At 49.9% G+C, this 70,497-nt stretch overlaps 3 protein-coding genes across 5 annotated transcripts; all 3 read right to left on the bottom strand.

Moving 5' to 3' along the window:
• Positions 1-12,755: 12,755 nt before the first annotated feature.
• Positions 12,756-21,959, bottom strand: SLAMF8 (SLAM family member 8; the record flags this gene model as incomplete). The annotated part of the gene is given in 6 exon segments (XM_079931652.1): positions 12,756-13,376; positions 15,118-15,222; positions 15,304-15,609; positions 18,732-19,058; positions 21,873-21,950; positions 21,953-21,959. Coding segments are annotated over 6 exon segments (888 nt in total). The 3' UTR covers positions 12,756-13,311.
• An 8,056-nt stretch (positions 21,960-30,015) lies between these two features.
• FCRL6 (Fc receptor like 6) lies at positions 30,016-45,510 on the bottom strand (the record flags this gene model as incomplete). Its single annotated transcript, XM_079946202.1, has 7 exons — positions 30,016-30,427; positions 30,504-30,535; positions 36,963-37,088; positions 37,487-38,098; positions 38,655-38,921; positions 40,521-40,541; positions 45,480-45,510. 7 exons carry the CDS (start codon positions 45,508-45,510, stop codon positions 30,302-30,304), a joined length of 1,215 nt encoding a protein of 404 aa, XP_079802328.1. The 3' UTR covers positions 30,016-30,301.
• Positions 45,511-62,611: 17,101 nt separating this feature from the next.
• Positions 62,612-65,685, bottom strand: DUSP23 (dual specificity phosphatase 23). 3 transcript variants are annotated; one of them, XR_013828123.1, is made up of 3 exons: positions 64,976-65,369; positions 63,136-64,344; positions 62,612-62,665 (listed from the first exon to the last, which is right to left on the bottom strand). XR_013828123.1 is itself a non-coding variant. In XM_079919933.1 (3 exons), the coding sequence occupies exons 2-3, from the start codon at positions 65,240-65,242 to the stop codon at positions 64,159-64,161; spliced, it is 453 nt and encodes a 150-aa protein (XP_079776059.1). In that variant the 5' UTR covers positions 65,243-65,244; positions 65,331-65,685; the 3' UTR covers positions 62,689-64,158. The 3 variants fall into 3 exon arrangements, 2 of the variants coding, with proteins under 2 accessions (XP_079776060.1, XP_079776059.1); XM_079919933.1 differs by lacking the exon at positions 62,612-62,665 and having other exon boundaries at positions 62,689-64,344; positions 64,976-65,244; positions 65,331-65,685; XM_079919934.1 differs by lacking the exon at positions 62,612-62,665 and having other exon boundaries at positions 62,688-64,275; positions 64,976-65,685.
• Positions 65,686-70,497: the final 4,812 nt, after the last annotated feature.

Genomic DNA, 70,497 nt, shown 5'->3' with positions numbered 1-70,497 from the left:
ACTTATTCAGATAATTTATATGTCCTTGGTAACCATCAGAAACCTAACTTGGCATCCACAGAATTTCCGTGAATGGGTCTCCCAGGGCATCCAACCCTGGAAAATCTACTCAAGGGACATTCTGAGTCCTTCTTGACTCAGTTCCTTCTCTAGTCCTCTTGCTTAGGTTTTAGGAAGTAATTCTCTAGTCATCTTCTCTTAAACCTGAAATTCTCAAGAGCAGGACTGTATGGAATCCCGGTGATTTTTCTTCTGTGCTCCTAGTAGAATAACTATCCTTGCTGCCCTGTTACCTTTCAGTTACTCTAGGCCCAGTCACATTGTGTGACTCTGGGGAGGGATTAATTTTTTTTTTTTTCCAAGCTTCACTAGAAACAAAGGAGTTTTGAGAATTCATTACCCAGAGTCACAACTTAAGCAGCAACCTGTCTGGAGGTTTATCCCTGTAGCCTCTGCTCCAAGGGAGCCTCAGGTGAGTCTCTGGAGTTTACGCTCTTTGTCTATCCAGCCCACCTGGAGGAATCATTTCATTTATTCCTGGTGTACGGGAACAAAATTGTCTCCATTCAGTTCCTTGCAGTTAGATGAGGAAAAACATGGCAAAGGGAAAGAACGTTGAGAGATGTGGAACTGTACAGGCGGGGAGATGGTGGAAAAGCATGGGCATGGTCTTTGTGCCTGCCAGTGAGAAGAGGACAACATAGTCTTCTGCCACCCTTCTGTGGCCATTGCCCTCAGCAGTCTTCCCAGGTGTATTTTATTTTATTTATTTTTTTTAATTTATATTTTTATTAATTTATTTTTTCTGGTTATATTTTAGAAGGACAGCAGGATGGGACACTGTTAAGGAGGAGACTGAAGCCCTTGACAAAGGCAGGTCATTGAGCAGAGGAGGATGGAGTGAAGCTTTCGAGCTCATTTTTATAGTGGCTGAGTTTGAGGTGATGGTGGGCCCATGCTGGGTGTCTTGGGGAGAAAAGAAGGAAAAGAGGGAGGAAGAAAACTTGTACTAAATATTTGTGATTTAGTCATGCCCACATATGCAAAAGAAAAGTCCTCAGTTTTGGATTCAGACAAACGTAGATTCCTTGTTATTATTAAGCTCCCAAAGCCTTAATTTCTTCATCTTTAAAATGGAATAGTAATAGGGCTGTTTTGTGTGACGTGCTTATTACAGAGCCTGGTACATAGTAGGGGCTCTGCGAATGGTTGATCCCAAGTCCCTAGTCTTCAATGTAATTTCATCTCCCAGAGGAGGGCAGGCCTGGAGGCAGAGATCTAACCACACAGGGGTGGGGGGTGGAGGCTGAGGCAGTGGGAGGTCCAAGGCAGGGAGGGAGTGAGGAGAATGAAGCCTTAGGATTGAATTTGGGGGATGGCTCACCACCTGGGGGATGAGTCAAGCAGCCCAGGAAGCAGCAACTAGAAAAGTAGGAGAACCAGGCCTTGCTTCTGAATCCTGGGAGGCACGTGCATGTATTAATATTGATGACAGTCCTCTTTAGTAATGGTGAAGCTAATAATAACAGGAAGCACCTGAAACACAAGCTCGGCAGGGTCCGGAGCCAGGCATGAGGATGAGCTGCGAGAATTCTCAAGGCGCCTCCTTGGACCAGGGTGTGCCCACTGGGCCCAGTGCCCACTGCAGCACCCCATGGAGCACTGACCTGACAGCCCCTCCAGCAGGGTCTCCACACAGCTCTCCCAAAGCTGAGGAGAGACCCTCCCAGCTGAGGGCACAGAGATTTTCTTCAACGTTTTTGGGGGAATCAGTTCCACCTTGGAACTGAGCTCCTTCAGTGACGACAGGCCCCACTTGCTGCCTATCAGGCCCTACAGATGCCCTTGGTCAGGGCACCTCCCGTTCTTCTGCCTGGATGCCACCTGCAGCCTGTGGCCCCTCCCCTTCCTGCCCTGACTCGCCTGAACTTGCTCATCTCCTTGGCTCCGCAGATGCTGGGATTCAATTCAGCTCCCAACCCCGACTCCAGACCCAGCCCCCAGCGGGACTCAGCCCCTTGCTCAAGGCTGTTTTCCTTGCCTGTAACTCTTTCTCCCCCTCTCACATCCTCTTTCTCACCCAGCATCCGTTCTTCAGAAAGGTGGCCTGGCCGTATCCTGTTTCATGATTAGTCTCTACCCTGCTCCCAGATAAGGGGAAGTGGTGTTTACTTTGTGATCTTTGCCCTGTCCTGGGAATGTCCTGTCGTCCTCTTATATCCATCAGACTAGGCTTCCACTGAGGGCAGGGCTGTGTCACCTCTTTTCTCAACACCTACTCCCTTCGAGAGTTCAGAATCTCTTCATGAGCTGACCTTCCCTAAACTTAGTGTGATGGATAAAGATTGGACTAAATACTCCTCTCCTAACTTAGGGTGACAATAGCCAATGCCCGTAATGACTTCAGTGGTACATGATGGACAAAGCCACACATATCCCCCCAGGTGCCCCTGTTCCTTTGACTAGCAGGCTCCTTAGGAAGCTCTTTCCTGTACAGCATGAAGGCTTTCCATTTGGTATATTAAGGACTTGTGGAAATACCATCTTCTGATCACTGCCATTAAAAAACTGAGCAACAGGTTCTTGGGCAGGAGCCTAATCTGCTATGATAACATTGTTCCTTGGGGAAATCGGATTCCTTCCTTTCAATACCCATCAGCCGTTCCAGGAATGGAACACTCAGTCGGAAAAAGTGAGGAATGAGGATGGGAATCATCTCTTACCTGGCCCCCCACCTTTCTATCTATCCACCCAGCTAAAATCGATATGCCCAAGGACCTGTGTTTAGTCCTGAATGGCTGAGGTTTTCCCTTCAATTACATGGCTTGTCCCTATACTTGTGCTCCTGAGTATATATAGTTATACCACACCCTAGGTTGTCTCTAGTTGTTGAATACATTGTACCCTCAAAGCTGCCTGTCCATTGATCTTTATATCAAATCTAAATGTAAGGCCAGTATAAGCTTGAGCTCATTGTTTGAAATTTAAATGTTAATAAAAAAAAATGGGCTTCCCTGGTGGTGCAGTGGTTGAGAGTCCGCCTGCCGATGCAGGGGACGCGGGTTCGTGCCCTGGTCCGGGAAGATCCCACGTGCCGTGGAGCGGCTGGGCCCGTGAGCCATGGCCGCTGAGCCTGTGCATCCGGAGCCTGTGCTCCACCATGGGAGAGGCCACGGCAGTGAGAGGTCTGCATACCGCAAAAAAAAAAAAAAAAAATAGTGTACCCCCAAATACATAAATAAGTAAATAAAATGGATATGCCTACAAAACCCGAATTTATGCACCCAGGCCAGGCCTCTCTCCCACATTGCACACTCCCATAACTGCTTCGATGTGTAACAGACACCTCAAACTCAGCAAACCCTGCCCCTGGTCTTCCCCAAAGCTACTGCCCCCACTGCCTTGCCCACTGCAGTTGATGGCCACTCTGTCCTTCTTTAATACCTTTCTTTCTCTCACCACTCTCCCCACAACATCCAATCTGTCAGGAAGTCCTGTTGGCTATACCTTGCTTAGATCCAGAATCTGAACATCCGCTCCTCCACCACTGCCACCTAACGGCTCCCAGCCACCATCATCTTTTGCATGGATTACAGCAGCAGTGTCTCAACGGATCTCCCTGTTTCCTCCCTTGTTCACCTACACTTTGTCTCAACAGAGAAGCCGGGGTGATATAGAATCTCCCAACCGGAGACTTTTGGCTTCCTCACTGAGGGGATGTCTGAACCATGGTCACGTGTCTTCCACCTCTATGTCCCCAACTTCTGCATCAACCATTTAGTTCACAAGTATGTTTGGCGATGCACTTCCTGCGTGTCTGTGGTAGGACTGCAGAATTAAACCTGATCCTTCCAGGAGCTCCCAGCCTCCCTAGGGAGCCCATTAATCCATTTGGAAAAATTAAAGAATGATTCGCATGACTGCTGATTCAGCTTCATGCAAGGCTAGGAGAGGTGATGCTATGAGATTCCTTGAGGGAAGTCTTCTGGGAGGAGGAGTGCCTAGGGCTGGGCTTTGAAAATTTGATTGGAGAACAAGGTGGATAAAGAGTATATTTTAGGCTGAGAGGTAGGGGAAGAGCCTGCAAAAAGGGGCAAAGTGCATGAGCTTGTTAGGTTCAGGGACAGACAAAATCTGGGCCTGTCTGGCATGGAGGGTGTGAGATGGGGCTGCTAATTGCTGAGTCACCTCCATCTTAAGGCCTCCCAGGGTGGGGTTGGGGGAGAGGGGAGGTGAGGTGTGTGTGTCAGCTGGTATGCTCCCCACTAAGGGGTAGGGGTGAGCGTGAAGGGAGGTGTGTCCTTCTCCACGGTCCAGTCTGAGGGCCCTTATTTCTTTCACTGAAAGTGACCATGACGCCTCATCTGTCCGGAACTCCAACTTCCTCTCCATCTTCCCGGGACTTACCTGACCCTCCTCTTCTCTTTAGCGTAAGGGACTCAGATGACTCAGTCCTCCAGAAATGAGGCTGTGCTCTGAGGGCAGCCTTTAAGCTATGTTGGTCCCCGAGGCAAAGAGGGAACTTGGTGATGGGATGTTTGGGTGTCCCTCAAACCGGGTGCTTGGACTGTCTCACAGGAGGCTGTGTGTCAGTGGAGAGGATGTTCACTGCAGTCAGTGATGGCTAGATGACCACAGCTTCAAGGGATGGGACACAGCAGACCACTAGTACACTCCTCTGCTGGCCTGAGAACACCGCCACCCCGAGGCCCTGATTCATGCTGCCTCACTGCCTCTGACTCTCAGCCCTGCCCTCCCCTCCCCTAAGTACCCATTGGCACTTTGGAAGAATAAGAAACATTCCCAGTCCAGAGCACTGAGTAGCCAGATAGTCTCTGCTTTAGCGCTCCTCCAGCTCTGTGGCTGAGAGCCCCCTGCTGGCAGGCACGGGTTTCCATTCCCAGGAAGCTGCACCCTCCTTACCGTCCAGCAAGGCATAGCCGACGACTCTCCTTTCCCCAGCCAGCCTGACCCTGAGGCGGCTCCTCTTGAAGTCCCCCCACGAAAGGATGCCTCAGAGAGAGGCTCAGGGCCTCTGACCTGGCTGGTGAGACCTATCTCTATGGGACAATCATGGTGTCTGACGATGACTCCTTTCGAGTGACTGATGTGCTGCTCTTCTCTGTCTGACCATGACACGGCCTCTGCTTGGAAAGGCTCTCCTGAGACAGCATCGGGGCTCCACCTGGACAACTAGGTGGGACTCTGAATGCTGAGGGTGTGGGTTGCATTCAGAGGGTGTTGGGGTCAAGGACAGCCCCTCATGGCCAGAGAGGCAGCTCTAGTGTGCCCCACCATTATTAACCTCGGGTCCTGAATGTTTAGGGGCTCTCTGGGATGACTAGGCAGGATTCAGGCCAGGTGGCTGAGAAACTGACCAGGACAGGATCTGCTGGGGCAGTTGGCGCTGAGGGTGCTGTGGGAGGACCCCTCTGCCCGAGCTGTCTTGCAGCCCTTTCAACCTCAGGTTCATGTTGGGGGGTCTAGAATGTAATTCTGGAGCTGAATGTAAAAACTTAACTGGTTACAGGCATGAAACAGCTGTCCTGGGTGGGAGTGGACCGGGGCAGAGGGATCGATGGGTTCTCTTCCTTAAATCGATTTACATTTAAATTATTAGTTTGGGTCGTATGAAATCGCCTATATTTGAGCATTTTTTAACGTATAATAATGACCATTTTCATATGATGCCACCCAATACATTGTTCAGCCTCCAAATGTCTTGTTCCTTTTAAAGTCCCGTTCCCGGATAATTAAGGGCCAATTAACTTTTAACTTCCCCCTAAAACTTGCCCTTCTTTCTGTATTTCCAGTTTGGGTAAGCGGCACCTCCACCTGCTTAGTTACTCAGGTCAGACGCCCCAGTGTCATTCCTGACCCCGCCCAGACCCCCCTTCCCATAACTAAAAGTCCTGTCTAGTCTAGCTCCTAGGTATTTCTCGAATCATCCACTTCTTCACCCCGCCCCCGCCCTCGCGCACCTCAGTTCAAAGCTATCACCGTGTCTTGCCAGGATCCCTGCACTAACTTCATCTTCCTGCTTTCACACTCTCCCCGCATCAATCCATTCTCCACACAGCCCCCAGAGCGAGCTTTCAAAAGTGCAAGTCTGATCATATCATTTCCCTTCTTAAAACTCTTCAGTGGCCTCCGTTTACATTTAGAATTAAAATTTAAATCTTACCATGTCCTACCAGACCCTGCATGATCTGACCTCTGCTGTTTTCTCCTCCCAGGGCCCCCCTTGCTCATTAAACTCTGACCATGGGGATCTTCCTTCAGACGTTCGTATATGCCAAGGTCTTTCCGGAAGGTCTTCCCAGCACGCTCATCCTCAGCATAGCAGTCCTCCCTACTTTGCTTTACTAACTACTGTCCCTGCTAGTCTCAGCGGGAACATCCCTCCTCAGAGGAGCCATTGGGGTTGCCCTGCAACAGCTATATTTTGCTCCCTCATTATTCTTGCTCACAATTTTCAGTCCTTTTCCTCTCTAGAGCTGAGCACAATTTTAATTACATCGTTGTGTGTATTTGTTTCGTGCTGCTCTCTCCAACTAGATGGCAAGCCTCCTGGGTGCAGAGCTCCATCTGCCCTACTCACAGCTGTATTCCCTGTGTCTCTGGCCACGGTAGCTGCCTGCAAGAGACACGCTGAATGATGAACGCTGGAGATGCACGGCTCAGTCCTGCAGGGAATCAGGGGGCTGTTGTCCCCCGTTTGATTCCAGAACAGTTTGATTCTGGTCTGCAGTGTGAGCTGGGGGCTTGCTCTTCATCATGGGACGGCAGGGGGAGGGTCTCAGGTTCAGGAGGTGGATGGGAATCATGACAGAAAAAAGTCCAGGGAGAGGGGTCCCCATATTCAGGCCTGCCCTTAACTTTTGTAATGATAAATCAGGCTAACAAACTGTTACATAAAACATGTCCTGTCCTCCTACTTTGACACATATACCTTCCAAATGGCCTGGAAGTCTAGATTTGGATTCAGAAATTTTGGACTATAGGAGTTTCTTTTTTTTAATATAAATTTTATTTATTTATTGGCTGTGTTGGGTCTTCGTTGCTGTGTGCGGGCTTTCTTTAGTTGGGGTGAGCAGGGGCTACTCTTTGTTGCGGTGTGCGGGCTTCTCATTGTCGTGGCTTCTCTTGCTGGGGAGCACGGGCTCTAGGTGCATAGGCTTCAGTAGTTGTGGCACGTGGGCTCAGTAGTTGTGGCTTGCGGGCTCTAGAGCTCAGGCTCAGTAGCTGTGGCGCACGGGCTTAGTTGCTCCGCGGCATGTGGGATCTTCCTGGGCCAGGGCTCGAATCTGTGTCCCTTGCATTGGCAGGCAGATTCTTAACCACTGCGCCACCAGGGAAGCCCACTATTCGAGTTTCATACCAGAACTTGGTAGCATAGGAGTAACTGGCCCTTTGCCCCAGAGCTAAGGCCAGCTCAATCTTTTGTTGAGAGTTTTAATCTTCAGTGAGTAACATGGGAACAGAAAACAGAGATTTATCCCACAGTGGCCCCTAAGGAAGGGGCCTGAGGCTTGCATTCCCCAGGGCCACCAGGCTTTGTTCTTCCCAAGGCCTGGTTGGTCAGGGTTTTCTTTGGTTCTCTAAGTGCTATAGACTGAATATTTATGTTCCCCAAAATTCATATGCTGAAACCTAATTCCCAGTGTGATGATATTTGGAGGTGAGATCTTTGGGAGGTGATTAGGTCCTGAGGATGGAGTCCTCAGGAATAGAATTAGTGCCCCTAAAAACAGACCCCAGAGAGCTCCCTTGCCCCTTCTGCCATGTGAGGACACAGCAAGAAGACAGCTGTCTATGAACCAGGAAGTCTGGCTCTCACCAGACACCGAATCTGCTGTTGCCTTGATCTTGCACTTCCCAGCCTCCAGAAACATGAGAAATCAATTTCTGGTGTTTGTAAGCCACCTAGAATATCATATTCTTTTATAGCAGCTTAAGCTGACTACGACACTGAGCTACCCACGAATTTCTAATAAATTCTTTCTCCCACTTTAGTTAGAACCAGAGTTGGTTTCTGTTGCTTGCATCCAAAAATAGTTTCCCATTGTTCTTAAATATATATATATATATATATATATATATATATATATATATATTTTTTTTGGTACGCGGGCTTCTCACTGTTGTGGCCTCTCCCGTTGCGGAGCACAGGCTCCGGGCGCGCAGGCTCAGCGGCCATGGCTCACGGGCCCAGCTGCTCCACAGCATGTGGGATCTTCCCGGACCGGGGCACGAACTTGTGTCCCCTGCATCGGCAGGCGGACTCTCAACCACTGCGCCACCAGGGAAGCCCTATAATCCATTCTTAACGTTGGAAGGATCTTATGGATTGTCTAGGGCAGGAATAGCATCTTGGCTTCCCGCTTCAATCAATTGGTCAGAGTTACTTGAGTGTTGTGAACTCAGTGGGAAAACTGTGTCATAATTAGTTCTCCACGTTCGACATGGTCATGGAAGGTGGAAGTCTGGATATATGTACCACATATTTGTCATTCCTGATCTAATGCAACTTCCCACCTAGTCTGAAAATTCTCTGATCTATAGCATTGCTCTGAGATGGTTTCTGATTAAGCACCTTCATTGGAACAGCTCACTTCATATTTGGATTTCTCCTTTTGTTATTAAGTTCTTCCCTGGGAGTATGGGGCAGAGTAAGGGGCTGGGTTGATTTAGATAACCTAAAGCTAATTCTGATTGACTGCCACTGACTAGGTATGTGATTCTAGGGAGTAACAGTCTCTTCGGGCCTCAGTCTTCCACCTGAGAAATGAAAAACTTGAACTGAGTAACCACAAAATTTCCTTCCAGCTTGAAGATCCTATTATTCATGTGAGTCGGTATTTGCCTCACAGAGACATGTTCCATTGGCCTTACTTACACAGTAGGGCTTACGTGACAGCCCTTCAAATATTGGAGAACTAATGGCCTTCTGAGCTTTTTGTTATCAGCTAAACGTGCCCAGTTTCTTTAATCATTTCTCATATGATGAGGTTTCCAGACTTTTCACCATCTGGTCATTCTTTTCTGGACATTTGAGTTTTCCAATGTCTCCCTGGAGGTGTGGCTCCCAGAACTGGACCTGGGCTAGTTGTGCAGTGGGGGTATCCCCACTCTTTAATTTTTTTTGATGTGGACCACTTTTAAAGTCTTTATTGAATTTGTTACAATATTGCTTCTGTTTTATGTTTTGGTTTTTTGCCGCAAGGCATGTGGGATCTTAGCTCCCCGACCAGGGATCGAACCCACACCCCCTGCACTGGAAGGCGAAATCTTAACCACTGGACCACCAGGGAAGTCCCCTATCCCCACTCTTTACCCATGTGATCAGCCTGGCCCTCCTGGCTGATGGGACCGGTGCTGACCAGTGCACAGCCCACTAAAACTTTCCTGAATCTAGGGATATATTGTATATTTTAGAGGCCCTCCTTCAACCTGCATGCAGAATGGATGCAGGGAGCCATGGAGTCAAGTCTGGAAGGAGATGGTGCTTCCTCTGAAGACCAGTACATAACCAAGTGCTGATGAACTGAATAGGTGCTACTTCTTAATAAACATGGAAAGAAGATTTGCCAGAGATATCATTCATGTTTGCAGCAGTTATTTTTTTTATTTATCAATTTTAAAATTGATAAATACTATCAATTTTTAAAATTGAAGTATAGTTGATTTACAATGTTATACTAGTTATACTATATAACATTATATAGTATATACTATATAACATTATATAGTATATATATTATATAGTATATATACTATATATATAACATATATATACTATATATATACTATATAACATTATATAGTATAATGTTATACTATATAACATTTACAATGTTATATTAGTTTCAAGTGTACAAAATAGTAATTCAATATTTCATAGATTATACTCCATTTAAAGTTATTCTAAAATAATGGCTATAATTCCCTGTGCCATACAGTATATCATTATAGCTTATTTATTTTATGCACTGTAGTTTGTACTTCTTAATCCCCTACCCCTATCTTGCCCCATCCTCCTTTCCTTTCCCCAATGTTTTTTTGTTTTTTGAAATGAGGCATTGGGTGCTCATAGCTCCACTGGTGAGAAAATGTGTCTCTAACCCTTCTCTCTTGCGATACCCTCCCCGCTCCATTCCTTCTGACATCGTGGCACATGACTCCTTTGCTCGAGCAGCTCTTGTATTTACAGAGGACAGGTACAAAGGCTCTTGCTCAAAGGAGATATAATGAAAACAAGGAAAAGCAAACACAGATTTGGAGTGGATTCTGGTCTGACCATGAGCCCACTGGAGTTAATGGTGCCAAGGTCATTATGGGAGGAATCTGACACTCAAACAGAAGGGGTCGCTCCTGGCTTCCCTAACCCCAGGAACGGGGTGTTCTGCAGATCACAAGGTCCCAAGTGCTGTGGCCCCAGACCATCACTATGGTCCTCCCCTTTCCTTCCCCACCCCCTTTGTTTTGGCCCAGTTGCCCTGGTCTCCGCTCTCTTCTTCATAAACCCCAACTATGCTCTCCCTCAGGGCCTTTGCATCCTCTGCTCTCTGGAACGCTCTTTGCCCAGCCACTGCATGGCTCACTCCACTGCCCTAGGCTTCTGTTCTCATGTCACCTCATCAGGAGGAGGTGTCCTCTGATCCCCTTATCTAAGACAGACCCCTTCTCCCCAACACACCATTCTCTTGCCATTTACTCCACCTTAGCTTTCTTAATAGAACTTATCCACATGTGACATGTGCTTACTTGCTTACTTATATTATCTAGAATATAAACTCCATGAAGGAAGGACATTGCTTTACTCACTACTGAGTCCCCAGTGCCCTGAAGTGTACCCAGTGCATGCCGCACACTCGATCAGTATTTGTGACTGGGTGACTTTTAAAGCATCAATCCCGATGCTTTTCAACACGAACACTGTGGTGGGTTAATTATTCCACTAGTGGACAAATGAGTCATTGGGGATGGGAACCTCAGTTGATTTGAGCAGCGTGAATACGTTCAAAAGGCCCTGGCATACCACACAACAAAACCACCATCTACATGACGTCACCAAGGGTTACCGCGTGAAGGAGAACTGTGGGTCCCATCCCATCCAGAACTGCTCTGATCTGAGGCCGGGCCCTGGAGATGAAGGGAAGAGAGAAGGGGAGTGGTGTGTGTGTGTGTGTTTCCCTCATTCAACCACCATGGCTCATTTGCTAGACCCTGGGCTTTCTCTTTCACATCAGTTTTAAAGACTAAGGCCAGTTTTGCCTGGTTCATTGACCAGGCCTGGGGAATGCCTCTGATGACAGGTGGCGGCAGCATTAGCTACTGTGGCCATGTGCACTGTTCAGGTGGACTTGGAAGAAGGTGATGGGAGAGAAGTGGATGCAGGGGAGGCATAAGGACTAGGTGAAGTCAGGTGGCCAGCAGGGGACCTCTGAGCAGAGCCAGCAGGCAGGGAAATTCCAGGACTAGTCGTGTGCAGGAGTGGCCATATGAATCTGGAGGCCAGCTGAGCTGACCATTTGTCTAAGGTGAAGTGACTGCCCAGGAACTGGGGAGAAGAGGGAAGCCCCTTGCACAGGGCTGACATCCTGGGTGGAGGGATTGAAGCCGTCCTAGGAAAATACTTCAAAACCTACCCCTGTTTCTTCAATGCCTCCTTCCTCTATCATCAAGACTTGAGTGAGGTCCCAGAAAAAAATCCGGTTACTCTTGGGAGGGAGTAATGCTGGACCATATCATCTACTAATTCTTAAGTGTAAGTTTAGCTCATCAATTATTTTTTCCAGTGGCAATATTCCAGAGCTTTTTAAGACAAAATCGCTCAGTGACAGATTGTGTTTTGCAGAGATGGCCACAATAATAATACCTTCCATCCCACATGCGCTCCTTTCAAAGTGACCTTGAACATCTTCCCATTGAGTGGTGGGTCCCTTGAACTTGGGTGGATCTTCTGCACTTGCATCTGAAAATGAGTGTGGCAGATATTAGGATGCCTCAGCTCCTTTCCCTCCATAATTTCCCTTCTGTTTAACTTTTCCTGGCTCCTCCCTCTCTCAGTCTCAGGCAGAGACTCTCATCCTGAGCTGAGCTGATCTTCTTGAAGTTGTGCAAGAACTTCCTGTTGGCTGAGGAATTTAATCTCTCTTTTTCTGGTCACTGTGCTAGACAGTGAGGAGAGAATCTCAAACCCAACTCCAGCTCCTGTGGGAGGTATGATGGTCAGTGCTGAGGGTGAAGATGTCAATTAAAAAGATGTTACCAGCAAAATGGCACCCATCCCAACCATGAGATATCAACCATCCCTTGATTGTCTAGAGCTGTAAATTACCTTTGAGGACCATGAACTTGCAAGTCCTTCAAGCTGGAAAGAGAAACCCTTGACCCCCATGTCTCTTCTTCATCAGGTTCTAGACCTTTTCTTATAATTCCTTGGTTGTGGGAAACATCAGGGTCTCAAATGACAGGGGCTGGGGTTAGGACTGAAAGTGGGTGATTGTCCAATGTCTTTTAGAGGCCAGGACCCAGGCTGGAAGTAATCCTTTGATGCTGGTTGGTTAATAGTTGTGTTAGTCTGCTAGGGCTGCCATAACAAGATACGATAGAATGGGTGGCTTAAACGACAGAAATTTATTTTCTCAGTCTTGGAGACTAGAAGTCCAAGACCAAGATGTTAGCAGGTTTGGTTTCTCCCAAGGCCTCTCCTTGGCTTGCAGAGGGCTTCCTTCTCTCTGTGTCCTTCCATGGCTTTTTCTCTCTGTGTGTGCATTCCTGGTGTCTCTCCCTCTTCTTATAAGGACACCAGTCATATCGGATTAGGGCCATCTCAATGACCTCATTTAACCTTAATTATCTCTTTGAAGACCCTATCTCCAAACACAGTCATATCCTGAGATATTGGGGGTTAGGATTTCAACATGTGAATTTAAAGGGGACAAATTCAATCCATAACAATACTTCATGAACAGTGGTGGAGGAGTGAGTGCCCTGGACAATCAATCTATGGATCCTGGAGAACTTCCAGTGTCCTTGAGGGGATGTCCTGCTGGGCCCATGTTTCCCAGAGCACAGCCAGGACATGCAACCAGGGGAGAGGGAAGGGGGAAGGTGTGGAAGGTTGTGCCAGTGTTTCCTGTCCTCCCAGTGTGATGGCTGCCCAGGCTGCTCCTGAGCGGTGGTACAGGAGTCTCACAGGAGGTACGAGGTCCATGGTGGTTTCCAGGTACCAGCTACATCCCAGAGCATCATGTGGCTAGGCAGTCGGTTTCCTCGTGATCCAGGCATTGCTCACGGTAGACCCTAAACGAGGGGGTTCTCTGTCTCTGGAGCCACTTCACCAGCACCGACATCCTTCTTCTTTGTCCCTGGCAAGGAGATCAGAACGAAGGTTACCCCTCCAAAGTTTGTACCTAAGGCCTCTGAATCCTGATGGTCCTAGTTCAAGATCACCTCAGGCAAGGAATAGCTCTCCTGGTTTTCCAAGACCCTGGAAAAGGAGATGCTTCAAGGACAGGAAGTTCTTCCTAATGTCTAGACTTTCTCTGCAATTAAGGCACGCATTTAGCTGTAGAAGGTATAGAAACTTAGAGCTGGGATGGACCCAGTTAAATGACTAGGCAGAAGCCACGTGTCAGAGCCAAGGGTCAGCCTCCAGATGCCCTGGGTAGAGCCTTTCCACTATCCCTGGTAGTTGGATTCTCTCTACACTTCTCAGTGTCCAAAGCTGCTCTTTTCTGAGCCTTGAAAACATTAGGCGAAGTGAAAGAAGTCAGTCACAAAGGATCACACAGTGCATGACTCCATTTACAGGATAGACTGTCCAGAAGAGACAGTCTAGGGACAGAAAGGAGATTAGTGGTTGCCTGGGGCTGGAAGGGAAAGGGGCACTAGGGAGTGATGGCTAAGGGGCTTGGGAATTTCCTTTAGGGGTAAAGAGGATGTTCTCAAATTGAGTGTGGCGAGGGATGAACAACTCTGTGACTGTAATAAAAGCCATTGAGTTTTACACTTGAAATGCATGAATTACACGGTATGTGCAGTATAGTCCAATAAAGCTGTTAAAACAAAAAGCTGCTTGCTTCCTGGCTTCCACCTTCTTACCACAAATCCTGGGGGCTGTCTGAGGCAAAGGGCCAGGTCAGACCCTCTCAGGAGCAGACAGGGCCCTAGGTGGAGTGTGACCCCTGCTGCTCCCTCTTCCCTCCCTTGCCTGTGGAAAGAACATACAGGAGCCAGCCAGCCAGCCCAGCTGCATGCTCAGTGGCTGGGCCAAGACTCTTGCCTTTTAGGACACATCCACTGAAGTCTTATGCCTCCTTCTCCTTGCTGACCCACTTTCTCCATCCTGGGACCAGCCAGACAGCCTAGGATGGACATGTCCACGAAGCCCAGGTCAGCTGGGGTAGTTCTTTCAGGAGCTGGATGGAGAGCACAGAACCCAGCTTAACCTCTGAGTGTCCCCTTCCCTCTTCTCCTGGGGGAAGGAGGCCCTATCAGTCCCTGGCCAGAGAGGTGCTTCTCTCAGGAAGCCTTTCCTAGGATGATTGGCAAGAGGGAGTTGGGATTCATCTAGATTTTCACTCAACACACCTTTATTGATACCAGCTACGTTCCAGGAACCCTTGCTAGATGTCAGGGGGTGGTGACTCAGCCTTTATCTTTCAAGACCTGAGAACTCCGTGGGAGAATGAGGGCAGTAAGTGCTGTGACTGAGATGAGCACTGGAGAGTCAAGGCAGGACACAAACCCAGCCTGGGTGTGGGAGAGAAGGTCGGGAAGGCTTCCTGCAGGGGGCACACCTTGAAGATGGTGGAGGTGACAGCCAAATGAAGAAGGCGAGTTGGGTGGAAGTTATGGAAAATGTGTTCCAGACAGAAAGAGTAGAATGTGCAAATGCCTGCAGAGGCATGCAAGAGAGTAGCTCATTTGAAAACTGCTAAAGGAACTTCAGGTAGTTCAGTCTGACTGGAGACCAGAATATTAGATGGAGAGGGCCAAGAGATGACACGGGAGAGGGAAGCCTAAATAGGAGGCCGTCCAAACTTGGCCCTCCTTCCCAGAAGACCTACCTCCTCCAGCCACCCCTAGCCCCTGCAGGTCTCCTACCTGAGCAGGGGCCCCAGTGCCAGGCAGAGAGACCAGCCAGGATCACAAGCAGCAAGACAGGCACCACCACCAGTAGCACATCTTTGTAGGAGGCCATCCCTGGAGCTGGACATGGAGGGGGCAGGGTCACAGGTGGACTGGAGGCTTCACAATCCCTCAACCACTGATCCCCAGCCCTCGGCATACCTGCCTGGTGATGGCAGCTCTCCCAAGGGGTGACTGTGGCCAAGTCCCAGCTGACAGGGTTTGAGACAATGCAGGAATAGGCCACACCTTTGTCACCTGGTCCCAGTGACACACTCAGTACCTGTCCGTCCATGAAGAGGCCGCCTGGCTTGATATCAAGGTCAATGGTTCCCTCCCGTCGCCAGCTATAGGTTATGTCGCTGATGTTGGGAGCCCAACAGGACAGGAACACTTGGCAGGTCTTGGGGGGCTGAGCATCCCCTGATACAGCAGTGAACACTTGCACCACGGGCCTGGGCACTGCACCTGAGCAAGGACAGCAGAACCAGTGTGGGTTTTAGGGATGCTGAGCGGGGCCCATAGCTCCAGCTCTGGGATCCATGCAGGGCTAGGTGCCACCTCTGACTAGGCCACTCTGGCTCTAAAGCCTCATCAGTCTCCCATTGCCCACAGGACAGAAGCTGAATTTCTAAGTCTGGTATTCAAAATCCTTCATTAAATGGTTGATGTCAACCTCTCCAGCTGTACCTCCTGCTGACCCTCTCCACCCATCTTAATTAATTTCCTGTTCTCCCAAACGTGTCATGCTTCATATCTTTCATGTGGCTCAGCTGTACACATATGCTTTTCTCGTCTCACCCTCCTAGAAAACTCCTACTCATCCTCCAAGGCCCAGCTTGGACACACTCCTTACTGCTCTGATTATGAAGCCTTCTCTGATATTCCAGGTATGGCTCTGAGCCCTCTGAGAACTCTCTGTATCCCTTGTCATCAAATTTCCCCGATACATGATACATCAGTCAGAGAGACAATAAACGTTTGTTAAGGTAGGCACAAAAACAACAAACACATTCCTGGACTTTTGGAGATTTTGGAGTTTGGTGAAGAAGACGTACTAACAAGTGATTATGAATAACTAAGAAAATTATCACAAGGATGCAAAATTCTGTGAAGGAGCGGGCCAGGGGGTAGGGGCTCTACCTTTTTGTCTCCATAACCCTTGCTCTCAAGGTGCTCAGCTACCTGGGCCATTGGACAAATTGGTGTCCTGGCATCCCAGGCCATGGCTGCCCTTTCCTACATCGGTTGATGAGTAGATCACGAGTCTCACGGCAAAGGGGGCCAGCGGGAGAGCATTCTGGCAACAGTGGGAGGGCTCAGTCTCTGAGAGCATTCCAAAGTTAAGCTGAGTAAAACCTCATGAATGCCAGCTCAATCTGGTGGGATTTGCGATATGAAAAAAGAAAAGATTTGCTGGGTGCCCTAATAGCATAAACAAAGATTACAGGGGAGGGAGATATTTACACTACTTCAGAGGACAAGCTGCTTCCAAACACGATCAGGCACAGTAGAAACACCCATTGACATTTCTAGTAACTGATCTGCTAATTCAAATCATTCTTATCTATTGTCAAAGCAGAGCTCCTAAGGACGGCTGCCTGGCAGCTTTGTGCAATTAGTTCTAATCACGCTACGTATTTGGAAGCAATAAAACAGCAATTTCCTTAAAATCTGTAATTCAGATGCTGAGAACAAGGCATTTTAGAGCTTAGTGGTGTGGGTGCTGCCTGTATTATCCCATTCAACGTCCTCATTTCACATATGTGGCAGCTGAGACCCAGAACGGGGGAGAGCCTCCCTGGCTGCCTGGATGGCTGTGAAGGCTGTTCACTGTGCAAGGGCGCTGGGCTCAGGGGGTAACAGGTGAGGGCGGGGTGCTGAATTCCAGCCAGCACTCTGCTTGCCAACATGGTGCAACATGGATCAGGGTCGTGTGCATCGAATAGGACACACATTTAATTGTACACTGGCAGCCCGTGTGGCTCACCTAAGTGATGAGCCAGTTATCTTCCTCTAGGTGTGGGAGGGTCTCTCTCTTTCCAGTTTGCTACTGCCTTTCTCTCCCTCAGTGTTTCGCTCTGCCCAGCTATCACCTCTACTCTCCATTCTTAAATTTGGACCTTTTCCTCCCCTTATTCTATCTCAATTTCTGAGGTTTTACTGAAATAGGGGTCACTGACATATCTTTTCCAAGCCACTAGATACATGAATAGGAGCTCAAAGGCCATTTTATCTTTACCAGCAGAAATACGGTGGCCGTGGTAGAAGTGTAGGTGGTGATGGTGGTGCAGGTGATGGTGGGGGTGGTGGAGGTGGAGGTGGTGATGGTGGTGCAGGTGATGGTGGGGGTGGTGGAGGTGGAGGTGGTGATGGTGGTGCAGGTGATGGTGGGGGTGGTGGAGGTGGAGGTGGTGATGGTGGTGCAGGTGATGGTGGGGGTGGTGGAGGTGGTGATGGTGGTGCAGGTGATGGAGGGCATGGTGGCGGTGGTTGTGGAGGTGCTGGCTGTGACAGAGGTGGAGGTGAAGTTGCTGGAAAGAAAGACCCATCCAGCCTCCAGTGAATTCAGTCACCGCAGCTGAGGTGCTGAGAGCAGCTCTATGAATGACCCTAACACACCTACGCAGAACAGAGGATCACCTCAGCTGAGCCCTGCCAAGTCAGACTTGTGAGAAACAAGAATATTTGTTGTTTTTAACCAGTAAGTTTGGGGATGGTTTATTTTGCAATAACAAATAACAGAGAATACCCATGAATGATGTAAATTTAAAATCTCTCAATACATCTAAAAGAGGTCTTTTAAGAAATATGACATAAAAATTCTATACTTTAGGGGGCTTCCCTGGTGGTGTAGTGGTTGGGAGTCCGCCTGCTGATGCGGGGGATGCAGGTTCGTGCCCCGGTCCGGGAGGATCCCACGTGCTGCGGAGCGGCTGGGCCCGTGGGCCATGGCCGCTGAGCCTGCGTGTCCGGAGCCTGTGCTCCACAACGGGAGAGGCCACAACAGTGAGAGGCCCACGTACCGCAAAAAAAAAAAAAAAAAAAAATCTATACTTTAGTTAAAATGAATTTTTAAATTAAAAACATTGTGTCATAGTTTAATTGCAATACTTATTTTTCTTTTTGGTGGTGCATAAAATAATGGCACGTCTTATAACCTGTTATCTTAGAATTGATGATGCCTAGGCCAGCCTCTATCCCAGATGCTTTCTCAAATGCCACTGATTTTACGTTTATTGGGATTTTCATGGTAATATTACTATACTGGTTTTACAAGTGAGAAAGGTCAATGTCAGGGAGTAAGTATTGTGTCCAAGGCCACTGAGATAAGAAAAGACCAAGCTAGAGTTCAGACCAGGACAATAGGGCGGAAAAGCCTGGCTGCCCCAGCCAGAAGCTCACCTGCGAGAACCCGAGGAGTTTTCTTACCTGTGCCTGTGGGGAAGCAGCTGTTCCCTGAATCAGCCATGAGGTCAGAGGCCAGAGGTTTCTAGACCCCAGTTCTCCCCAGTTTCCAGGACCCAGGATGCCTTTCCGGAGCTTTGTGGGAGGAGGTGGGGCAGAGAGCCTGAGTCAGGTGCACTCACCATACACCTTGAGCTGCAGGGTCTGGGTCCAGGCTCGACCTTCCTTGTCCACCAGCAGCACGGAGAAGTTGCCGCTGTCTCCAGACTTCAGTGGCCGCAGCTCCAAGCTGAGGTTGCTGTGCAGCTGGGCTCGGCCCAGGAAGCGGGAGTGGTACAGCGTCTCCAGAGACCCCCGGAAGAACGTGGCCAGGAGCTCCTCTGAAGGCCAGAGGGATCTCCAGATGGCCTCTCGGATTTGGAAGCCGGGAGGGCGCTCTGCCACCAGCAGCGCCGAGCCCCCCACCTGGCCCTGAACTTGGGCACCGGTTACAATGAAGGGAAGTAGTGCTGAAAGGACAGAACCCCATCACTCTGCCTGCCCCAAACGTCCTCATCTCTCTCCTGCGTGCAGCTGAGCTGCTGCGGAGCAAGTGAGGGCCCTTCTCTCCACACTCCCTCCACCCAAGCTGAGAGCGCACTGCGCCAGGGACTGGGAATAAACCAGTGAGGAAGGGAATCCAGTCCCTGTGCTCATGGAGCTCAGACTCTTAAGACAGCAATTTACCATGGTGGCAAAAATGGGTGCCCCGGGAGAACACAGGTAGGCTGATAGGGTGACCTTGCCAGGCCTTGAGGGACTCAGAGGAGAAAAGTTTAAGCTGAGACCGGAAAGAGAAATGGGAATCAGCCAGGTCACGCAGAGGGCGGCCTGGAGTGGGGATGGGGAGGTGTTAGAGACGAAGTGGGCAGCACACACAAAGGCCCGGACGGTGAGAGAGCTCGGTGCACTGTGGGGAACTGAAAGTAGTTCTCTGCAGAGGGAGTAAGAAATAGCACTGCAGAGTCTGTGGGAGCCCGATCCTGCAGGGCCCTAAAAGCAACTTTGGAGTTTGGCCTTTATCCTTAGAGCGATGGGGGGGCCTTGGATAGTCTTTAAGTAAGAGAGTGACGTGATTAGATCCATGGTTAGAAAGACGGCTCCAGCAGAGGTGTGCAGGCTGCACGGGAGGTGGGGCAAGACCTAGGCTGCGTCTATTAATCCCAAGGAGAGTGGGGTTGTACTGGTACTGGACGTACAATGGAAACTTGTACTGAGGAAGTGAGCAGATGAGACAGGCAGAAGTGGGAGGAATGGAGAGATTATTGTGTGTAGTCAGTGGGGTCTGGTAACAGATTAGATCTGGGGAGTGAGGGAGCCAGGAGTCAAGGATGGCTCCCAGGTCCTTGGGACCCACTGGATGCCATTCTCTGTGATCCAGAACAGGAGGAGAAACAGAATGGGGGTGAGATGTCCAGAGGCTGTTTTGCTGGGAACATATTCAGTGTGACTTGTGGGGGTGACACTTCTGCTTGAAGTGCCCCTCTGACTCCTCTGCTGACTGATTTCTGCTCCTCCTTGAAGCATCACTGCCTCCCCTGGCCTCTGCCATCTGTCACTGCAGGTTACAAACTCTGTGCTCCCACAGCGGGCCGGGATCACCACTATTAACGCTCCTATCCCTCTATTGTGACCACGTGTTTATGAGTCCCACGAGACTGTGAGTTCCTCTTCTCATGTTTGTACTTCCTGTGCCCAACACAGTTTAGGAGTGGGATGTAGGAGAAGCTCGGAAGATATACTGAATGTATGACGAAATTGGCTGAGGACTTCCCTCGTACCCAGCACAGTGGTGGGCGCGAGGGTTCAGAGCAGAATAAAAGCAGATGGAGAACGCACCCAAGTGCTGGGAGTTTAGTTAGGGAGCCGTGTTCTGGATGACCACTCAGCCAGACGCTGGTAGCTCCAGTCTCCTGTCCGTCTCACTGCCCTGCCAGCCCCAGTCGTCTCAGTCCTAACTGGGGATGGCTTCAGGGTTAAGGCACAGTGGAGACGTCACATAAAGAGAGCATAGCACTGGATGTCAATCCAGACTCCTGCTCTATCCTGCCCTGGCTCTGCCACTAACAAGCTGTGCAATCTTCAGCATACCTCTTCCCTCTAAAGGCTTCCGTTGTCCCATTCGTAAAGCAGGGGGTGCCTTCAACCAGTGGTACTCATCTCTTTCACCACTCAGAAAAATTCTTTTTGCTTCCCATGTCCACGGGTTTGAAAGATTTGTGAACCAAACAGATTCCCTCTTTTTGGCAGGATTTCCTTCACATGTTTAGAAATGTTGAAATCTGCGGACTTTTGGAGCCAGGAACTCAGGTGGGGACATCAGACAAAATCATCTTGAAGTCCCTGTGAGCTTCTGACACAAACAAAAGTGTCTGAGTACTTGCCACACCCCATGGCTCCCATCCCCTGGCCTAGCAGCGCTGGCCCTTGTCATACTGACCACTTGTTAACCAAGGGAGGGAAGTCAGGCATCGGACAGGATGGGGGGGGGGGGTGGTGTCGCCCAGTGTTGAAGAGACCTGATTTGTCTCTTCTGACATCACACCGCTATCGACCACCCCAAGTCCACAGGCAATATATTAACTTGCTTTTGTCTCTCATCCCTCCTGAATGTCCACTTCCACAGACCTGCAGGGAGGAGTCTCAGCTCTCCCACAGGCTGTTGGAAAGACATCCTCAGATTGTAAGGGCCCTGCCCTCCCCTGCTCTCCCCAGACCACATTTAGAATTTGCATGCGTTAACACTGCCAGACCCTCACATTCTCACGACCATCTCTTTCAAAACCAATGGGGGGCTTCCCTGGTGGCGCAGTGGTTGGGAGTCCGCCTGCCAGTGCAGGGGGCGCGGGTTCGTGCCCCAGTCCGGGAGGATCCCACGTGCCGCGGAGCAACTGCGCCCGTGGGCCATGGCCGCTGAGCCTACGCGTCTGGAGCCTGTGCTCCGCAACGGGAGAGGCCCCAACAGTGAGAGGCCCGCGTACCGCAAAAACAAACAAAAAAAAACCAACAATGGTACCACCAGCCTCAGTTTTAACCTCCCTGGGCCACAAAACAGCTTGTGTCTCAGGGACATGGAGGTTCCTTGTGCTGTCATCCTTCTACCCAGGATCCTGCATCTCTTTGCCTCTGCCTAGCGTTTAAGGTCGCCCAAGAACTTGCTTCAGTCTTCCCTGCCCCTCCACAGCTCCTGGGTTCTCACTCGGGTTGGGGAGAGGATCCTGCCCGGATGTCTGGGGAAGGGACTTCAGCTCTCTGAGGCCAGGCCACCTGCCTGCCCCACTTACCTTCCCAGAGAAGCAGACTCCACAGGGACCACACGGCCATACTCCGGAGAGGCAGGCAAAGTCGCTCGACAGCCAAATCCAGAACATCCCAGGTCAAGTGGATGCATGGAAGGAGCTGTGGTCCTTCTGGAAAGTCCCATGGTTAGAAGGAGGAATGTTGACTCAGAACAGGCCGCCCTGAAAGTGAAAATATCCAGAGGAAAGTGGAAGTTGGCCTCGGGTCCAGCTGGGCTCTTTCAGGAGCTGATTCTTGTAAGTCAGCCTCTTTCAAATGCCTATGGTTGGCCAATGCAGACGGCAAGTCCCCCCCGCACAAGCCCACATCCTCCTCGCTGACTCCCGCCAGGCATCCCCGCATCCCACTCTGCCCGGCTGCCCCCTGCCTTTCCTGTTGTCACCACAGAGAACCCTCTTAACTGCGATTCCCATCATCACCTCTCTGCTTAAAATTCTTCCGCAGCCTCCCACCGCCCTCAGGATAAAGACTAAACTCTTGGCTAGCGTACAAGGTTCTCCTAAGTCCAACCCCAGCCTGCTTCTCCAGCCTGCCGTCCCACGTCCATTCCGCTCTCCAGCCACGCCAAGCCAGGACTGCCTCTTCTCAGAACTGCCAACTCCACACTTCCGTTCGTTGTACTTGTTCCGTTCATCCTTCTGGATGTGGCCTGGCTATGCAGGCTATGCAGCTGGCTGGACTCCCGTTCCAGGCTTCCTGACCACAGGCAGCCTGAGGAACCTTCCTTTCTGGGTGCCCAGGGCCTGCCCGTTCCTGTCATAACTCTTAGCACACTGTTTCGCAACAGTTTTCTCATCTCCACAGACTGTTTGTTGCCGAGGCCTCATGTTCATTTCTGTGTACCCCTCGGTGCTGGGCGTGTCATGGACGCTTAATGGACATTTGTTAAACCGGGGTGTGAGTTCTAGAGATTGCTGCCTATTTTGCTTCCTGGAAGCCCTACAACTTTCCTCTGAGAGGACTGGATTATCACCCTGTTAGAGATGGGGGAGGTTGAAAACCAGAGTGAGGTTAGCACCTTTTGGAGGTCACAGAGGAGCAGAGTTATGAGCTGAGCTTCAGCCTTCCAAGTGTGGTCCCTTTTGCCAGTCGCTCCCTCCTAACTCCGCTTCTCTTCTCACTTGCGGCGGTAACTTGGTTTCTTTAGTCAGGGAAGGCTTTGAGAGAAGATAAGGAAAATCTCCGAGCTTCCTGAGTGTGGCTTGTGGTATCTAGTCCTGCAGAGCTTCTGACCTGTCGGTCAAACTGAACGCTCTGCTCTGGACCCAGCTGGGAACGAGGCAGATGTGGTGGCACGTGGGCAGGAGGATTCCAGAACAGGGTTCCTGCCCTCCAGTTACTCACCACCAAATTGTAGGAACAACATATGCCTGGGAAGGGAAGGCCCACAACAGACAGACACGGCTCTGTGCAAAAGAGCAGCACAGAGCTTCCCTGGTGGCACAGTGGTTGAGAGTCCACCTGCCGATGCAGGGGACACGGGTTCGTGCCCCGGTCTGGGAAGATCCCACATGCTGCGGAGCGGCTGGGCCCGTGAGCCACAACTACTGAGCCTGCGCGTCCAGAGCCTGTGCTCCACAGCAAGAGAGGCCGCGACAGTGAGAGGCCCGCGCACCGCGATGAAGAGTGGCCCCCACTTGCCACAACTAGAGAAAGCCCTCGCACAGAAACAAAGACCCAACACAGCCAAAAATAAATAAATAAATTTATATATATATATAAAAAAAAAAGCACAGACAGTCCACGCTGCAAGAGGGCATGGGAAGAGGTCTCTGTGGATGTGGGCAGGGGACACTTCCTTAAAAGGTGGAATTTGAGCTGCATCTTGAAGATAGATGTGATTTGGATAGGCTTAGAAAACAGGGAGGGCCAGAGGTTGGGGGTGGGCTCTGAGCATGAGGGGAAAGCTTGGCAGTGGGGAGGTCCCGTGTGGGCTCCAGAGACAGTGAAGGAGCAGAGGGAGGGATCCTTTAGGGCTGTCTTGGGTAAAATGGAAAGGGAGGCTGCGGGTCACATTATGGGGTCCTTGAGTACTGAGTTAAGTTTAGGCTTTTACTCTGGAGGCCAGCCACTCTCACCTGTGCTGAAAACTTGGATTCTCAGGGATTCTGGTTCAGTAGGGCTGGGCTGGGGCTCAGGAACCTGTAGTTTTAACAAACACTGCACTCCAGGTGATTCTGAGCTAGTGAATGGAGGGAGGGCTCTGAGAAGCACTGCTTGGAGGGAGGGGGCTGCTGTCCATTTGGGGCTAACTTGCTAGTGGGAGGACAGCGTGCAGGGCTGATTGGGGGAGAAAAAAGAGGCAGGGAGGTCTGGGTAGCAACTATTGTGATTGTCCTGACTGGAGTAGAAAAGAACTCTCTAGAGAGAAAGGGGCAGAGCTGGAGTTGTGACAGAACTCGGACACCACCCGCCTATGGGACACAGAGGCCAAGGGAGAGGACTGATCTGTGACTCCACTGTCAATTCCATCATCCATGTGTCAGCTATTTATTGAGCATCTACTTACATGTCAGGTGCTGGGGACACAAAGATGAAAGGCACAGCCTCTGCCCTCAAGGAGTCTGCAGTTTAGATGAGAAGACAGACGTGTAACCCAGTAATTACAATCAGTGTGGTCAGAGCAATGCCAGCTGCGTGCATGGGATGCTATGGGAGCCCGAGGGTGGATGGGTGGGAACCAGCTGGGGGGCTAGGAGGCCAGGTGGGCCTCATGGAGTGGGTAGTGTTTGAGGTGAGCCTTAGGATATAAACAGATGAGGGTGAGGGTAGGACTTAAGAACACAAGCTCTGGGGTCAAGCTTCTTGGGTTCAGGTCTTGGCTGTGAAACCTTGAGCAAAGTGGCTGCTCTGTGTTCGGCATCTTCATTCACGAAACGGGAATTAATAACAGTATTTACCTCTTCGTGGTGCCGTAAGGGTGAAACCACTTAAAATAGGGTCTGGTGCATAGTCAGGTCAAATAAAGGATGTGGCCCACCATCCAGTTCTACAAGTTACTGGCTACTGCAGTTGCTGACCTACAACACACCTTGAAAGGAATTCAGGGGGACAGTCAAGATGAGCCATTCTGTGCTCTGGGAAAACAGGCAGAACAGACCCTCAGATATTTTATGAAGCCAATTTCTTGCATCTTCCCATACTTATAAAAGCACTAAAATCATTAACTAAGATAGCTGTGCCTCGTGACAAGCAGTAACCTTCTACCAAAATGTGCTTAATTGCACGTACTCTTTCTCCAAAATCACGTATATGCTGACCTCCCCCTCTACCTCTTCAGAGCAGTTCCTCAGAGCTATCTGAGAGGCTGTCTCCCGGGCTCTAGTCCTCCGTAAGTCCCCAAATAAAAAGGAAACTCACGTTGTGCATTTTAATTTCAGTTGACAATCAGCTCTCAAAAAAATTAACCATTGTTACTAAGTGGCCAGAGAGAGGGAAGAAGGGAAAGCTGGGCAAATGCAGGTAAAGGAGTGTTGAGGTGCTAGCCGCCCTGCTTCAACTCTCTTCTCCCAGTTCCTGAGGGCGGGGATCAGACCCCCTTCATTTCCGCACCCTGTATATCGCCAAGGACAGGATTTCCATGAGGTGGTACCCTTCAAGCATGTGTTGAAGTGGATTGAATGATTCTGAAATGTCAAGGCCAGGTCTGGGGTGGCCGTGGAATGCAGGAGTCTGGCTGGTGTGTGAATGCTGGCAATACGGATGCTGAGTTCCTTTGGAGGAGACAGTGGGCAGTCACACTCCCTCAGCAGAAGGGGTGGTCCATAGTGGTCCATCCAAGCAGCAAATGAGTTGCAATCTTCTATGCACCACCCCAGCCCTTTTCCTTTAAGGGAATTTCAGGGAGGCTGAGAAAGTGGGAAGGGGGAGGTTGGGTGAGGACCTGAAAGTATCCCACCCACCTCCCCCAAAAGAAAAACTTCCAGCAGCCCTGCGACAGCTGGAGAAGAATGGACTGATGGAGGCATAGGAAGGGTTAAGTCTGCGGTGGCAGGTTCCCCCCCTTCCAGTGCTAATTACTGGTTCAGACCACATTAATAACCCAGCCACAGGGGGAGTGCATGGAGTAAATTAGCTAGTAAGTTCAAAGGGGCCACTCCCCACCTTCTTTAATTAAGAGAGAAGCTGGCAGCCGGGGCTGCGCTCAGCCTCCCTGGGGCCTTTCTGGGAAGCCGGGAGCCTCTGCCGCAGCCCAGGCAGGTGCAGTGGTAGCGCCATCTGCCAGGCAGCGTGGGCTGCACCTGCCATTAGCCCACCTGCGCTGTGGGCTGGGGTGGGGGTAGTGGGGGAGCAGGTGTAAAATGTGGCCAAACCAGCATCTGAGCTCAGCCCTTAGCCCTGAGAGCAGCATGGTGCAGAGATTCAGGCCTGGGTAGAATTTGATGGGGTGTGAAGGGTGGTCCAAGTGATGCCCTGTCCCTGTCCACTCACACTCGTCCTTGTTCCTTGGACTGGCCTGAGGGCAGAATGGGGCCTTGCTTCTCCTGGGATGGGGGGAAGTGGAGAAGGGAAAAGAAAAGGTGAGATGTTTGGAGAGAGAAGGGAGCTGGCAGAGAAGGAGGCAGAGGAACGGCGCCGGGCAGGAAGGAGGGGCCTTCAGCAGGCTTTTGGAAAGCAGGGGTGAGGGAAGAGGGCAGAGTGTTGCTGGAGGGTGGGTGGGCCTCTGGGTGCCACTTCCAGGGGGCTGTGCAGGATGGGGCTGAGGGAGCAGGTAGGCCCCCACCTGAGCCCTGTCTTTGTGTCTACCTTCACCGGCGCAGTTCCCATAGAGTGGACCAGCTGCCTGCACCATCTGCCAGCCGACACCATGCCAGCCCCAAAGGCTGCCCTGGGCAGGGGAGCCCATGTGCGCCCCTCCCTTGGCAGCCAGCTTGGGCATTGGCGCTGCCATGTGGATGAAGACTGGGTTTGAGGCAGTGCATGCATGTGTGAAATGGAAGTACTTTACCTGCCCCAGAGGGCACTCTCATGTATGCACAGCCCCGAAGATAACTCCCTCTTCAGTATCTGTGCCCGGGGCACTTCTCTTGCCTCACCCTCATCTTGGCCCTGCTGGGAGTAGTTAGAGGGAATGGAACCTTCGATGGACCAGGGGCATGGTGCTCACAGTTGCAAGGGGGGAAACTGAGGAGGGGGGAAAAGAAGGAGCTTATGAGATGGCTCGTGGGAGACTGGGTGGGAGGCATCTGAGGCTTTGGTAGGGTCTGCTTTTGAGGCAAAGACATACCTTCCCAGAGAGTCAAAGGAAGGCTGCACAAAAAAGAAACAAAGCCACAACTGTGTTGTGTTGAGGTAGAGAGCCGGAGGCTGGAAACTCATTTCTTCATTCACTCACTTACCCAGCATTTGTTGGATCCCCATCTTGTGCACACTAATGTACCGGGCAAACGTTTATTGAACACCTAGCCTGTGTAAGCCCCATGTGATCAGGAACACATGCAGATGAGGACAGTGACCACGTTCCTGACCATGAAAGGAACAGTCACTATTCATCTGTACGTCACATGGGAGAGAATTCCGGAAACGAGTACAACATCTTCACTCACAGAGAGTGGTGCGTGCTGAGTGAGCCGCCTTAGTGACGCTCCAGGTCTGCTGGGTGCAGCTCCTTCCGGCCGTGTAGACGGAGATATGATATGGGAAAGCCTGGGTCTTTCCCGTGCTGTGCACCTTGTCTGTACTTACCGTCATCACAGATGATACAAAGATGAAGGACACAGAGCTGTTTAGTGGATGCTTATTTAAACAAAAAGGTAGGAGGTCTATTTCCTAGCCAAATTAAAAATAACAAACCTGGAACTGAAAGAAATTCCAGTATGTGCAACCTGCCTGGTTCAGGAAAAGGCCATGCTCCATTTTTATTGTTTGTATCTAAATGGTGTAGCCACATACAAGGCAAAGATGGGGTGTCTAATGATATCTTCCAAAGAAGCTGGCCGATGAACGGATCAGACCACAGCGCAGGCCGGTGGTCAGGTCCCTGACTACCCAAGAGGGCCACCAGAGGGCAGCCTTGAGGCTGCTGGCTGTCCTCTTACTCTCTACCTTAAGGGGGCAGCTCCAGGCTGCCTCTCCATCCTCATCCCAGCTAAGAAGTTCTTTCTTTTCTTCTTACTCTGTAAGTGATACGACCCCACAGAGCACAGGTCCCTAGATGAGGCACAGCCAACTCACCTCTGCTGGATATGTGTCTGCATTTAGCTCTGACCTGGAGAGAAAAATAAGGTTTCATAGCTCAGAGCCTTGATCAAGTGTGGAGACAGCTTGTGTGCATTCCTGTGGGGAGCAGCACTGTGGCAGGCTGGGCAATGTGGCATCCTTTTTCTGCGTCTGCAGGGTCTGGCCCTGGAGAACTGTGAGGGTCCCATCCTCCCTTGGCTGTGGCCCTTCCTCTCCTGGCGGATGCTCTCCGCCAGCATCCTCTAGGAACAGAAGTAGCTGGCTGCTCTGAGGACTGGAGATGGGATTTGGGGCTGGGTGTGCTGATATCAGGCAAACCAGAGAGAGTCTGGGCTGAAGAGTGTGGGTTTCCTCTGAAAACTCTGTTTTCTCTATGTTCTTTTGGGGAATTCTCTTTTCCTTTAATTTTCCTAGTAATTGTTCATTTTGGAAAATCCCAGCTCATTCTTTTATAAATTAAGGGTCTGAGGAGAGAGCGAAGTGTCTGAGAGACCAGGCCAGTGGTGTGTGAGTGAGAGTGTGTGTGTGTGTGTGTGTGTGTGTGTGTGTGTGTGTGTAAGATAGGACTTCTCACCTTCCTGTGTTGAAGGACCTGTTTTTCTTTCCAGTCCACTGTGGAGCTATACTTTGTAAATTATAATAAAAACACATTACCAAAAATAAAAATTAAAAGAGAGGTACCATATATGAGCCTTAATTTTTATGATTATATTAAACAAACATAAAATTACTCTGTCAGATTGCTATAAAAGTTCCTAAATTTTTGCTTGTGATTGTTCTATTATCTTGCCTGGACTGGTAAATCCAATTCACAGACAGCCCCCAGTCCATGGACCAGGCGTTGAGTTCTCGGGTGTAGGGCAGGGAGGAGGGAGGTATGAAAGCTCAGGAAGCAGGTGGCCTGTGGGGACGACTGGAGATGTTTTCACTTTTTAGAAGGGGGCGCCTCATTTACAGAGGGCGTGGCGGGGGCTTAGGGTCGGGGGTGCTTCCTGATTGACCAGTGAAGACCCTGTGCTTCTAGGTGGTGTGTGCCTCTCAGTCATCCTGGCAGAGCCAAGGAGGCAAAGGGGAGGGGACCCTGGTGTATTCTGACTGTGGATTTTGACTGGTGATGACAGAGACAGGAGGATGAGGAAGACGAAGGGTTGGGTTGGGAGGAGGGAAGGGAGAAAACGGAGTAGAAGACAAGTAAGAAAAAAGGCTAGCATGGGTTGCCTTATCCACTGTCTTTACCCAGAGCAGAACCACAGGCAATTAAGCTCCCGAAGGCAAGTGGACTGATTAACTTCCATGACGTTTGTATTTTGGAGGTAGACCAGGCTTTTAGAACTTTCATGTAATAGATAGCTAGTGAGAAGCAGCCGCATAGCACACGGAGATCAGCTCATGGTTTGTGACCACTTAGAGGGGTGGGATAGGGAGGGGGGGAGGGAGATGCAAGAGGGAGGGGATATGGGGATATATGTATACATATAGCTGATTCACTTTGTTATACAGCAGAAACTAACAACATTGTAAAGCAATTATACTCCAATAAAGATGATTAAAAAAAAAAACTTTCATGTACTTGCAAATCGCCTGGAGATCTTATTGAAATGCAGATTCTGATTCAGCAGATCTGGGCATCTGCATTTCTAATAAGCTCAAGGGGAAATGCAAGATGTTTGCAGCTCTGAGGGGCCAAGAGTGCTCTGAACAAGCAGACTTCTTGCTAGGGGAGGAGGGTACCAGAGTTGCTAACTTGGACCTCACTCCCCATGATTCCAGTGCAGAGGCCTGCAAGCTGGGGCCAGGGCCTCACAGGAGCAAACATATAAATCCTTCACTGAGCACTCTGGCTGTGGACTGGACTCCCCTCCCTTCCCACCCCCTGCCCCGGCAACTCTACCCCTTCCTCGCCCTCTCATCTCCCTCATCACCAGTCAGGTCCACAGGGAGTCCATTCTCCTTGAATAAACCAGACCAAATTATCAGGCAGCCCAAATGATTGCTACTGATGAAAAATATGGAACAAATTGATACACCTTTATTAACAAATAGATTCTACAACCATGTATCTTTTTAAACATGTAAGGGGTAACAGAGTTTTCTGATGTGCTCCACAAACGGGGCTTCTGGCTGCTGGGCTGGGGAACTGGAGGACCACAGAAGAGGCTGGGGTCCCCTGGTCTCCTGGGGAGCGCTGGGGGCTGCGGATGGCTGTGTGTCTTGGGGGAAGGAGATGCCATCACTAGCAGAGGACCCCCTCGCAGTCACCAACGGGATCTTGCTGGGTCCTGCTTCTTCTCTTCAGCCCCTTGGCTGGAACCTCACTGAGCTGAGGGCGTCTCACCTCAGCGTAGATGACAGAAATGTCCTGTGGGAGAGTCAGGTCAGGGTGAGGAAGCAGACATCACACAGAGAATGAGCAAAGAGCAGGGGTCCCATCTCACCGTTTCCCGCCGGGCTGACTGGGCAGGCCTGGCTGTGGGGAAGAGCAGCAGTAAGGTTAGGGCACTGGGTTCACGGGGTGTCCCCTTCCCGCCTCCTCGTGGCACCTTCCTTCAGAGAGCACAGGCCGGCCAGGGTGGGGGGCTGCTCCCCCTTTTACTTCTCAGGGCTTCTCGCTCTCAAGCTGAAAGCAGGTGGGCCTGGGAATCAGGAGACCCCAGCTGTGTGACCGGAGGCCAGTCACTTGGCCTCTGAGTCTCAGCTGCTTCAACCAGGAAAGGGTGGTGGTGTTGACAGTGATTGCCTTGCAGGATTACGGTGTGAAGCAAGAGATAAGAAGGTGCCCAAGATACTTCTAGAATAACTCCTCCATTAGACAGCCACTCTGCACCAGGCAACCATTTAGCTGTGAAAATTATATAGCTGATCTATCTAGTATACTGCTAACAGAACTATAATTCTGTATATCCAATCTCACATCAGTCTTGCCAAGTAGGGGGTATTGATGCCTTCTCACAGTGGGAAGAGAAAACTGAGGCTCAGCGAGGTGAATAACTCTCCACAGTCACTTCCATAAGAAGTGGAACCGTAGGCAAATATTGAATCTTTGTGAACGTGAAGCATTCTCCCACTGATAAAAGATCCAGTATCCCCTCTTCTATGCATCTTGGAACATAACGGCTCTCCTTACTCTGGGTTTCAGGTCCCTGCACCCACCCAACAGGGAAAGCCTGCTCAGAGCTTGAGCTGCAAGCAGACTGTCCCAGACCCCACCCCTGCCCCGCATCATGCCTTCACCCTTGTTGCCTGCTAGGATTAAAAGGATCACATTTTCTTATTTTCCTTATTTTGCTAATGAAAACCATGGAGTCTGAGGTTGGCTTCATTTTTCCTTTCTTATGTTTAAGTCCTCATTGTGACTCTTCTCAGGAAGGAACTGGACCCACATGTGCTTTCCCATCTGCTTGGCAATGCTCTGGCCAGCAACCGGTCAGGTCCTGGGAGAAGTGCCCTGAGTCCAAGAGACGTCCTGGCTGTCCACTTTCCCTAGTGCCCTTTATGGGTGGGAGCAGAGTCCCTAGACTGACTCAGATCCATTTGACAGACCAGGAATTGAAATCTCAGCACAGGTGAGACATAAAACAAGCTCCCTATTTTTGAACACCTATTGCATACCAGACAATCTTTATGGATTCTAGAACCCAGGTTCTATTCCTAGCCATTCATAATAATCTTACAAAGTAGGCATTATCTACACTTTATAGATTAGGCTCGGAGAGCTTAAATAACTTGCCCACAGGCACACAGTGAGTACAGAGAATCAAGTTTTGAACTCAATTTTGACTGACTCCACATTCCACAGAACTCAATTCTGACTGACTCCCACACTTCTCTCATGATTCCACGTTGCCTGTTTGTCTGTTAGAGAGTGGACTAGCCTTCCCCATGCCTGCCGTCTTGACTCTGGTATCTGCGGCCGGGGTTCATGGTCTTTATGGCTTCCTCTTAGAGCTGAGGCTGTCCTGTTTAGACTTACACTCAGGGTCAAAGACAAACTGTATCATTCTTTTTCTGTTTTTCCTTTGTTGCTCCACAATGCTCAGAAAAGGGCAAAAAAAAAAAAAAAAAAAATTCCTCCCTAGTTGGGATGGTAACAGTGGAGGTGTGGTGGAGATGATGTAGATGATGGGGATTATGGTGGACATAGCGCTGTTTGTGGTGATGGTGGTAGTGAAGGAGGAGATGATGGTGGTGGTGGTGAAGGTGGCCGTGGTCAGGGTGTTGGTGGTGGTCATGGTGATGTTGGTGGTCAGGGTGATGTTGGTGGTCAGGGGGATGATGGTGGTCAGGGTGATGACAGTTGTCATGGTGATGATGGTGGTAGTGATTCCTCACCCTAGGCCCCAAACTTCCCCTTTACATTAGCAAAGATGTCAAGTTTGACCCGAGATCACTCACCTTTCACTCTCCTTTGGGATCGTACGTACCACAGAGCAGATAACCCCTTCATCGTTCTCATTCTGGCAATGAACTGAAAGAAGGAACGCAGCTGCAGCTTGAATAGGACCCACCTGCTCTCCCACCTCAAGACCTAGAAACACTTATGGAGGGAAGCTAATTAGGGGCTGTTATGGTGATAGATAACTGGCAGTGGGAAGCAGTTATTAATGTGGGATATCCATCTTGGTAGGAGGTGCCTGACCCCTGCAGCAGATTCTAGCAGCTTCCCCAGCCCTGACATTGTTTAAACTAGAGGTTGGCAATCTTTTTCTGTAAAAAAGGTAGTGAATATTTTAGGTTTTGCAAATACCTGGCTCTGTCGTGTGATAGCAGCCACACATGACACATACACAATGCTCTTTACAAAAATACTTGGTGGACCAGACTTGACCCATGGTCAAATTTGCTAACCCTGGGTCTACACCTCCCTCTTGGGGGCTGGGATCCCTTCCTGCTTCCCTCTCCCACCACCAGCTCCATGCACTGGCCCCTTAAGCTCTCCCCAGAAGCCATCTGTTTCCTTCCCCAGATGACTCTGATTCCTGAGCCTCGGGCTCATGGGGCCTTCTTTCTCATGACTCCCCTTAAGAGGCCTTTCTCTGCCTTTATGGACAGACACTGGTGCTACTGCAAGTCCTTACCATTGACATACAGTGGGTGTTCCTCTCCACCTGCGGCTGGGGGCAGATTCCGGGGTGGAAGGGGCCCTAGGAGATGCAAAGGCACAATTCACTGAGCACCCTCAGAGAGCAGACTGGACAGTGGGGACAGAGAGGCTGAGAGAAAGAATGTCAGTTACCTTTAAAAAATTGTATAAAATTACCTTTAAAAATTGTATAAAAAATTAAACTAAAAAAAAAAAAAAGAATGCCAGGAGAGGTTGCTGGAGGTCTGAGGCTGGTTTGTTAATGACGGTTAATTCACAGGTCTGGACACGGTTAACTTTTTTTTTTTTTTTTTTTTTTTTTTTTGCGTTACGCGGGCCTCTCACTGTTGTGGCCTCTCCCGTTGCGGAGCACAGGCTCCGGACGCGCAGGCTCAGCGACCATGGCTCACGGGCCCAGCCGCTCCGCGGCATGTGGGATCTTCCCGGACCAGGGCACGAACCAGCGTCCCCTGCATCGGCAGGTGGACTCTCAACCACTGCGCCACCAGGGAAGCCCTGGACACGGTTAACTTTTATGGGATGTTTCCTTTGAAAAATACCCCAGAGGGGAGGATGGCTCCATGGGAATCACAAACTGGGAGGAAGCAGGGTCAGAAAGGATGGGTCCCATCCTTATATCGAAAGGGCTCAGACCCACCAGTCAGGCTGCTTTTCAGAAGGAGGAAAAGCTAATAACTTTGACAACATACCATGTGCCAGAAACAGGGCCAGGGAATTCAAATACAGCGTCTACTTAATAGCAAACCTCCTTACCCAGGGACAAGCACAGAGCTGGATGTCACAAAAGCCCCCCTACCTAAATCTTTGGTGTCCGATGTTCTTCACAACCACCTTGCAAAGGTTGATACTGTGATTTCCATGTTTTAGATGAGGCGACTGAGGTCGGGAGAGCTGACTTCTTCGAGGTCACGCAGAAAGTGGTGGAGACAGAACCTTAATCCAGTGTGTACACTTCTTCTCCACGAGCATGCTGCCTCTGTGAAAGCAGGCATTTCCAGAGCTTTAAAAATTAGCTCTTGGGATAGGAATTGGGTCACAGGTGGATGTTGGGTCACCTGGCTCATGCCTGGTGGCCAAGAAATATTTGTTAGCTCTAACAGCAAGGAAGCATCAGAGCTGTCAGGTAGCACCTTTGGACATGGCTCCTCCTGTGAAACCAAGAGGGCGTTTGTGGAGACTCAGAGAGGCCTCTGATGCTCGTTTGTCAAGGCTGTGTTTCTGAGTCTCCATTCGCGAAGAGCTCTGTGACTTTGATGGAGCTGTGTTTTATGGGAGGTGTGACAGTGGGAAATGAGATGAACACTTTTAAGCAAACAACCAGAACTTGCACACTTAGGTAACTGCTACTTCGAAGTAGACCTCCTGTATGACCACATCCTTGTCCTAGTAATTCCATAATTGGTCAAAATGTCTTGAACCTTGCCTTCAGAGATACAGTCTGTGGAATATCTTCAGTGGTGGCACATTTGTGTTTGCTGAGGAATGGATATGCTGTCTGGAAATGGTTAAGTGTCTTCTAAAGCTGGGCATGAAGAAAAAAGCTGTTGGACTGTGTTTCTTGTGTGGCTATGGAATTGGGCCTGAAGGTGGTTTTCTGAGTGACATTCTAAGGAAGGGTGTGTGCCCCTGAGCTTCTGAGATGATAGGCCCACCACCAGGAAATTTATTTTCATGAGAGACAGGTTCCTTAACAAAATGGAGCCCAGGTGCTCCCAGACTGGCAGTAGGGGCGGGGTAGGGGAGTGGGAATGGGTGGGGAGGCAAAATCGCCACATGAAGAGGGACGCTCCTTTGTTCCCTGTGAAAGGCATCTTCCTCTTGAAGATCTTTCACCAGTGACTGTTCCTCCACCATCTTGTTTGGGCCTGGGAGGGAGATGGCTGTACTGTGTTGCTTTGTCTTTAACTCTCTGACCCAGAGGTGAGTGGGCAGAAACACCCATGCTATTGAGACCAGGCTGGCTTTATGACAGGTGCAGAGATGGTAGAATTCACAGATCTTCAGTTCATGGTCCCCGACTCCAGCTGCTTCCTCATCTAACTCTGGGTCTGGCTCCATCTTTCTCCCACTGCACAGGTATACCTTAAAGCAACTCTGGCCTGCCTTCATGAAATCTAGACTCAAGACTAAAGGAAAGGAGAGATGAGAAGTTAGATGGACAAAGGCTGCTAAATTAAAAAGGGGAGAGGAAGTCGGAGCCTGGCTCAAGCCCTAACTGGGGTGCCTGGTGAGGTAGTGGATCTAGGGCTGGGGAGAGATGCTTTCAGGTATCCTGGCTGATGGTCAGGGAAGACTACTTGGATTGCAGGACTGGGTGGTCTTCCTCAAAGAACAGTCTATTAGCTCTCAGAACTCATCACAAATTCCTTAACTGAGGGAGCTGCCAACTTGAAAAAGCAAATCTAGCTGGAGGTCTATGAGAACAATTACTTTTGCCCTTGGCAAGTGGAAAATAAAAATATTGCCCCCAGGGAGGAAGAAGTAGGTGGATTTGAAGCCCTAGGAATAAACTGGCACCAGATAGCTTTGGCACTGGGAGCCATTCCCTTCAACACAGCCCCAGGCAAACAAGGGTGAGAATAAACTTGTAGCCACCAAAGGTGATTGCTTTGAAAGCCAACATTCGTGCTTAATTATCATGACCGTGACAGGAAGAAGAGGAGAGTCTGGGATTTCAAAACCAATAGGTGACCTAGAAATGCCATTTATCTGATTATTTTCACTTATTTCTCCCTATAGAATTCTCTCCCTATAGAATTTCTCTCATCTGAATTTTAGCTAAACTTTTGGCCTCTCACTGCTGTGGCCTCTCCCGTTGCGGAGCACAGGCTCCGGACGCGCAGGCTCAGCGGCCATGGCTCACGGGCCCAGCCGCTCCGGGGCACGTGGGGTCTTCCCGGACCGGGGCACGAACCCGTGTCCCCTGCATCGGTAGGCGGACTCTCAACCACTGCGCCACCAGGGAAGCCCTTAGCTCAACTTTCTATGACTCTGATCAGAGGAATTACAGAATGGATAACAGGAGCAAAGGCAGTTTGGGAACCTGCCGGGGTGATGCGCTCAGAACAGAATGAGAATGTACTGAGCACCCACTCAGTGCCAGGCTAATACATCAGGTATGAGACAGATGTCACCTCACTAACTCAGACCGTACAACATCCCAAGAGGGAGACATTTAGTGAAACTTGAAAGGAGCTGGCCCAAGGTTACTGAATTAGCAAATAGCAGTGCTGGGACCGGGCTATTCCCCAGTGCTCTCCACCACACTTCCTTCCTGATGAGTTGACAGCCATGGACTCTCACCCAGGGCACACCACGGCACAGAAGTGTGTATGCGTGAGCATGCACGTGCACTGGAGTTCTCACGTCTTCTTTCTCCTCCGCTAAGCAGGCCGGAGCTCTGCTGACTTTAACAAGAGAACTGGAGGCCTTGGGTTTGTTCAGTACATTCACAGCCACAGACTGTCTTCCAAATGTGAAGGACGTTGATCTACACCTCGTTTGGCTTGTAAGAAATCCTGTTTGTGCCTTCATTCATGCCCCAGTGGGCAGGAGTGTGTCTGTGCGCTCTCTGGGTGATTGGGCGTGTGAGACGCTGTGTCTGTGTGTGTGAGCTCTGGAAGCTGTAAGTGTCCCTCCTGGGGCCCCTTTGTATGACGTGCAAAGAAAAGTCCCTCCTCTTCCCAATACCCAGAAGTACGCGGTTGGTCCTGTCAGCCTCTGGCTTTCCAATGGCTGGGCTGTACCTGGCATAGGGATTCGGCAATCGAGAAAGCCAGAAAGAGTTACTGACCGGTTTTTCTCTGGGGTCTGAAATACCCTAGAAGTGCAGCAGCAACGACCATCATGCCAGGCAGGCTTGCAGGCAGCCAGGGAACCAGCCAGTTGTTTCTAGTGGGGACAGAGAAGACCCGAGGACCTGGGGGGTGAGTAGGGGTGACCATGAGCGTTGAGGATGAAATTAACAAACGCACCCCAGACTGGCACAGGAGAGGCAGAGTGGTTGGCATTAGTGGGAACCCCCTGGCCTGAAGGAGCCTTGCCAGTGGGAATGAGGGGCGGATCAAAGGATGTCCACATGGATGGGCAATTCCACGGAAGACCATGTGGTCCTCCCTCCACGGTGCCCCTCACTCTCTGTGGACTTCATTCTTTCCCTGCCGGGTTCAGTGGACAGGTGCTCCAAGCGGGGTCCATGCTCAGTCAGTCATGCAGTGCCTGCTCTGTACCCAGCATGGCGGGAGGAACACAGAGGAGTGAGATCTGACCCTGGCCAGCTTCCTGGGGCTCACAGCCCAGTTGGGGGACAAGACTTACCATCCACGGAGAGTGTCTCAGGCTTGCTTGTCTCTTTGGAGACGCTGTTCTCAGCCTCGCGGGTGTAGTCCCCAGCATCCTGCTCTGACATCACCGGGAAGAGGAAGGAGACGGCTCCACCATGGGGAGCCACGTGGTTCCGCAGGGTGTCCCCATTGAGGTAGAATGAGGATCGGAGGGGAGGAGCTCCACAACTCGGCTGGTGGGTCTCAGGGTGAGCAGAGGACGGGACACAGGAACCGGGGCAGCACACAGTTGGAAGGGTCAGCGGGACCCCCCGGGCTCCTCCCTTAGGAACCCCTCCCCACATTCCCAGGGGCCCCCACTGCCCAGGCCCCTGGGGAGGATCTCCCCGTCCTCCCCTCACCCTGACCTCCAGCTGGGGACTCTGTTTCTGGACCCAGCCACGCTCAAGGGCCGCCTCGCACCAGTAAAGCCCAGAGTCTCCCTCCTCGGCTGCTGGGATGCAGAGTTCTGGGTGGAGGCCCCTGTCCTGCAGGGTGTGGCCCTCCTTGTGCAAGGAGAAGAGGAGCTGCCAGGCTGACCTCTGGCTCCCCTCACGGGGGAGTGGGCTCCGGGCTCCCCCCACGGAGCTCACGAGAGGGGTGGGCTCTCAGCACAGGAGGCAGGAAGAGCTCTGGGAAGAGGCAGCCCGCAGCTCAGGAGGGGAGCCCTGGACATCGAGGCCCCTGGAGTCTGAGGTGAGGTCTGAGCTTCGGCACATCCCGGGCCCTGCCCTGTGCCTGTGGGAAGTGCTGTCACTGTCTCCCAGCACCTGGCCTCTCATCCCACACACCAGCTCTGAACCGACTCCCACAGCCCTGAGCCCCTCTGGGGTCCCAGAAGGCCAGAGACAGAAGGGCCTTAAAGGTCACCTAGTGCCCAGAGGAGAAGGGTCTGGCTCAGGGTCTCAAGGGGGGCAGCATCAGGGCTGGTTCTTCCCTTTCCCCACAGGGCATCTTCCCCCCCTTCCCTGGCTCCAGACATGCCCCATGGGGGGGGGCAGGGCATGTGGACAGCATCCTGGACACCTCAGGGCCCTGCAGATTGGCCCAGCATCAGGGGAAGCCAGAGAGAGGGGCATTGCCCAGAGCGCTGCTGACCTGTAAGACCAGACCCCTGAGCAGCACCCTTCCTGCTCCCCCCAGTCCCCCAAGTTGTGACTCACCTTGGACTTGAACTGTGACAGTCCTTGAGGTTCGTCTGCCCACATATTGCATGTATGTCACCTGTCCAGTGCAGCTGTACCGGCCACTGCTGTTCACTGTTGCTGTTCCCGTGGACAGAGTCTGGCTGTCCTTAGAGAGATGGAGGAATTTTCCGTCCCTGTAGAATTTCACCTGGGACAGCTCTGCGTTCCTCCTTCCCCAGCAGCGCAGAGTCAGGATATCCCCTTCAAACACGGGGTCTGGCTGCACTTGGAGGCTGAGCCAGGCTGTGAGACACAGAAGCAGGGTCACCCTGGAGCTGCAGGTCCCTCAGTCCCCCAGCCTAATGCCTCCCGCAGCCCTCCCTGGGATGGAGGCTCCTGGTCAGCTCCTTCACAGCTGCCACTGTCTCCCAGGCCTTCACGCCAGCCCACGGCCCGGGCTTCTGCTTTCCTGCACCCCTCCTTCCTCTCTCCTTCCTCTGCCCTTCTCCTCTATTCCCCCCTCCCCTCCCCTCCTCTCCCTGTGCCTTCTCTCTGGCCTCTTTCCCTCCTACCCTCCTTGTCTCTTTTTTTTTTTTTTTGGCTGTGACCAGAGATCTAACCCATGCCCCCTGCGGTGGAAGCGCGGAGCCTTAACCGCTGGACCTCCAGGGAAGTCCCCCTCCTTGTCTCCTTTTATACTGCATTTTCCTCCGCCACCTTGACAAGCCTGAGTCAAGTTGGATTCCTTCCATCTATTGTTCTGCTTCATTCCTCCTTATTAGATTCTCACTCCCCTAGATGGGTTTCTTTTCCTCTGGTGACTCCAGTGCAGCTCTTTCTTCAGCGTCCGCCTCTGATGGGAGCTGCACCCCTGTCCACCAGAGAGGAGCTGGAGGGGTGGGTGTTGGACGTGCCACGGCCTGGGCTCGCTCCCTCCTGCTTCCCTCATCAGGTTTCCCCAGGCCCAGCCTCCATCGGCACTCCCAGCAGTGAGGTTCATTTCCACCACAGTCATGGTGCAGGAGCTGTCATTTCTGTCCTCATTTCTAAAATGCATTTTATGTCCTGACATGGACAAGAAAAGAGCTCCTGGGGACCCAGCATCACCTGCAGGGCAATCCCAGGCTGGCCTGGCCCCAGGACATACTCCTTTGATCCCAGACAGCCTCAGAAGCCTGGGAGTAGTGATGAGTAATCAGACAGGGAGCCCTGAGGAGAGTCCCAGAACATCCTGCCTTTGTCTGGATCCACCTGGATCCCTAGACCCCATTCCCCTCCCCCTAGACTAGGGAATGATGCTCACAGCCCAGCTGAATAATGGGTCTTGCTTCCCTGGCTGCTCTTTCTAGCAGCACTAACTACTGGTTTAGATTTCCCTCCCTGGCGTACACAGAACATGTCCTTGGAGGTCAAGAGGTTTCTAGGCCAGAGTTTTCACCTACTTGACAGAGGCTCCATGGAGTTCAGTGGGACAGGATGGGCGGGAGGGCAAAGGTAGCCAAGAGAGAAAGAAGGAAGATCCCCAGAGAAAGATGCCTGCTTCTTTGAACATTAGAGGGATGGAAGGGAGTCCAGAGCCTTGATGAATGGAGGTTACAGGAGCGCCAGAGCCACACTGAGAGGAGGAGATTGAAGCCATTGCTACTTGTAAGGGAGCCGGACAGTGGCCGGGAGCCATTCTTCTGGGACTTGAGTCACCCTATAACTATCCTCGGCCTGAGAGAGTAGAGTGCTGGGTTTTTCCTCTTCCTGGGCATTAGTGAAGACTCCTGAGGAAGAAGCCTAGGCAGGTGCTGCTCTGAAGATGTTTCTGGGGGACCCAATGGCCCTGACTTTTCCCCGTCCATTAAGTTTTGGCCCAGAGACACACTTGGAAATGAAAGAGACATAGACAAGACTCACCAGTTTTCCCTACGCAGGGAACTGCAAGAGAACAAAGTGATAGAATTCGATTAAGTAGCAGAAAAAGCTTTCTGACAAGGAGGACTGTCACCTCATAAATGGGTGCTAACATCCATTCAACCAGTCAACCACCCAGCCCCCTAAGCACCTAACTATCTAAGCTGCCCAACCGCTCAGTCACCCAGCCACTCAACACCCAGCCACCCAACTATCTAACCACTTAACCACCCAGTCACCCAGACATCCAGCCACCCAGCCACTCAGCCACTCAACTTTTACGGTGGACCTGCTGCCCAGAATCCTTTACCTTATCTCAGTTCAAATGCCACCTCCTTAAACAGGTCTTGCTGGGGGCCCTCAGTCAAAAGAATTCTCTTCCATCACTATCACAATACCCTATTGTATTACCATCAGAGCACTTATCACCGTTTGAAATTATCTTATCATTAAATTGCCTACTTGTTATCAACTGTCTCCCTCTGTCTAGAATGTAAGTCCCATGAGACCAGGTACTCTGCCTGTCTTGTTCACTGCGGTGTTACCTATGCCTAGTGCCTGTGCCTGGATCGTGGTCTGTGTTTAACAAGCATATACTGAATAAATGCATGAATGCTTTCCTTTGTGCCCACTCATGCGGGGCAGGGAACAAAAATAGAAAACATAGGACTAGATTCTTACGCTAATGTGCCGAGGGTCCAATTTACACCTCCAGAAGAACTCAGACAGCAAAGGCAGGACCTGATTCCTGTGGTCCATCTGTCCACAGAGCTCTGGGGAATAGAGTATGGGAGTGATCAGAGGAAAGAGGTGAGATTTCCCTGGAGGTCGTGGGACGTGGACGGGCAGCTCGGACGGATAAGAGAAGTATCAGCGGGCCAGCGCATCACACACCGTGTTGCACCTTGCATGCATTGCACTAATGCTTCTAGAGGAACCAATGTTTGAGGAGAACAGGTGGCCAGGAAAGAGAAGCCAAACCACAAAATGATGACAGATGAAGTGAGGCAGGTGTGATCAGTCCAAGGGATGGAGGACCCTAAATTGAGGGGCGCAGTTGCATATAAAGCAGTGGAGCGTATTCTGGGCTTTGGGGCAAGGGGTGAAAGGATGAATGGTGTGGGGCTGAGTGCAGTCAGTCCAGCCTGTCCCCAGGCATTTACCTGTGCCCTTCATTGTTGGGTGCTGTGCAGAACCCTGAGAAATGCAAGAATGGCCTTGGAGGGGGTGGGTGAAGACCCCCTCAGGAGATGTTTGGCGTGTTCATTCACAGGCTGTCATCCTTGCTGTCCACGTGACCTGGGACACATTCTCTACCTACTCAGGTTAACTCACCTGCAGGTTCTCAGTGTGTGCAGAATCTCTTTCTTACCATCCCTCCATCCCTCCATGTCTAAACACATCTTCTATGAGCTTGGTGTAGTGGAGAGCATGCAGGCTTTGGAACCAGACGACCTGGACTAGACTCATGAATTCATCTCTTTCTATGTGACCTTGGACAAGTTGTTTAAAGTTCAAGAGCCTCCAGTTCCTGGTTCTGTCTGCATAACAGAAAAGATAATAGTCATTTTTCCCTTACGGAGTAGTTACATAGATTGTATCAACCCTCTGCCTGGGAAGGTGGTTACTACATTGACTGAAAGCAGAAAGAAGGCCTGACCTCAGAGTGACTAAGTAAGACCTTACTGGGTAGTGATGCCTCCCCTTCCTTTCTCTTCTCCCCTGGAAAACGATTTTGCAGCTACAAAGCGAGGAACAGACAGGGTTGAGGGGACTGACGCCTATAACAAGAGAGAAGGCATCCAGGGAGCATAGGCACCTCAAATGAGCTCGTGTCCCCAGATCCTGATGACTTGCTGTCCAGGGCACTGCAAGACCTTGTGGCTGTGACTGCAGGACCACAGTGTATAATCAAGACAGCCGCCAACTGGGGACAGAGTGGGCGACACCTCCCTACAGCAGTTCCTATAAAGAAGACCCGAGGGCCTCAGTGAGCTGCAGGCTGAAGATGTGACAGCGTGATGAGATAGCTGAGAGCTATTGTCACGCTAAGTCGCACAACAGAGTCCCGAATGATGCAGGGAGCAGCCCCACTGAGCTCGGCACTCAGGCCACTATGGGAGGGATGAGAAAGACCAGCTCCTGGCCCACTGACAAAGCCCTCAAGATCAAGCAGACTAGGACAATGACCAGAGTCTAGAAAGCAGTTCCTATTAGAGGGATTGGGAGACATTTATCCGAGAAAGACGGGAGAGAGTACACAGGGATACACAGTGGCCTTCAAATACTTGATGGGCTAAGCTTAAAAGAAGGGAGAGACTTGTTACTTCATAGGGCAGAAGTGGAACCAATTCACGGAAGTTAGATCGGAGAGGCAGGTTTCAGTTCAACATGAGGAACTATGTCACGGTCGAGTTCTACCACATCGCAACATGCTGCTTTGCCAGGTGTGGCTGCCATGCAGCTGGGAGGGTCGTGTGTCACAGATGCTGTGTTTGCACATGGGGGGTGGGTTCCAGTATTGAGAGTGAAACTGGCTAATGCCCAGCTCAGAGGAAGATCAAGGTTCATCTCCTAAACTTTAAATACATCTTTAGCGTACAGCCATGTACCAGCATGTTCAATGTCAGGCCTTCTAGCCTCTTGAATCCCTGATAGCCAATACTAATAATAGGCACCATTTATTGTGTGACCAGGTCCTGCCAGGCACTTTACATGAATTTTATTTTCTAGTTTTACCTGATTAGAATCCAACTATACCCAGACTAGAGGTAGTGAGGTAGAATGGAGAAAGCACGGGGTTTGACATCATATGAACTTGGGTTTGCATTGTTACCAGGGTAATTTTGCTCTTGTTAGCAGCGTAATTCTAGGCAAGTTTCTTAAACATTTTTGAACCTCAGTTTCCTCAACTGTTTAATAGAGATAAAAAAAACCCCTGCCCTATAACGTCCTGAAGGTTAGATGAGATAATGTATGTACAACAAAGCAGGTATTCAGTGTTTTGTTTTCTCTGTCTCTCTGTCCACATCTGAGAGGAAATAGCAGCTTTACCTTTACGGTAACTCCGTTCCTACACACTTAGCCGTGGGGTCTGAATCTTAGGCTGGCTTTCTGGGGTCCTGAGCCTCAGGTGTGACTCAGTCCTGCCTGGGTTCCCCATACTCTGTCCACTAGTCAGCCAGTCACTGACTCTCCCTCCCTCTTCCTTTGCTCTCTCCCATCCAGATCCTGGGGTACACGCTGGGAAACTCTTAGACTTTATCTAGTCAAGTCCAAGGGCTGTTCCTTTCACAAGGAAGTGATTTGCCCTTGGCAACCTCTCCTCTGGGGTGTATCCGGGCACGAGGCCATCCTGTCCCTGCACTAACGTGAGCACTGACCTTCTCACTTGTCCAAACGGCCATTCATAGAACACACAGGGCAACACGGTGATGTCGGGGAAGGAAGAGCCCTGAGTGAAACAGGTGTTTTCTTCCCAGGGGATAAACGCCCGCAAACTCTGTCTAGGAAGCAAGTGCATTTAGGAATGGTTTTGCTTTTCTGGTTCAATGAAAACAAACAAACTTCTGGGACCAAGTTTAAAACAAAAAGTGAGTCAACTCAGAAACCGTAAAGCACTATGTGCCCAGACTTGTTCCTTTTAAGTGTAGCAGGGGGACAGTAGATGAGCCAGAGCCGAGCCCGGGCCGAGCCCGAGCCGAGCCTGGGCCGAGCCTGAGCCGAGCCTGAGCCGAGCCTGAGCCGAGCCTGGGCCGAGCCTGAGCCGAGCCTGGGCCGAGCCTGAGCCGAGCCTGGGCCGAGCCTGGGCCGAGCCTGAGCCGAGCCTGAGCCGAGCCTGGGCCGAGCCTGAGCCGAGCCTGGGCCGAGCCTGAGCCGAGCCTGAGCCGAGCCTGAGCCGAGCCTGGGCCGAGCCTGGGCCGAGCCTGGGGGAGCCGAGGAACTCACCCCACAACAATCCTCTGCCTGGAGACCAGTCCCTGCAGTCACTGGCAGGGGCGACTGGCCCGGGGGTGCTCAGAGCAAGGAGAGTGGTATAGATTCAGAAGAATGGAATTGAACCTTCGTATCGGTCCCCATGGACCAGTCAGACCCAAATCAGAACACCCCCGCCACCCTCCACAATAGAGAGAGGGTGTAGGCAGAAGAAGAATGGTCAGTTTGAAGGGGGCTTTGGACACTTAGAGCATAAACCTCTTGACCAGGTGTGAAACCCAGTCATTGGTGACTGGTTCTAAGAAAAAGCTGAGGCTTCGGGGCTTCCCTGGTGGCGCAGTGGTTGAGAGTCCGCCTGCGGATGCAGGGGACATGGGTTCGTGCCCCGGTCCGGGAAGATCTCACATGCCGCGGAGCGGCTGGGCCCGTGAGCCATGGCCGCTGAGCCTGCGCGTCCGGAGCCTGTGCTCCGCAACACGAGAGGCCACAACAGTGAGAGGCTCGCGTACCGCAAAAAAAAAAAAAAAAAAGCTGAGGCGTCATAAAAACGTATCTCCTTATAAAACCCCATGTTTTGCTCCTGTTGCTGACAGAAATGCACAGAATTGCTTTTTTCCCATTTCCCCGATCTCTTCTCTTACATTCTGGCAGCCTCCTTCCCTTCTATAATATCGTTTTCCTTTCAAAATAGCACTGATGGATATTTTAACCCGGTTTCACAGGGTAAAAGTGTCATTGGGTCTCAGCATGTGATTTTCTGCCTCCCTAAATTAGCTCTGATACATCGAAGGGTTGCCCTTTCAGGAGCCAGGAAAATGGGATAGGAAACACCAGGACTCCCCTACGTCTCCATGCCCATCACTCTCATCCCCATCACTCTCAGGCACGCCCATGTGCACGCACTTGTCTCAAGCTCCAGCCATAAACCCACTTGAACTAGGAAAGGTGAAATAAGGAACTTCGCGTCTTAGGAACGACTCACAGTCTTTGGTGCCCAGAAGAGGATGCTGGCGCTTGGTGACTTACCGAAGAGCAGCGCAACTGTCCAGAGCAGCATGGGGCCTGGCCTGGCGTGGAGGAGGGAACCCGGGGCAGACTGAAGGCAGGGGTGAGACTGGGAGGGACAGCATCTAGGCCACAGGCACAGGGGTGGGTGGGTGACCCCCTCTGACATGGGTGGTGTTAGTGCTTGATAATCTAAATACGGGAAGTGGGAAGAAACTTTAAAAGCTCAAATTGGTATTTCTTCTTTGGTAGAAGGAGTGTTACAACCAATGAATTTTCTTGACCGTAAAGCATAAAGGAGTCAGGTAAGCGACAAGCAAGCACTTTTGGATGCTCTCTCTGTGGTTTGAAAAGCTTATGCTAGGAACTAGGGTGGGACAGGGCTGTGGAAAGACCCAGACACTGCCAGGATTTCCTTGGCCTCAGCATCACTTAGTCTGGAAGGTAGCACAGCTCTAGAAACACTAAGATCATCCACTCCCCACCCCGAGTGACCTCTAGTTCTCCAAGGTACCCTCTTCTTCAAGGAGAAATGTGTCTGGACACTGCAATGAGGCAGAGAAGTGGAATCGTGAAAAGAGTTCACAGGACTGTGAGCTCAGGAGAGAATCAGGGATTGATGAGGTTGGGGTAGAATGGGGCTGGAGGTTCTGAATCTGAGGCTTTAAGACTGTCAGGTTATTATTTTGAGAAGAACCATTCATTAAAAGACACCATTAGGAGAGTGAACAGGCAAGCCACAGGGTGGCAAGGTATTTTCAATACATATGGCTGACAAAGGACTCATACCCAGAATATAAGAATTTCTACAAGTCAGTTAGAAAAAGATAGACCACCCACTAGAAAAATGGGCAATATTTTGGATAGGTACTTTACAAAAGCAGATATCCAAGCGCCCAATAAACACAGGATAAGGAACTTGACTTCATAAATCACTGTGGAAACGCAAACTTAAACTGCAGTGAGATACCACCACAACCCCCATAAGAATGGCCAAAACTATAGACAACCAAGTGCTGGTGAGGATGTGAAGCAACTAGAACTTGCATACACTTCCACAGGGAACACAAATTGGTACAACCACTTTGGAGAACTGTGTGGCAGAATCTACTAAAACTGAACATATAGATGCCTGATGACTGAGCGTTTTCACTCCTACGTATATGCACACGTGTGGGCACCAAAAGACAGGTGCAAGAATGTTCATAGCAGCATCAGATTAAAAACTGGAAACTACTGGTCTCTCAACAGAGAAGGCCATCTCCCCAACCCGCACATCCTCTGAGGACTGAACATGTGAGTTTAAGGTGAAGCATGGAGAGGTGGGTAACATACCAGGAAGCACTTTCTGACAGTAAGGTTGTTCCTGGAAGTCTTTGGGTGAGAAGTTTCATATACTGTAGTCTGGAATTTGCTGTGCTTACTGCTGAAAGCAGGAACAGACGGGGTGAATTTTCTAAGTTTTCTTGCCTGAGATTCTCTGATTCAGTGGAAATGGGAAACCAATCTGGCACTGCCAGGCAATTCTTTTGAGACTCCGTTGATTGGGAGTGAGGTAAAAGGAGTGAGGAAGTAAAGTAGGAATCGAATATCTTGTTGGCTCAGCTCAATGTTGACACTTACACATTTTCCTCTCTTGTTCTCTTTCCAACAGATCTCCTGACTCTAGTTGTCTTTAACTTTGTTCAGCTGCAGGTCTAGAGGGTAACGTGGGCTACAGCTAAGGTAGGAGATGGGGCAACCACAAACAGTCTAGCTTGCAAGCACTCAAGGTGCTTTGCAGGCAGAACCCTTGAAGCCTCGGCCCCTGGCTGCTTCCGCTTTCACTGGGTTCCGGCAGCTTGAGTGCATGAAGCCCCCCCCACTTCTCGCTGTACCCCTGCAGAGTAAGATTTGGTTGCACCTTCAGAGGCGTTAGTGAAGTTGGTTCTCTGAGCTGAAATGGCTGCACATCATTTCTTGGGGACGAAGGTCACCCGAGGGAAGTAGGGCTGCTCCCAGGTTAGGATTCTTCCCAGACCCAGGCTCACCTTGAATCAAGGCGGGGATGGGCTGGCGGGATTAAAACCCATAATACTAATACTTTAAGGGAAATAAGGGGCTAAAAGGGGGTGGGGAGGGTAACAGAGGGGGGGGTTCTCAGCCAGAAGGGGCTTGAAGCCCAGGGCCTCTCATTCCTCAGGGTGAGCTGGCAGGAGAGCAGTGGTAAGGGACAATGGCTTCTGGGGAATGGGAAGATTCAGCCCCACCCCTAGGAGGTAAGAAGGAAGGGCAGGGTAGATAGCAGGGGTTAGGGGCAGCTCTGGGTGTGGAGACAGCATGGTGGGCCCCAGAACCACCTACCTGAGCTTCAATCCTTGCTCTGGGTACTAATTGGCTGAGAGCTTGGTGAAGTTTTTAACCTCTCTGTACCGCAGAATCCTTCGTTCTAAAGTGGACAAACAATTACTCCTGCGTCATAGGGGTGTTAGGAAGTTTAAAGGAGATAAAACCTTGAGAAACACTTAGACAATGCTGTCTAGAACTTTCTGCGATGGTGGTGATGTTCTCTGGGCTGTCCAGTTCAGTAGTTACTAGCCACACGTAGCTACTTGTGGTTGCCTAGTGAGACTGAAATTTTTTTAATTTTACTTAATTTAAATAGCTAGTAAATCAACTATACTCCAATATAAAATAAAAATTAAATTAAAAAGTAAAAATAAATTTAAATAGCTACACGTGGCTAGTGGATGCCTTGAACATTGCAAGCTTAGCATAATGACTGGCAAGTGGGAAGTGCTTGATGATTAGCTACTGTTGTAAGGAAAAGAGTGCGGAAGCCTTGAGCTACCAGAGCCTTCCTCTCAACCTTAGTTTGTACTGGAAAGGCCCAAAGAGGTGAAGTAAATTGTGTAAAGGTACTCAGCCGTGAAGCCTGCTGGGATTGGGGCCACATCCCTAGCTGGGACTGGAGGCCTAGGGAAAGACTTGACATTATTTCTCTGAATTAGGTTCGAAAGAGAGAACTGAGGAGATTTATCAAAAGCCTAGAATTTAGGACAGGAGCTGTAAAGACCAGGAGTCCAGTGAATATGGAGCCAGACTGGGAATGAAGCTCTGGGCCTGGCTGTACCATGAAGCATCTGATCAACCTCTTCTCCTCTCCCTCCTAGAGACCTGGAGAGAACTTGGAAGGGCCAATGGGAAAGTTTGTGGCAGGTCTGCAGCAATCCCCTGTGGTTACATGGACAATTGCCCTAGTGAGATCATCTTTATTAATACCGAAAGGTCATTCTCTGTCCACCTACCCACTTATCCATCAAGCTTTATTTTTTATTTTTTAGCTCTTGCTCAATGCCCAGTCCATCTGTGCCCCTGGGAGCTTAGGAGGAGACAGGCATACACTCAGTATGGTCTTTGTGGTTTTTTTTTTTTTTTTGCAGTACATGGGCCTCTCACTGTTGTGGCCTCTCCCGTTGCGGAGCACAGGCTCCGGACGCGCAGGCTCAGCAGCCATGGCTCACGGGCCCAGCCGCTCTGCAGGCATGTGGGATCTTCCCGGACCGGGGCACGGACCCGTGTCCCCTGCATCGGCAGGCGGACTCTCAACCACTGCGCCACCAGGGAAGCCCATCTTTGTGCCTTTTAAACCATTTTTTTTCATGCCTCCATTATCCTATTTCATCACACTACATTGTATTTGTTTTATTGTCTTTCTCTAATTCCAGTTTGTGATCTCCCCAAAGCCAAGAGCCAAGTCTAATTTATCGTTGTGTCTCCAGGCCTAGCATAGTAAGAGCTTCAAGATACAGCAAAGTATAATTGTTAGGAGTTCTGGAGTCAAAGAGTTGGGTTCTAATTCTGGCTCTGCTGCCTACTAAGTGGAGGATGGGGGGTGGGAGGGGTCACTTAATCACATATTTTAGATCTCTAACAAGGTAATAATGACCTTGATTTCTAGTATTGTGGAGAGGATTACACTTCTGCGCACACAATATCTTGTACACTCATCCTTCCACCTGAAATTGGGGTCTACACTTATATCTTCTCAGGAGCCTTGTACCACCAATGCTACGTGAACTTTTCTCTCCCGTGAGTACGGTCACACCATCTCAACTGGATCTTTCTGAAAGATGCTCAAGTCTCTTTTGTCTTCAAACCAAACCAAACCAAACCATGCCAGCAGCCCTTCTCTTGACTCCACACTCACCATAAGCCCCATTTACAGTCACTCTACTTCAAAGAGTAGAATATGGCGGTGCTTCCCAGTTGGTGTTCTAAGACTCACTGGTGTATCTCAAATGGTTACAGGTGTTACATTGATCTTCTCAGCCCTCAGGGCAGCTGGGTGGGGCCACACTTCCAGCGGGGAGCAGCCTTGCTCAATTATCCAAAGTTCCATTTAAATATAATTTTCTAGGGCTTTCCTGGTGGCGCAGTGGTTAAGAATCCGCCTGCCAATGCAGGGGACATGGGTTCAAGCTCTGGTCCAGGAAGGTCCCACATGCTGCGGAGCAACTAAGCCCGTGCGCCACAACTACTGAGCCTGTGCTCTAGAGCCTGCGACTGAAGCCCCCGTGCCTAGAGCTCGTGCTCCGCAACAAGAGAAGCCACCGCAATGAGAAGCTTACGCACCACAATGAAGAGTAGCCCCCGCTCGCTGCAACTAGAGAAAGCCCTCGCGCAGCAACGAAGACCCAACACGGCCAAATATAAATAAATAAAATAAATTTAAAAAATATATAATTTTCTATATGTCCACAAAGTGAAAGGGTTTGGGAAGCACTGACGTGCATTCTGCCATCCCCCAGTCTCCATTTGCTCCCCTCTCAATCACCCCTCAACCCGCTCCAATTTGGCTTCTGCCTCCTTCATGTCTGCAGCATATCCAGTGGGTGGGGTTTTGTTCACACTCTGTTTGATTTCATGCTCACATTGTTACTGCTGATTACTCCCTCCTTCCCTAAACACTGGGACACCAGGAAACCTCTCCTGTTTTTCCTCCCCACTCTCAGCAGGCTCTGCTCCCTCCCCCAGGGTCTTTGAAGAAGTCCTTCCGACCCCAGTCCCGAGCCCTGTTCTCTGTTCACTTTACAGTCTCTCACTCAATAGTCTCATCTGCGCCCACGGTTTAAATGATCACTTCTAACGCAGACTCCCATATTTGTCATTCTAATGCAGGTCATAAGCTTGCATTTAAGATATGAAACTGCTGGGGGAGGGATACATTGGGAGATTGGGATGGACATATAAACACTACTATATATAAAATAGATAACCAATAAGGACCTACTGTATAGCACAGGGAACTGTACTCAATACTCTGTAATGGCCTATGTGGGAAAAGAAGCTAAAAAGAGGGGATATATGTATAAGTATAATTGATTCACTTTGCTGTATGCCTGAAACTAACACAACATTGTAGGTCAACTATACTCCAATAAAATTTTTTTTAAAAAGATATGAAACTGCTTACCAGAGAGCTCTGGTAAGGTCTCAGAGGCTTCATAAGCTCAACTGTCGAGACTGAACCCAGCCCCTGCCTTCGAACCTGGTCCTCTTCTGGTGTTTCCTGTGTTAGCTGGCAGCGCCACTCACCACCCCGCTGTGCAAGACACCCTGCTGGGTGTCACGACTCTGATTTGCCCCAAACTTTCCCATGCTATGACCCTTTTGGATAACTGGTATCGTGCATGTGTGCGTGCTTTGTATTTCTGTTGTTTATCGTTTCCCCACTGCCAGTCTGCCTGAATCCCAGTCGTGTCTTAGATTTCAGTTTACATAACCATTCCTATGGACGCTTTTTCCTGACCACCCCCCATCCCCCAGCCCAGGCCGGCTGAGGGGCACATACATCTGTCTCAGCATTTAGCACGCCCATCCGGCATTGTAATCGCCTCTTGTGTGCATTCCCTCCACAGGACTGCAAGCTCTCAGAGGGCATGGGGCAAGTTTGTCTTGTTCTTTGCTGTGCATTCAGTGCCTGGTTCAACAGACATGTGTGGGATGGAGACTGAGATACAGCAGGGGCTCCCCTCTTACTGGTCCTGCTTATGCCCAGTAATAGCCCAGCTGGAGGGCTGCTGAATTGTCACCTGATCTGCCCTTCTTCAGGTCCTCTCACCCCCGCTTCCATTCTCTTATTCATAAATAAGTGGGTCTTAGGGTGGGATTGCCCTACCTAAGGTGCTTGGCTGTCTCTGAGTTAGCCTAGTATCCAAATAATTCAGTACCTCTTTTCCTTCCTTCCTGGCAATGGGAGATCGTCAATTTCTTTGGTGGGGGGGCTTCCATTTAATCTGTGTTTCTTTGAATCACTGCTGCATCCCATCTGTATTTCCTTCCATTTGATTGTATACACACCCATTACATTCCTCCTTGCATATATTTTCCTAAGTAACATGTTAAAGTTTTTTTCAGCTGTGGTTCAGATAGGGCAGCCTAGAAGCCTGTGGTCACCAAAAGCAGTCTTAGAATTAGGCAATGGCTCCATAGAAGTGGCTGAAAATGGAAGGAGGCACCTTCTTCCCTGGAGATTGAGGAAGAAAAGCATATATAATTAAAGCAATAAATTGGGTTTTTGAGGTTGTCTGTTTACCACTGTCAAATATAATCTATTTCATGGATTTAACCAGAATGCATAAGATAGGTCAGATTACATTTTCTTCAGTTTGCTTATTTTCTCCTCCAGTTCCCTGCGTAGACACAGAGCCCAGATGGAAATGGGAAGACTGTTGACTTGTGTACTTAGAGAAGGTGGTGGTAAAGGATTCAGTGCACTGGACCCTGGGAATTGGATGCCCGTGAGCAAATAAAAACTAAAAAGAGGCAATGAGGTATCTGGGAAAGAGCATGGTGTTTGGAGTCGGACAGATCTGAGTTAGGATCCTGGCTCAGCTGCATTCACTGTGCAGCTTGGATTTCACTCTCGTTCCTGTCTTCCCTGCATTCACTCCATGCGGTCCTCCCACCACCAATTTCTCTCTCCACTGGGTTCTTTTCATCTGCATATGGACATGCGCAAATATCATCTCAAAACAAACAAACATTGCCCTCTGTCTTCTGCGTCTCCTTCAGCTTCCACCCAGTTGTCTCCTCCCTTTACTGCCAAGCTTGTCGAAAGAGTCACCCACACTCCCCGTCTCCTCTTCTGCAATCCCTACCCACTCCTCAGTCTCCGATGATCTGGCTTCGGCCCCCATTGTACCACTGACCTACTTCTGTCACAGTCACAATGACTCCTGTGTGGCCAGCCCCAAAGACCGTTCCTTGCCCTCTGGTCATCTGGCTACTCAGCAGCATTTCCAGCAGTCGAGCTGCTTCCCTCTTGAAGCAACTTTTCTTTCTTGGCATCCATCTCATCCCCCTCTCCTGGATCATCCTCCTACCTCTCTGGCCTCTCCTTCTTAGTCTGTTTGCTGGGTCCTTCTCTTCAACCTGACACTGAACATAGGGGTCCTCAGAGTTCAGTCCTGGGGTCCCCTCCCTTCCCCTTCCCATCACTTCTCTTCACTGGTTACACTGTCTCCCTAGTCCCACGGCTTTAAATAGTGGAGAGCAACACGAAATCCTGACCTGACCCGACCTCTCTGGTAGACTTCGACCTGGAATATACAACCGTTGGCTGTCCTCCTCCACTGGGGTAATTCACAAATATCTCAGACTTAACGTACCCAAATAAAATCCTTCATCCTTCTCCTTGGTGGGAACAAACTACCCTTCCACTGTCCCTCCCCTCCTCCCCATGTTTTCTCATCTCAATAAGCATCACCACTAGCTACTCAGATAGAAACTTCAGAGTCATTCCTCACAGCTAATCTATTACCCAGTTCTATTGGTTCCTTTCCAAAATATATCTCGAATCCACCTGATTCTCCCCATCTTTACTGCCACCATTATAGTGGATCTTCTGATATCTTTTGCCTCCATTACTGTGGAAGCCTCTTAATTCTTTTCCCCATCTCTGCTCTTGCCCTCCCATGCATTTGACACAGAGATATGACCTACACAGAAGATAAACAGACCCAGCGTAAACACTCCTTGGCTTAAAACTTCCAATGTCTCTCTCCATTGCGCTGAGAATAAAACAGAGCCCTTTTTATAATGCCTAGCAGGGGGCGCCCTACCTCTCTTTCCGGCTTCCTTTGAAACCACCCAGTTCTCTCACCTTGCTGTGGATGATCCTTCAGTTCTGCTAATGACCACAGCTCCTCCCTCCATGCAGCCTTCCTCTGCTGTTTCCTTTGCCTCAAAGGCTCTGACCCCACCCCACCTCTGCCTTCACTCTCTGTGGTGTGTGTGTGTGTGTGTGTGTATGTGTATAATATTAAACATTCAGAAAAGTAAAATTTTATTGTATGTAAATTATACCTCAGTACACCTGATTATCAAGAGAAAGAAAGAAAGAAAGAAAGAAAGAAAGAAAGAAAGGAATGCATAACAGATAACATAAGAAACACCTGGTTACCCACCACTCAGCTCTATTTAATTCTAAAATGTCATATTTGCTTCAGCTATTGTCTTTCTTAAAGGAATAAAGTAGTACACAATGAAGACACCCCACCTCTGGATTCCTTCCCAATTCTATTTTCCTCCCTTCTTTCCCAGAAGTAACTCCTGAATTTGGTATTTGTCATTCCCATGTTGTTTTTATACTTTCCTTACATGTGTGTGTATCCATCAACAATACATAGCATTGTTTGCATAGTTACATTTTATGCCAGTAGTTTTATTGTGGGAGGATTCTGTAACTCACCCAGTTCCTCAGCATGCTTTGTGAGATGGATGGATCCACACTCACACAGGTGGCTCTGGCTGTCATGTCCACGGCGGCATAGTATTTCACTGGATACGTACATCTAACTTGATTTATTCTCCTCAAGATCGATAACGGTGCCGTTTTCAATTTTTGACCATCATAAACACTGCTGCAAAGAACATCTGTACACGTCTCCTTGGACACATATTTGAGAGTTTCTCTAAGGTGAAACCTTAAAATCGGAATTTCTGAATAATAGCGTACTTGCCTCTCCAACTGTACTAGATAGTGCCAGATTGCTCTTCAAAGCGGTTGAAGAGTTTCCACTCCCACCGCAGCGGGGGCATTTCCGGAGCTCCTTATTCTCACCTACAGAGGTGCCGAGCTCGGACGGGCTTCCAGGAGGCGCCGCGCAGCTCGCTGTGATTCTGGGCGGCCGTGCCGAGAGCTGCTGGACGCAGTTCTTCTTTTCGCTAGTTCGTGGTCCCTTGGCTCCGCAGGTAGTCATTGTTGAGGATGAGATCCCAGAGGTGCATTTAGGGCAGGCTCCAGCCCCTGGGTCGCTGGGAGATGTGGCCTTAATCCTCCTGTCCTCCAAATCTTTTCCAAAATTTGAAAGCAGTACAAAACAAAAACTTCTCCATCTTGAATTAAAACCAAAAAAGGACCTAGGTTGCTAAAAGAAACATCTGTATGCTTAACATGCAAAATATAGAATGCTAACATTTTAACCTATATGTTTGCTTCAGATGTTTTCTTTTTAAGAAACAAAACATTCCAGTTACACTTGAAATTCTCCTATTCTTTCACCTCCCTGCCTTCCAGGTGGCAGTTAAGATCCTGAGTTTGGTTGATATCCAAACCATTTTTTTGTATAACATATGTATCCATAAACAATGTATAGTATTGTTTGTTTTTATTTACACAAATGCTATTCTGTACCTAATACTCCTGCAGGTTTCTTTCCTATGCACACAACATTGTTTCCAAGATAAATCTACCTTGATGCCTGTCTATCTGGTTCAGTGTTTATCTGTTCTCCTAACAATATATTTTTAGGTTGTTTTCAGCTTTTGGCTATTTGAGCAATGCTGCATACACACTTCACAAGAGATTTTTGTTTTCTTCATGCTTATTTTTGAGTCCCTAGAAGTATGCCTGGCACAAAGAAGTTGCTCAGTAAACTTGTGTTGAGTTAATGAATAAATGAACAGCCTCATACACGTTTCTAGGTTGCTCACGTGCAGACTTTGCCCAGAATATACATATAAAAGTGAAGTGGCTGAATTTTCAGGTGAGCTCGGCATATTACTCTCTAAGGCTATTGTTCCATTTTATACATCCCTCAGCAAATTTGAGAGTTTTCATTTCCCCTTAGCTTCGCCAACCTTGGTGTCTTGAGATTTGGTGTATATGTGCGTCCCACCTGATGTATATCAAATCATATCTTCTTGTGCTAATTTGCATTGCCCTAATTCCTTTCTGACTATCCCCTCACCTTCCGCCATCAATTGACTTCCTTTGTGGCTTCCAGGTTATCAGATTAGCAGAAGTAGGTTGGGGTGGGTTGAGGGTCACTCTTAAGCTCTCAAGGGGGCAGCCTGACTCCTGAATGGGTCTGGACCTCTCCACGTATTTCCAGCCTCCTTCCTGTCCTGGAAGGTTTTGAATACACGTGCCAGATCCAGGACCTCGGGACTGAAGAGCAACGTTGGAGACCCAGGGCACCCTCCCCACCCAGTCCCACCTTGAGCTCTGAAGCCTCCTGTGAGGGGTGGGAGAGGGCTCTCTGGGCGCCCACGTGGGTCTGTTATTCTCCAGGTCTGCAGCTGGAGAGTGCCAGCCAGGAGAGCCTGGGACCCAGGGTGCTCTGGCATTTGTAGCAGCCTTGACGCCTCTGAGGACCCTGCATGTTCCCGTGGTGGGAGCTGTCTTTGGCGTCCCTGGCACTACCCCTCCTGCGCACACACCATGCCCTCCACTTACAGGAGAATATGCCTTTTGGTCTGTTTGGCTCCTCTGTATTTGACCAATTGACCACTATTTGGAGAAAAGAAGACAAGTTCAGAGGTAAGGGGATCAATGTAATGGGAGAGAGGGCTGGGGAGCAGGGGTGCAACTGAGGAGGAAAGTTTGAACTCACAGGGTACCCCTTGGCCTTGGGACAATAGGGAAAAATACTGGGCCGCTGGGCTGAATGTAGCACCGGGAGTCACCACCCCTGTAGGCCTTTGAATTGGATCAACAGCCCAAGATGTAACATGTGACACCAGTGGATCAGCCAGAACAGTGGGTGTGCAGGAGCCACTGCCAGCTGCCGTTGGAAAGGCCCATATTTCTAGCATGTAGGGATGACACGCACTTGAGATCCTTTCCCATTTGAAAAGCATTAAAAAATCATAACCTGCGAGCCCAGAGAATGAGCACTCTGACTTAACAACCCTTTTACTTTCTTTTGCAAAGCATTAAAGTCATTAACTTCCAGCAAGCAGGGACAGGTTCTTACTTAACTCTTCTCTTCTGAGAAGTCTTAAAAATCAGCCACGGTAAGACCTTGTCTCTCACTGGCAATGTTAAACCATAAAGCACTGTACTGCTGCTCAGTAATGGGGCCAATCTGTCACTGTGTAACTTAAGAAAAATGGAATCTAGTGACATGTCTTCTGCTCAGAAGCCAGTGGTGACTCCACACTTTGAACCAGATACGATCCCATTGGTGTGAGGTTCTGCTGCCCTTTCACTGCCTTAATCTGACCATGTGTTTTCTGCTACCACTGGATGAGGTTTTGTCCTCCTCCATGCCAGCTGACTCCCTATATATTTCCCTCTCCCTTACTGCCACCCATTCATCTTGCCCGTCTCTCTCTCTAAGCCTCCCTATGTGGACCTGACGTATAACATTCGTATTTTTAATAACATCCAAATTTGTATATCCCTTTAGGCTATCTGACCACACCCTCCACATCTCACTGAAGGTTCGACTTTGTGAATTCTACCAGATGCACTCCTCTTATCTCTTTAATCACTCCATCATTAAGTATTTATACATTGCCCCTTTTCTAATTGTATGTGTCCAGCTTTGCACGCACACTTAGGGGTGTACACGTGTAATGTATTCCCCAGTATATTATACAACTCCAAAGTTTATTCTTTTCTTCCCATTTCTTCATCTATGTGCAGATACCCAGGCAGGTGACGCCATGTCAATTAGTCAGTTGCCACATGCTTATTGAGCACCCAGGTGCCAAGCATTGTGCTGGACGCTATGGGTATGGGCACAGTCCTTAGACTCTAGTAGGAAAGAGAAAAATTAAACAACTGCGTGAATTATTATAAGTGAGCAGAGGGCAGCAAAGTAGAAGGACAGATGCTTTGGTAATATGTATGAGTATATGTGGAGATGGTTGGACGCCATTCCCCAGGAAATGATGTTAAACTGAGACCAATAGTAGGGGTAGAAGTTGGGAGCTAGGCAGAGCTGGGGAACAAATCATTTCAGGCAAAGGGAATAGGATGGGTCCAGACTGTCATGCAGAGAGAGCACAAAGCATCTGGTAACATGCAGGAAAGGGTTAATTCACCTGGCGTGGGTTGCCCCAAACTTATACATTCCAAAGGTCTTCAGGACTGCCCCTGGGCCAGCTCCTGCAAGATGACCTCCGAGCTCTTGGAATATCCTGCCTGTTAAGAATGCCTTTGTATATCTGAGACCTTGGGCCAGGTCAGATAGTCTATGCTAACAAAGGGACATAGTGAATCCTTGTTTTTATATGCTGAGGCTGTTTGGGGCCTTCCATATCAATTTGACCTCTGTTGGGGCTGGAGACTGAGGAAATAAGGTCAGTTATACAGGTGTTGACTACATGATACATGATGACCCTCAACAAACACCCTGGACACCACAGCCCAGGTGAACTACCCTGGTTGGCAATATTTCTTATGTGTTGTCACACATGGCTGCTGGGAGAATTAAGCACTGTCCATGCAACTCCACTCAGAGTGCGTAACCAGAAGCTCCCACCTGGTTTCTCCTGGACTCTGCCCCATGTGCCTTTCTCCTTTGCTGACTGTAATTTGTATCCTTTCACTGCATTAAACCATAATGGAGAGGACACCAGCTTTTCTGTGAGTCCCTCTAGCAAATCATCACAACCAAGGGTGGTCCTGGGGACTCCCAACACAGGTAGAGCAGAGAGAACAAAGGCTGTGGGGGGAGGGGAACGACTGAGGTGATGAAAGAGATGGAGAAAGAGACTGGATTCCTCAGAGCCTACAGGTCATGATCGAGAATGACATGGTTCTGCCTGTGGGCTTGATTCCAACGTGGTTACTTTATTTCATTCTATTCCATGGCCCTAGGCTGCATCCAGCCCTGGCTAGATCTCACAAAAGGTACCTACAGAAAACATGCCAATCAGTGAATTTGCTTGGTGTGGGGTTGGGGTGAGCCCAAGGGCACATAAAACCTACGGGAGGAGATGAGCAGTGTCACCTGTCCGGATGGCTGCACCCATTATCTCCTGTATGACCCACCTTGGGTTTGGAGCAGTTACCACTCAATATATATTGGTACAGAAGAAACAGTGGTGTGTTTATTATAACAGCTTGGGGGAAAAAAAAAACAGAACTGTTTTCCATACTGAATCCCACATAATGAAAACTCAGAGGTGACATCACCCATCTGTTTCATGATCACATATCCATGGTGACAGAATAAGTCAAGGAAAAAATAGGGTGAGAGAGTGGTTGAAGCGAGTTAAGCCATTTGTTGGCACAAAGGACTCAGTTATCAAGGTTGCAAATAAGTCATCAGCTTCAGGCATGGACGGGCACCAAAGTGTTTCTCAAATTTCTGCTTGCTTGGACAAGCATGCTGCCTTCTCAAGAGTGTGCCTTGAATCCTTAATAGCCGGAGAAAACTTTTAAAGTAATGGAAGAAGTACTTATGTAACTCATTTCTAAATCCACAGGGGCCTATATTTTTGATGGTGCAGGAGGCTTGCGGCAGAAGCCTGTTAGGGATGATGGCTGTACCTGCGGCCCAACACTCCCAAGTCAGGGCGGTGCTCCCGAGGCCTGGGGCAGCAGCAGGGGGTGGGGTAGCCATGTGATCTCAGAGCCACACTGATGGCCCCGTAAGCCAAGTGCCTCGATTCTGGAGAACACAAGATGCTGTTATGCAATTTCTAATTACAACGAACTCTCTTCTTTCTGTTCCCAAGAGGGAAGGCAGTTTATACTCAAACACAGACCTAAGTTTGAACCCTGTTCTAGCTATGTAACTTTGGGTGTTATTTAAACTCTCTGGGCCTCAGTTTACTCATCTGTGCACTGGTCATTATAAGAAGACCTTGTTCATAGGGTTGAAGACTCGATGAGGTAATGCCTATAGAGCGCTTGGCACAGTGCCTGGCATGCATTAAGGGCTCAAACAACAACAACACAACCAGAAAGGACGTTAAGGTGTTTAGTAAGTCCTCAGACATAAAAAGACATTTTCGAGGGCTCGTTGCCAGTCACATGGGCCTCAAGGTTGTCAGGCTGGGTGAGGACATCCACGTGCTCTGAATTAGATACTAGTGGATGTGACAGACGTGCCCTAAGGAATCAGCTTTACTACGTTGGCCTTCAATGCTTGGGCGGCATTTTAAACAGCAGCCCGTAACTCAGGTGCTGCCGGCTTCAGGGTCAGATGCAGCGCTGTTCTTTGGCTTCCTAAGATGATGAAGAGAATGGATGTCGGAGGCTGTGCTGATAAAATGGCCCTCGAGGTAAAGCTCTGATTGTGAAGACAGACCCCCGTGTAACTGGAACTAGGGGGAGGTCTTGGCAGGTGCGACGGCTGGTGGAAGGAGAATGAGTCTGGAGTCACCACTTGGGTTTGATCCCAGCTCCTTTACTACAAGCGTGTGAAGCTCCTACACTGCAAGTGTGAGGTGTTGGGCAAGTTACTGGTCTCTAAACCTCAGTCCCTTCATCTGCACAAAGGGGAAAATACTTGACTTGCAGAGTGACTCTAAGGATAAACTGATACAGTGCAATGTATGTAAAACACCTGCTATATGGTAGGCACTTCATAAATGATGATATAAGCAAGCAAAGTACAGTCACAGCAAAGCATGAAATGCATTAGTGGTAACTGATATTGTTTTGTGACAAAGCGATCCTGTGAGACCAAATTAGTTTCTTAGAAAGAACGGCAAGATACAGACAGCAGGTTTGATGTGAAACTTGGCAGCTGAGGGCAGTTCATTCTGGGAAATGGCTTATGGTTTGGATCAAATCCCTGCCCCGGGTGACATGTTCATCACTGCCCTGGGAAGACCTGATCTGGGGGATCATGGGGGACAGATGGAGAGGGTCTGCATGAGGACCAGACCTCTTAGCCAGTGACGAGCCGCCCTATAAGGGTGATGACAAAGCACAGCTCCAAGAGAGGTGCGAGGAGCCGCAGGGAGTGCGCAGGATGTAGCCCTATCTCTGCGGCGGGAAGCTGTGTGCTGGGACACGTGGCCCGGGAGGCAGTCACGGAACTTGCAGCCCAGAGAGCAAGCGGACCCCAGCCCAGGCGTGCTGCCGCTGAAGTGGAGGTGGGGAACCAGGCCAGGGAGGCATGGTCTCAAAGAAGGGCTCCTCCTATCCTGACTCCAGTTGCTTCTGCATCAGAACAGTTTTCTGGGAGAGGGACCCAAGAGGCGACGAGGGCAGAACCCAAGTGATAAGGGGGATGTTTTAACACAGAAAAGCCTCTATTCAGCAGGGAACTCAGGCCACATGTCAGAGAATAAACATGAATGAAACTTTAAAAACACGGGGGTGGAAGCTGACATTACAGCTATGCCCACCAGCAACTCACTGAGAATAAAGCCCTCCTGCGTGCAGAAAGTTAATGGTGTCTATCACCCTCTTGGAAACCCAGCCTGGGGAGAGGAGAGGGACTGGGGACAGGTATCAGACACTGCTTGAAAAGGTAACGGTGTGTGATGGGGTTCGATTGGCCCTTTCTCCCCTATGAGGATGTGTGCGTCCACAGGAGAAATCCCCACGTATGCTCCCACCTCTACCCCCATAGGAAATGAAAGCCTATGGTCGCATGTGGCACTTGTTGGTCTGATGAAGCGGTTTTCAACTGGGGCCAATTTTGTCCTCCCAGGGGACATCTGGCAATGTCCGGGGACACTTTTGGTTGTCACATTTTTTGGGGGGTATGCTACTGGCATCTAATGGGTAGATGTCAGGGATCCTGCTAACTACCTTACAGAGCACAGAATGGCCCCCACAGCAGAGCTACCCAGACCCTAGTGTCAGTAGTGCTGGCGTTGAGCAAGCCTGGTCTGATGCGATGCGGAGGTTCTCTGTCAATGGAAGCGGCGTGTTCCTCTCACCTGTCATCTCAGTGTGGGGTAGAATGGGGAAGGGTCACAGCTAGTCTGCAATCCCTCTTTGGTGGCCATATACAGAAGAGGGTGTGGTGCGAAGGCAAAAAATTGGGGGTGGGGTGGGAATGAGCCCAAAGAGAGACTCAGGCTAACCTCTCAAGGTAGATGGAAGGCCAAGCGCAGAGTTTTTCATTTCAAGTCAACTCTTACTTATTTAAAAACCAATTTCCTGGGCTTCGCTGGTGGCACAGTGGTTGAGAGTCCGCCTACCGATGCAGGGGACGCGGGGTCGTGCCCCGGTCCGGGAGGGTCCCACATGCCGTGGAGCGGGTGGGCCCCTGAGCCATGGCCGCTGAGCCTGCGCGTCCGGAGCCTGTGCTCCGCAACGGGAGAGGCCACAACAGTGAGAGGCCCGCGTACCGCAAAAAAAACCCCAAACAAACCAATTTCCTTAAGCACATAATTGTATGTTTATTTCCCTGAGGAACTCTTGAGGCAGAGGAGACCTGCTGAAATTATGGGGATGGAGGCTGCACACAGGGTTTTAATGGAGTTAGAAAAATTTTTCCTCTCCCTTGAAAGAGGGTTGGGAGGAAGAGAAGGGCAGGTTCCTCTCTTGCAGGGCAGAGGATGTGGGGGGATGGAGTTAAGATAGGAATGGAGGGTCAGACAACGTGAGGAACGGTTGTGTGACCCCAGCGGGTTGGGATCAGAGACAGAACTCCGACGTGCAGCTTCAAGCCTGCCTCTTCTCTCCCCGCATCCTGGTAATTGGAGGGAAGGGATCCAGGAAGTGGGCTGTTCATACCCTTCCTGCCCCACCACCTTCGCGTGTACACACAAATACGCACACACACACACACACAATCAAAATACTCCTTTGGAAGATGCTCTGGTTTGCATCAGGAAACAGAATGGGTCATGCTGTTGTGGGAGGAGTGGGTGGGTGGGCAGGGCAGAGGGGACTTTGATGAGCAGAGGGTAAGGGTTTCAGTGCTTCCCCTCTTCTGCTACTTCTCACTCCTCTGTTTTAGCCTGAATGCTTGGAACTGTAGGTTCTTCTCTTTGAGAGATGCCCTCACCTGGGTAAACTGGGTGGGGACCAAGGGAACAGAATGAAGGAACTGATTATCCAGATTCGACACACAGAGGAAAGGAGGCGGGGGTGGCGAGGGCGGCGAGGGCACTTTACAGTCTTTCTCTCGCTGCTAGATTGGCAAGACTCTGGCTCATACTCCTTTTGTCTAAGAGGGTCGGAGGGGGGTTGAGTTGGGTGGGCGGCAGAGGAAGGAAGTTGCAGTGAGGAGTGGGTGGCCTGGAGCTGGTGGTGGCCTGGGCTACAAAGGCTGGGGTCTGCAGGGGGACCCTTGCCTCCTCCCTCCATGTCTCCATTGGATGTGGAATGCATGTCTGCCATGGTACCTATTCTATGTGGTTGGACTCTGTCGGGCTCCCCGCCTCCAGAAGGCTGTGAATCACGTCCCCTTCAGCTGGAGGGCCTCTGCGTCTAACAAAGCCTGGTATACCGGCACTCAGTACACATTCCATGATGAATTCCTACCTTATCCATCCTGGTCTGCCATTACAGAAGAGCCGACAGGAATTCAGGCAGGAGTTATAGCAAAAAGAGTCCACCTGGCTAGGCTATCCCATTCATCCTCTCTCTCGAAGCTGCAGGTGTGGTGGTGGTGCTGGTAGCATGGCATCCAATGGGGAAGTGAAGGTAACATCTGAGAAACATGGCCAAGGTTCGAAGCCCTGAATGTCTTCATTTAATCATCAAATATCCTCTGCATACCTGCCCAGAGAGGCTGGGTTCTGGCATTCCTCAGCCTCATGCGGTGGGGCAGCATAATGGGCTGGAGGTCACAGGTGAGCGGAGCAGCCTGAGGCTGGGGAAAGGCACCCAGCCCCTGGGAGATGGAGACAGTGATTATCTGTGAGCACAGCATCCAGGCCTTCTCTGCCGTAAGAGGGCTAAAGGGATGACACACGTGGGGCATGCGGGCCTGGACTGAGGGGCTGTGTCCACAGGGGCCCTCCTGGCCTGCGAGCATCAGAGACCTTGGGCTGCCAGGGATTTGTTTCCTTTTCATTGACCAGCTCCCCAGAAGACACATCAAATATTATTAGAGATCAGATACATAAGAGTTTCAGCATCTTTAAAAGGCTGAAAATGTGTGCTGTAGTCCTAGCCCATACTTCCACTTTCCGGAAGTGTAACCTTGCGCCTTTCTGAGTCTTGGCCGCCTCATCCAAAGAAGGGATGGCCCTTCTGCCTTCCCTTTATTATGGGGCTATTGTGAGGCGCAAAAAAAGTCACAAAGTGTGGGAGCACTTTGTAAACTTAAAGTGCTATGCAATGTGAGCTGGTTCTTTATTTATTCAAGGCAGTGGCAGAGGGACACCCCACATTGGTGCTGCTCCAGCCATCCTCCTACCAGGACCTGCCTGCAGGGAAGGGCTACTTCTGTCTTTTGACCGCTGGAGGGCTTAGCACTTTGAGTTCACTTCTGCATCTCTGGCCCCATCTAATAGACAGGTCAGGGCCATGGGGGGCCTGGCAGAAGAGTGCTGAGGTCCCTTATTTCCTTCGCTGGTAGAACTGGAAGACCGCCTTCTCTTGCTCATACGTCTCGATGGAGCCGGGTCGAAGGCGCCGGATCTCAGCGATGGCGTCCCCTGCAGCCAGGCCCTGCTCCTTCACCAGGTAACAAGCCAGCATGGTACCCGTGCGGCCAAAGCCCAGGGCACAGTGCACTCCCACCGCCTGCGAAGGGGGAGCTGGGTGGGGAGGAGCTCAACGCCCTCCCAACACTCTCCTGACCCTCACTTGTAAAATACAACCAGGTTTTAAAGATGTAGGACAATGAAAAATATAAATATCTGGTTAAGAATTTATTTTATATTGCTTATATGTTGAAATGATATTTTGGAGTTACTGGGTTAAATTATATTATCAAGATGAATTTCTCCTGCTTCTTGTTTACCTTTTTAAAATGTGGCTCCATTACATTTGGACAGAACCTTGCTCTGGAGACTGCTCAGTACCCCCTGACTTCAACCCCCATCTCTCCCAAGTACGTTCACCCTTTCTCCTTCTCAACTCAACATCAGCTGGTTCTTCGTTGCCTTTCCTCGAGCCCAATTCACACTGCTGGGTCCTCTTCATACTCCTCCCCCTTGCCCCCCGCCCCCCCCGCCTCCGCCGCCCCCCCCCCGCCTCCGCCCCGCTTTGGCTTTCAGTTCTGGTTGAGATGGTCTCCTGGCCCCACCCTCTTCCTCCAGTCTTTCTCCCGGAACCCAGCTAAGTTATTCCTGGCCCCGCCCTCCCCAGCTCCGCGTGTCCCCGCTGACCCCTCCCAAGTCCCACCCCCCCGGGGCTAACCCCGCCCACTGACCTCTCCCCGGGCGTTGGCCTCGTCGACAATCTTCACGAAGCGGTCGATCTGCTCTGGGCCCGGCGAGCAGAAGTCTGGGATGCGCAGTCGGTGCAGGGTGAGGCCGGGGCAGCTGTCGCTGTGCGGGGGCCCGCGCTCCGTCAGTGACACCAGGTGCCGCACACCCTGGTCCAGCAGGAACTGGTAGTGGGCGGGGAGCCGGGGCAGGGCCAACCCCGCCAGCCGGCCGGGGAGCACCCACGAGAAGTTGGGGGGCTGCACGCCCATGGCTGACGGAGGGCACAGAACAGCGGGTCACCGGGGGCGAGGCCGGCCCGTCCCGCTCCGCCCCCGGGCCGGGTAACCGTCCACCTACCTAGCACTGGCGCCTCCTGGAGCCACGTGGTCTTCGGGACACATCCTGGGTGTCGTCCTGCTCCGCCTCAGGGGATTGGCCGAGCAGCCTGGGGGCGGGGCTAGAACACCCAACTCCCGGCTCCTAGTGACCGTCGGAGCGTTCTGGTCCGGCCCCAAGCAGAACACTCGTTGATTGGTTGGATAGTCAATAATGGGCGGGATTACTGCAGCCGTGTGCACGGGGATTGGTGGACCACGCAAACAGCCAAGACAGAACACCTAGAAGGAATTAAAAATTCTTTTCTGTGGCTGAAGCAACCCCGGGTCGAGCTCTGCTGCTCCCTGGCGGTCGGTGGGAGTTATTGCATCGCTGGCCAACTGCCCCTGCTGCCCAAGGGCCTGGCCTTGTCTTAACTTTCTTCACAATGGATGCCCAAGGGTTTAAGAGATGGCAAATCTACATGCGGCTTGGGGGAGGAATCTTCTCTACAATAACTCTAAGTCATTATCAGTGACTTTTTGAACTCATCCAGTAAGTGGGAATCGCCACTGTACAGGGGACTATTCTTGTTTTTCCACTGCTGAAATTATTAAAAAAAACCCCAGTGTTTCTGCCATCTGGTGCCCTGAAATTGTACCCGGGAGAGTAATAATGTAATAATAATAACAACAACAAAAGCACCACCACCAACAACAATATAAGAATTAACAAATTGAGCATTTACTATGTGCCAGGTATTTTTCAAACTGATTTAATTGCCACAATAATCTTACGAGGTGGGTAATCTATTTAACTATCTTATAGATGAGAAAACTGAAGCTCTGGAGAGGTTCAGGAACTTGACCAAGAGATGACTGATGGCGGGGGTTTGAAACCAAGCAGCCTGGCTCCAGAATCTTTAACAAAACGGTATTGTATTCTAAAGTTAAATAGAAGGTTACTGCCTTTTTACCTACCCATCCTCATGTCCCTCAGCTGGGTTAAACAGTTGCAGGATTTGTTAATTTTTCTTCGTATTTCCTGATTCTCAGGTTCTGTGAGTCACCCTTCCCTGGGGAGGCTAGAGTTTCTCTGTGTCATTCATAGCAGGTGGGGAACTAGATCTGAATACAGTGTCTTAACTGTGATCTGACTGGTTCATATCCTCATTTGAACAATGTGCTTCTAGTGATCAGACTAATTATAATTATGAAAATAGTTAACCCTTATTGAATTTGCTTATGTACCAGGCCCTGTGCCAGGTGCTTTCTGGAAGAGCCACATTGGGAAGTTATATTTATATCTCTTTTGCACATGCGTAATCTGAGGCTTAAAGAAGTTGGTTAACTTAGCCAAGCACACATAGCTAGTAAGTAGCTGGGCCGGTTGAGCCAAGGTCTCTCTCATTCCAAGCCCGGGGTACCTAGTCATGAAGATGTACTTCCCTCCTTCTGTTCCCATCTACCCCTGACACACACATTTGGTTCCAGCAAAATGAAAAGGAATTTTTCTTCCTCCAAAGATCAAAGCCTGCTCTGACCCTGTGGAAAATGCACTTACCGTTTACCCAGGTAGCTCTGAAGCATCGCCTCTGCCTACTCTCCCCAGGTTCCAGGAGCTGCCAGATCTACCCTTTCCCTTTCTTCTGTACAATCACAGCCCTGATTAAGCCCTTCCTGTCTGCACTCCCATTTCCCACACAACTCCCTATGACTCTTTCTAGCCCATCCCAGTTTATTCCGATTGTGCCCTTCAGCCACCAGTCACCCCTTCTCCCCTCCCAGCAACTCCTCTCAATCCCTTGCTCAGGATTTCTGGCTGCACTGCCTCTGGAGACAAGACTCCAGCACTTGCTCCTTTCAGGTTGAACTTTTCTCAGTCCCTTTTCCTTGCTGTCCTTTCTTTGCTCCCTCACTCATAAGGGGAAAACTTCCCACGTCTCTCTCCACTACCCTATGCCCCTTCCTTGCCTCCTTGAGATCCAGCTCAAAGCCCATCTTCTTCAGAAAGAAGACATTTCGCGGGGGGAGACAGAGATTCCCGTGTGGGTCTCTGCAGGGGTTGAAGTGCATCCATCAACCCACCTGGGCTTCCTTTGTAGGAATTCCTCCCTCTTTACTGCTCTGCCTCTGGCTTCCAACAGGTCCCTGCCTTGGTCTGTGTCCCATTGTCAAGAATATTATTTAGTTTTCTGTCTTGGGCCCAGGGGGCCTCACGTTGAAAGAAAAACTCCTTTCTGATGGTTTCCTGGCTAGGATCCCGGCAACTAAACAATGTCAGCTCCCCGCACGTAGCCCCCAACCTCATGCAACACTGAGCTTCTTTTCCTTTCTCTTCTGTGTTGCCTGACCTTCAGTAAGATTTAATCTTCATACTCCCATCTCATTTTATATAAATATGTACTCCTAGTATAGCAGTTAGTTTATTGGATTGGGGTTATCTGTGTCAGAGCCAAGAAGGCATCATTCCATCTTCAGATTTCACACATCTAATACAGAGCCTGATACCCAGTGCTCAAAATTGTTAAATGAATGAAAAAATAAGTAGAATGCATAGGCCAGACTGTGAAGGTACATTTCTGGGAGTGTAGGAGAGTCTCCAGGACTATGTGACAATGTGTGTTTATGTGTCTTTTTTTTTTTTTTTTTCCACCAGCAAGGTGAGTTTACTCAGGAATAGTAGAGAATTGCAATTCGGGCCAAGCAAACTATGGCAAATCATAAACAGGTTCTGGGAACAGAGGAGAGGGGCTTGCTTTTATAGAGGAAAGGAAGAATTAAGGAGGGCTGTGACAGTTCTTCATTGGCTGCAGCCGGTGGCAGCTTGTTGTTGATGGGCCAGAAGGAAATCTTTCTTCCTTCTGGGGTGTTTGTGTGTCTTTTAATTTTTTTTTTTTTTTGTGGTACGCGGGCCTCTCACTGTTGTGGCCTCTCCCGCTGCGGAGCACAGGCTCCGGACGCGCAGGCTCAGCGGCCATGGCTCACAGACCCAGCCGCTCCGCGGCATGTGGGATCTTCCCGGACCAGGGCACGAACCCGTGTCCCCTGCATCGGCAGGCGGACTCTCAACCACTGCGCCACCAGGGAAGCCCTGTGTGTCTTTTTAATTGCATGAGTTTGAGGACTATTTGAGTGCGGTGTAACACCTTCTTGAGATGTACTTTTTAACATGTGTGTGCTTTTAAGGAGAGAATGACTGTGTCAGTATGATCCTGGCTAAGTCTAATTACTGTTTTGTAAAAAGGGAAAAATAAGCCTTGCTCTTTGCAGAGCCCTGCTCCTGTTGTGTGCGTGTGTTTGATCTTGTGTGTATGTAAGTGTGTTGAGGGAGATATTTTCCTGGAGAACAGTCTGTTGACACTGACAGTGGGCTGAGTGATAAGCTTAATTTCCCTGACTTCAAGGAATTTACAACATGCTGGGGGCGGATTTAGACTCAAAAGTAATTGTTCTCATAATATATAGTAAAGTACTAAATTACTCATCAAAGACAATCAGATCATATATATTGAAAAGTTAATTGTGCAGTAAAAATAATAAGCACAAGAGAAGTCAGTGGGGGAAAGATAAGCTTGGGTTGGAACCACCAGAAAAGTCTTATGAGGACAGTGGTCTTCGTTCCCTTTTGTTCTCGGCCCATATTGTGAAATACTGGAAATAACATTATTTGGAAGCTCAACAGAACAGTTTTAGAGCATCCTAGCTCCCCCTTCCCCTAATTCTCTTTGATGTTGAGGCCCCAGTTCCTTGAGGGCTTGATGCTAGTGGCAGTTGGAGGTGAAACCAGAGACAGAGATTCCTTTCTCCAAGTAGGTCCCTGTGTCCCACCAAGGCAGAGGATTGCTTGGGTTTGGGTTCCTGTGGCCCTTGGACTGTAGTCAGAGCTCTCAGTGTCTTAAATGTTAGGATCTTTTGTCTAAACACATTTCACACCTGGGACCCAATGATCTGGAAATTGGGTTACAGAAGGGATGGTGTGGTAGCCAACCTCAAAGACCACCTCATGTCTTTTCCACATTGATAGGCCTGGCTTGTGTAACAAGTAGAATATTGTGGTCATGATGGTGTGTGACTTCTTAGGTTAACTCACAAAAGACAGTGTGGTTTTGACTTGCCCTTTTGTGGGAGAAGCCAGCTGCCATATTAGGAGGACACTCAAGGAGTCTAATGAGACATCCGTGTGGGGAGGCTTCATACCAGCATCACGTACGAGAACTTGCTATTTTGGAAGTGGATCCTCTGGCCCCATCAAGACCTTAGATGACCTGCCCAACAACTTGACAATAACCTCACAGGTTCCCTGAGCCAGAATCACCCAGCTAGTCCTCCCTTGAATTTCTTACCCACGGAAACTATGAGATAATAAATATTGGTTATTTTAAGCCATCAAATTTAGGGGGAATTTCTCATGCAGCAAATAGGAAACAATACAGATGGGAATATTCAGATAAAAGGAAAGAAGAGAAATAATTTCTAATAAACTGAAGAAGCGAAATAAAATCAAGTTTATTTTTCAAAGAAAAAGTTATACTATAAGCAGTTGTAGTCTAAGTGTGCGTGTGTGTTTTTGGGGGATAAGGTGTTGAGATAGGTCAGTGCAAATTTTCCACATCTGGAGAACCATGCTGTGTAGAGGAACCAAGCAGAATAGTTTGGGTGTGGGTTTTGGGTGTTAGTGGTGTGGGAGGTACGGGGTTTGATGTGGTATTTGTGTAGTTAGGGACGATATACAAATGATTTAATAACTGGCCATGGCACAGGAGGCAAGCAACCAGAATGGACCCTCTACCAGTCAGCACCATTGCCTACAAACAAATGGTGATGCTATCCTGCTGTTAATGGATGCACATTGGTGTCAAGTGTAGAGGCTTTGACATGATCTGGGGTGTGGTCAGCTTACCTTGGACATTTCAATATAGGTCTTTCCACAAGATGGCACTGACAGCCTGATAGCTTTTCCTTGTTTCACTCGCTCTCTCTCTCTCTCTCTTTTTTTTTTTTGTATTTCTGATTTGTATACTGTTACAGAACATACCATGACTGATTGCCCACAATTTACTAGTTGATTTCTTGTACTTCTGACAATTCTATCACCTTCTTGGCACTTAATATTACGTTTTTTCTTTAGACCATTCCAGGGGCACATTGAGACTTCCCGTTAGGATGTTAGGGGGTGGTGCCTTATACTGGAAGCTATGATTAGGGGA

This window comes from Stenella coeruleoalba (assembly GCF_951394435.1).
Source record: "Stenella coeruleoalba genome assembly, chromosome: 1".
NCBI classification, from domain to species: Eukaryota; Metazoa; Chordata; class Mammalia; order Artiodactyla; family Delphinidae; genus Stenella; species Stenella coeruleoalba.
This window is presented reverse-complemented; position numbering and strand designations above follow the sequence as displayed.

Coding starts and splice junctions, on each gene's coding strand:
- DUSP23 (XM_079919933.1), bottom strand. CDS start 65,242: ATGGGCGTGCAGCCCCCCAACTTCTCGTGGGTGCTCCCCGGCCGGCTG. Junction 64,345..64,975: donor AGGCCAACGCCCGGGGAGAG/GTCAGTGGGCGG, acceptor CCCCCTTCGCAG/GCGGTGGGAGTGCACTGTGC.